This window comes from Gigantopelta aegis, chromosome 12, assembly GCF_016097555.1.
Source record: "Gigantopelta aegis isolate Gae_Host chromosome 12, Gae_host_genome, whole genome shotgun sequence".
Taxonomy (NCBI): domain Eukaryota; kingdom Metazoa; phylum Mollusca; class Gastropoda; order Neomphalida; family Peltospiridae; genus Gigantopelta; species Gigantopelta aegis.
Genome location: NC_054710.1, coordinates 46,717,387 through 46,789,475, shown reverse-complemented (window position 1 = coordinate 46,789,475; position 72,089 = coordinate 46,717,387). Strand labels below are relative to the sequence as shown.

General features: G+C 38.4%; 5 protein-coding genes and 1 long non-coding RNA gene across 7 annotated transcripts in view; 5 read left to right on the top strand and 1 right to left on the bottom strand.

Annotated features, from left to right (window-relative positions):
• LOC121386934 (intraflagellar transport protein 46 homolog) overlaps nt 1-8,627 on the top strand; it is a 25,381-nt gene extending 16,754 nt beyond the window's left edge. For both annotated transcript variants that reach the window (XM_041517986.1, XM_041517985.1), the window contains 6 exons: nt 82-216; nt 893-1,005; nt 3,892-3,958; nt 5,342-5,402; nt 6,080-6,180; nt 7,953-8,627. In XM_041517986.1, the coding sequence (XP_041373920.1) occupies nt 82-216; nt 893-1,005; nt 3,892-3,958; nt 5,342-5,402; nt 6,080-6,180; nt 7,953-8,042 (567 nt within the window). In that variant the 3' untranslated portion in view covers nt 8,043-8,627. The remainder of the gene's footprint in view (nt 1-81; nt 217-892; nt 1,006-3,891; nt 3,959-5,341; nt 5,403-6,079; nt 6,181-7,952) is intronic.
• A 7,769-nt stretch (nt 8,628-16,396) lies between these two features.
• LOC121386407 (ubiquitin-fold modifier-conjugating enzyme 1) lies at nt 16,397-21,121 on the top strand. Its single transcript, XM_041517294.1, has 5 exons — nt 16,397-16,653; nt 17,130-17,261; nt 18,438-18,514; nt 19,421-19,511; nt 20,774-21,121. The coding sequence occupies exons 1-5, from the start codon at nt 16,459-16,461 to the stop codon at nt 20,864-20,866; spliced, it is 588 nt and encodes a 195-aa protein (XP_041373228.1). The 5' UTR covers nt 16,397-16,458; the 3' UTR covers nt 20,867-21,121.
• Nucleotides 21,122-40,144: 19,023 nt separating this feature from the next.
• Nucleotides 40,145-48,526, top strand: LOC121386788. Its single transcript, XM_041517806.1, has 2 exons — nt 40,145-40,468; nt 42,108-48,526. The coding sequence occupies exon 2, from the start codon at nt 42,986-42,988 to the stop codon at nt 46,226-46,228; it is 3,243 nt and encodes a 1,080-aa protein (XP_041373740.1). The 5' UTR covers nt 40,145-40,468; nt 42,108-42,985; the 3' UTR covers nt 46,229-48,526.
• Nucleotides 48,527-56,395: 7,869 nt separating this feature from the next.
• Nucleotides 56,396-60,184, top strand: LOC121386108. Its single transcript, XM_041516905.1, has 4 exons — nt 56,396-56,627; nt 56,827-57,215; nt 57,406-57,762; nt 60,173-60,184. The coding sequence occupies exons 1-4, from the start codon at nt 56,396-56,398 to the stop codon at nt 60,182-60,184; spliced, it is 990 nt and encodes a 329-aa protein (XP_041372839.1).
• A 5,587-nt stretch (nt 60,185-65,771) lies between these two features.
• Nucleotides 65,772-66,638, bottom strand: LOC121386689. The gene is made up of 2 exons (XR_005959686.1): nt 66,538-66,638; nt 65,772-65,919 (listed from the first exon to the last, which is right to left on the bottom strand). It is a non-coding gene; the product is annotated as an uncharacterized LOC121386689 (long non-coding RNA).
• LOC121386688 (2',3'-cyclic-nucleotide 3'-phosphodiesterase-like) lies at nt 65,786-70,971 on the top strand. The gene is made up of 3 exons (XM_041517681.1): nt 65,786-66,275; nt 67,750-68,428; nt 69,769-70,971. Exons 1-3 carry the CDS (start codon nt 66,141-66,143, stop codon nt 70,602-70,604), a joined length of 1,650 nt encoding a protein of 549 aa, XP_041373615.1. The 5' UTR covers nt 65,786-66,140; the 3' UTR covers nt 70,605-70,971.
• Nucleotides 70,972-72,089: the final 1,118 nt, after the last annotated feature.

Here is a 72,089-nt window from a genome sequence, read left to right as displayed (position 1 = left end):
CTACGACACCACTGAGACCGGTCGGCCCCAAACTACAGCTCAACTGCTTTAATTGTGTTGAATTTCTGACCATGATTTCAGATTTCCCGTCCAGATCAGAAACACGACACGCTCGGTTTGACTGTGTTGGACGAACCGTGTGCGAAACAGTCCGATCCAACAGTGCTCGACCTGCAGCTGAGAGCCATCTCCAAGCAAACCACTGCTAAACAACTGGTAAATATTGTGTACATTGAAAATACTTTAATTGTGTATATAGGCAGTACCATGCTCATTCTGTAAGAGTTTATTATTACAACAGTGCTCAACCTACAGCTGAGAACGATATCAAAACAAACCACTGCTAAACAACTGGTAAATATTGTATACATACACACTAAATATTGTATACATACACACTTAATATTGTATACATAGATAATAAATATTGTATACATAGATAATGAATATTGTATGCATAGACAATAAATATTGTATACATATACTAAATGTGTATACATAGACACTAAATATGTATGCATAGACAATAAATATTGTATAGATAGACAAAAATTGTATGCATAGACAGTAAATACTGTATGCATAGACAGTAAATATTGTATGCATAGACAATAAATATGTAGACATAGACAATACTGTAATTGTCTTGTCAGTGTCACTGCAAGACAGGTATATATTTTATACTGATGTAGACAATATTATACTCGTTCTGGAAGAGCCACCACTAACCAACTGGTAAATATTGTACACATAGACATTACTATATTGATTCTTTAGAAGGGTTCTGTCAATCAGAAACATTTTTCACTGGCAGTAAACTCGGGACGGTCTCTTTAAAAAATCAAACAATTGGAAGTTTTCCAATAATTTGTTTTTATTTTCTTGTCAACAGGTTGTGAAGAGTCTTGAGAATGCAGAGAAAAATCCGAAACACGTGGATAACTGGATTGAAAGTATCCGTGAATTACACCGGTCAAAGCCTCCACCCAATGTCCACTACTCCAAGTAAGTGTTGTTGGTGGGGAGGGGGCAAGTGGATCTCTGGATTGAAAGTATCCGTGAATTACACCAGTCAAAACCTCCGCCCAATGTCCACTACTCCAAGTAAGTGGTGTTGTTGGGGGGGGGGGGGGGGGGGGGGTCTGGACATCCCGTGGTACGCATTAGCTTGATGCGTGATCGATCCAGGATTGATCCCTATCAGTGAACTTATTTGGTGTTTCAGTCAGTGCTAAAAATTGGGGTAACAAAGACCAAGGTATGTTCTATCTGTGAGATGGTAGATATAAAAGATCCCTTTTTGCTAATTGAAAAGAGTAGCCTATGGAGTGGAAGCAATAGGTTTGCTGTATCATATATGTGGTTAAGCAAATGTAGTTTCTTTCAACCACGACTGGTATATCAAAGGCCATGGTATGTACTACCCTGTCTGTGGGATGGTGCATATAAAAGATCCCTTGCTGCTAATCGAAAAGAGTAGCCCATGAAGTGGCGACAGCGGGTTTCCTCTCTCAATATATGTGTGGTCCTTAACCATATGTCTCACACCATATAACCGTAAATAAAATTTACGTCGTTAAATAAAACATTTCTTTCTTTCTTTTTTTCTTTCAAATGTCTTGTGTTATGGGCAACATTTTCAGAAGCATTCAAACCATATTCTAGGGAGAGCGGGTTATTGCCATTGTACCCTTTCAATAATGATAAAAATATTCAACTCAAAATCAATTTGCCGAAATTTATGTAGCCTGTTTTTCTTAAACGCAGGTGTTTAAGCACAGTAAATGTATGTAGTTACACGCGTGTAAGTCAGGTGTTTAAGCACAGTACATGTATGTAGTTACACGCGTGTTAGTCAGGTGTTTAAGCACAGTACATGTATGTAGTTACACGCGTGTAAGTCGGGTGTTTAAGCACAGTAAATGTATGTAGTTACACGCGTGTAAGTCGGGTGTTTTAGCACAGTAAATGTATGTAGTTACGCGCGTGTAAGTCGGGTGTTCAAGCACAGTAAATGTGTGTAGTTACACGCGTGTAAGTCAGGTGTTCAAGCACAGTAAATGTGTGTAGTTACACGCATGTAAGTCGGGTGTTCAAGCACAGTAAATGTATGCAGTTACACGTGTGTAAGTCGGGTGTTCAAGCACAGTAAATGTATGCAGTTACACGCGTGTAAGACAGGTGTTCAAGCACAGTAAATGTATGTAGTTACACGCGTGTAAGACAGGTGTTCAAGCACAGTAAATGTATGTAGTTACACGCGTGTAAGTCGGGTGTTCAAGCACAGTAAATGTATGTAGTTACACGCGTGTAAGTCGGGTGTTCAAGGACAGTAAATGTATGTAGTTACACGCGTGTAAGTCAGGTGTTCAAGGACAGTAAATGTATGTAGTTACACGCGTGTAAGTCAGGTGTTCAAGGACAGTAAATGTATGTAGTTACACGCGTGTAAGTCAGGTGTTCAAGGACAGTAAATGTATGTAGTTACACGCGTGTAAGTCAGGTGTTCAAGGACAGTAAATGTATGTAGTTACACGCGTGTAAGTCAGGTGTTCAAGGACAGTAAATGTATGTAGTTACACGCGTGTAAGTCAGGTGTTCAAGGACAGTAAATGTATGTAGTTACACGCGTGTAAGTCAGGTGTTCAAGGACAGTAAATGTATGTAGTTACACGCGTGTAAGTCAGGTGTTCAAGGACAGTAAATGTATGTAGTTACACGCGTGTAAGTCAGGTGTTCAAGGACAGTAAATGTATGTAGTTACACGCGTGTAAGTCAGGTGTTCAAGGACAGTAAATGTATGTAGTTACACGCGTGTAAGTCAGGTGTTCAAGGACAGTAAATGTATGTAGTTACACGCGTGTAAGTCAGGTGTTCAAGGACAGTAAATGTATGTAGTTACACGCGTGTAAGTCAGGTGTTCAAGGACAGTAAATGTATGTAGTTACACGCGTGTAAGTCAGGTGTTCAAGGACAGTAAATGTATGTAGTTACACGCGTGTAAGTCAGGTGTTTAAGCACAGTAAATGTATGTAGTTACACGCGTGTAAGTCAGGTGTTTAAGCACAGTAAATGTATGTAGTTACACGCGTGTAAGACAGGTGTTCAAGCACAGTAAATGTATGTAGTTACACGCGTGTAAGACAGGTGTTTAAGCACAGTAAATGTATGCAGTTACACGCGTGTAAGACAGGTGTTTAAGCACAGTAAATGTATGCAGTTACACGTGTGTAAGTCAGGTGTTTAAGCACAGTAAATGTATGCAGTTACATGCGTGTAAGACAGGTGTTTAAGGACAGTAAATGTATGTAGTTACACGCATGTAAGTCTAAAACGGGCTTCGTAAAGTTGGCCCAGTATGTTTTATGTACACTTTCAGCAGGGGCGGAGAGGGTATTTAAAAAAGATACAATTTGTATACTTTTAAAAATGTAGTTGATTTTCTCCAAGACTGTAGGGGTGGGACATAGCCCAGTGGTAAAGTGCTTGCTTTATGCACAGTCGGTTTAGGATCGATCCCCATCTGTGGCCCCATTGGGTTATTTCTTGTTCCAGCCAGTGCTCCACAACTGGTGTAACAAAGGCCGTGGTATGTACTATGCTGTCTGTTGGATAGTGCACAAAAAGAACCCTTGCTGCTAATCAAAAAGAGTAGTCCATGAAGTGGTGACAGCAGGTTTCCTCTCTCTATATTTGTGTGGTCCTTAACCATATGTCTGATGCCATATAACCGTAAATAAAATGTGTTGAGTGCGTCGTTAAATAAAACATTTCCTTTTTCCTTCTCCAAGACTGTATGTGTCAAATATTTAACATCCTGTTACCTATGATTAATAAACCAATGTGCTCTAGTGGTGTCATTAAACAAAACAAAACCTTTTTTTATTTCAGAAATATGCCGGATATTGATACTCTCATGCAAGAATGGCCACCAGAATTTGAAGAGCTCCTCAAAGAGGTGAGAAAATTTCACTGGGAGGTTTACTGATGTTTACTGATGTTTACTGATGTTTACTGATGTTTACTGATGTTTACTGATGTTTACTGATGTTTACTGGGACTTTAAGCATTAGTGCAGCTGTGTCATTGGAAACGTAGAAAAAGAAACACTTTATTAATCCAAAACAATTAGCTGGCCATACTAGTCATTACTATGACATTAATATATATAAACATAAGCAGGGTACAATATTTCAAAATCTTAGGTAACCGGAAGTCGGTTCACGTGAGTTTTACTTAGGTAACCGGAAGTCGGTTCACGTGAGTTTTACTTAGGTAACCGGAAGTCGGTTCACGTGAGTTTTACTTAGGTAACCGGAAGTCGGTTCACGTGAGTTTTACTTAGGTAACCGGAAGTCGGTTCACGTGAGTTTTACTTAGGTGAATATAGTTCTCATAACCGATGAGTTAGGCCTACCAATCCTAAAACACTTGAACTACAGTTCTGTGCTACATTGGTGGTTCAAATGTATTTAAAACTGATTTTCTCTTTTATTACTGATACATGGTACTTTTAATTTTAGAATGTAATTGTTCCCCACATATCTGATTGGCAGTTCTCATGATTCAGAGTTGGGTAACCGACAGGCGAACAGACCAATGGTTCTCATGAAATATTGTGCCCTGCATAAGAATTGTTTGTCATTTCTTGCAAATGTATCAGTGTATAATGATTACAAATAGTATAAAATCGCAGTTTAGCGTAGTGATTTCATAGTAAATTTGCAACTGTCATATATCGATAAATTCACAAAAATGGCAAACAATTCTTATAATTACAAACAAAACAACTTATTTTGTTAAAATATACATAAATCACTTTCCATGGCCTGTTTGACTTAATTTTCTGAGGTTTATCGAAGGATAACATTGAGCTTTTTAGTGAAGTCATCTAATTAAATTGTAATGAAGTCATCTAATGAAATTGTAGTGACGTCATCTAATCGAATTGTAGTGACGTCATCGAATTGTAGTGACGTCATCTAATCAAGTTGTAGTGAAGTCATCTAATCAAGTTGTAGTGAAGTCATCTAATCAAGTTGTAGTGACGTCAACTAATCAAATTGTAATCAAATTGTAGTGACGTCATCTAATTAAATTGTAGTGACGTCATTTGATCGAATTGTAGTGACATCATTTGATCGAACTTTGTAATTATACATCAGGGGTGGGAATTCTCAGATCAGCTGTTTTCCTCTCATGGAACATTGCGTTTCCTCGCATTTTTATCGTCCTTTCCTCCAAAATGTGTCAGATGGCACAGATTTTAACCTAGGATTTCAAGAATAAATAATTAATTAATGCAGTATCATGTCTAATTCCTTGATATTTGTTTTCGCAGGTCGGGTTACCCACAGCAGAACTCGACTGTGATTTGGGACAGTACGTGGAGATAATCGCTTGTAAGTTGTGTAAAATTTGCCTTTTTCTGTTTATACATAACCCAACCTCTATCTCTACCTTACAGACTTGTTAAAATAAGCCAGCTACTGATGAACAGAGGATGGATTATTTCATTTAATAAGAAGGGTGACAAATATTTTGTTTGAATGAGCTTGATGCATGAAGTGATTTTAGTTTTGTCCAATTTTCATCATGAAATTGGTTTAAATATTTACCAAAAGTCCATATATTTTTATTATACCTAATATTCACTCGGTCCCAGGTGGTGTGCTCACCTGAAATGCTTTGGTCATATACCAACATGTCATGTTACATATGTCACTAATGGCCTTAAAGACACTACTGAATGCTCTATTAAAAGTTAGGTGTGGTTTAAACTTTGACCTGGGGCAGGATTTAGCTCAGTCGGTAGAGCGCTCGCCTGAGGTGTCTACGTCATAGGATCGAACCACTTCAGTGGACCCATTCTTTGATTCTGCTTTTTCAAGTCCCAACCATTTCCCCACGACTGGTGTTACAAAGGCTGTGGTATGTGATGTCCTGTTTGTGGAAAAGTGCACATGAAACATCAAATGTTTGACATCCAATAGCCACTGATTAGTGATGTTGTTAAATGAAACAAACTTTTAACTTTGTGGTAGACTGCTACTTTTTATTTTTTTATTTTTTTCTGCAGCTATGCTCGACATCCCGATCTACAAGGACACTAAGCACCATGAGAAGATCCAGGCACTTCACGTTCTCTTCACCCTCTACTCAGAGTTCAAAAACTCTCAGGTCAGTTGCGTTCTCTTCACCCTCTACTCCGCATTCAAAAACTCTCAGGTCAGTCACATTCCCTTCACCCTCTACTCAGAGTTCAAACACTCTCAGGTCAGTCACATTCCCTTCACCCTCTGCTCCGAGTTCAAAAACTCTCACGTCAGTCGCGTTCTCTTCACCCTCTACTCCGAGTTCAAAAACTCTCAGGTTAGTCGCAAACTCAAAACAGACTGAGTCTTAGGATTAGATGTTGTTTGCCATACGACTCTGGGGTTAGTCTCATGCACTGGGGACAAAATTGGAAATAAAAATATCAAAATTGTAGGTAACTGGAAGTCTGTTCTAATAGTTTTTACCCAGGTTACGGATTGTTCGGTTAACATGATTAATTTCTATGGCCAAATCAATTACATGTATCTGAAAATGGAATTGAAATTTGCAGCTTTTAATTTCAGAAGGTGTAATAGTTTGCCATATACCCGATTGGCACCTTGAGTAAATTTAAAGTTGTATAATTCACCTGTGAATAGAATGACCGTTTTTAGTGAAATAGTGTTTCATGCATGCAGGTATTCAAAACAGTGGGTCAGTGGGTTTTAAAAATATTCAGTTATGATATATTTTATTAAAAAGCATTCATTGTGAAAAGAAGAGTTAATGTTAACTTAGCAGTCATGTCACACCTTCGTTTAATTGATCCTTGAACACATTCTTGCACTCAGATACAAAGTCAAAGATGATAATGTATGTATAGTAGTGTTTGAATTTGAAAATGGATTTCAGTTGCATAAATTAGTGGTTCCACCATTTTATTTGGGTGCAACAGATTTTGTTTATCTTTTATCATTTGGGTGCAACAGATTTTGTTTATCTTTTATCATTTGGGTGCAACAGATTTTGTTTATCTTTTATCATTTGGGTGCAACAGATTTTGTTTATTTTTGACATTTCCTCCTGGGCCCTGTTCCACAAAATGTGATAAATACCTACTATTGTGAGTTTAATGTTCCCTGTGATAAATTGTCCATTTGGTTTGAAATGACAATGAAAATTTGCAATAGCAGGGCTTCTAGATTATGGAAGCCCCACTCCCGTGGCTTGTGATATTCAGTGTTGGGCTAGTAAATAACTACTATTGTCATGCCCGACGGCTAGTGAAAAAAAAAGTTGTCAAATGCTGCAGTTAAGTCTATTTTGTAATTATGAATATCCTGACTGCACCCCAACCTACAATGTTAGTGTTTTAAGCTCTTATCTCCCTCTTTAGGTGACATCTGATTATTACTATTATTTAGTCAAACTGTATTAACTTAAAGTAAAGTAGGGCTAGTGAATTTTTAATCGTGGCTAGTAAATTTTCAAAATCACTGATCCCATGGCTAGTGGATTAAAAAAATTCTAGAAGCCGTGAATAGATCACTATCATAGATGCTAGTTGAGTGAACTGTAGCTACAATAATTGTGTTGGCCCCAGGCTCTGTATTGATAAACGTACTGGAGTCAAAGTATGATACTTACATACATACTTGTATGTTGATAAATAATGTACATTGATTTAGTATGTTTATGAATACAGAGCCAGGACTCTTTTTATCTTACACTTTCGATACACATATGTTAATGATTTTGCCATCTTTTTATCTGGATTAATTGAATTTTAAAAAAAAGATAAAAAAAAGTTACTGTTTATAGATTTATTGCAAATGCAGACTATTTTTATATGTATGACTCCTATGAGAAATTATGTGTTTTTCAAAATTAAAAATAAAGTGCATTTGTTTTTGTAGCATTTCCGTACTCTTGCACAAGAAAACCGACTGGACAACAACATGAAGAATGAGAATTCAGCTGACACAGATGAGAGACTAGTTCTTTAGAAAGTCTTATAACAGTTTGGTGGTTCAATACTCCTAACAGACTGAGTGAAGAATGAGAAATCAGCAGACACTTCTGGTGGCTTATGATGAGAGACTAGTTCTTTAGAAAGTCTTATCCAAGTTTGGTGGTTCAAATCTCTTAACGACTGTGATAATAAACTAATTTATTTTGACAGACAATACAGTGACATGTGCATTGACGATCATTCATTTAGAAATATGTTTTCACATATTATTTTGTTTTATTTTCTCATTTTAGATTTAAAGGTGTTTTTTTTTTTTATATGGGATCAATGGAATTCCACTTTAGTGTTGAAGGGTATAAAAGCAGGACTAGCGCTACAACTTGCAGTGTTTGATCAATGGAATTCCACTTTAGTGTTGAAGGGTATAAAAGCAGGACTAGCGCTGCAACTTGCAGTGTTTGATCAATGGAATTCCACTTTAGTGTTGAAGGGTATAAAAGCAGGACTAGCGCTGCAACTTGCAGTGTTCGATCAATGGAATTCCACTTTAGTGTTGAAGGGTATAAAAGCAGGACTAGCGCTGCAACTTGCAGTGTTCGATCAATGGAATTCCACTTTAGTGTTGAAGTATAAAAGCAGGACTAGCGCTGCAACTTGCAGTGTTCGATCAATGGAATTCCACTTTAGTGTTGAAAAAGCAACTTGCAGTGTTTGATCAATGGAATTCCACTTTAGTGTTGAAGGGTATACTAGCGCTGCAACTTGCAGTGTTTGATTAGTGTTGAAGGGTATAAAAGCAGGAATAGCGCTGCAACTTGCAGTGTTTATGGAATTTTAAAAGCAGGACTAGCGCTGCAACTTGCAGTGTTTGATCAATGGAATTCCACCAGGACTAGCGCTGCAACTTGAGTGTTCGATCAATGGAATTCCACTTTATGTTGAAGGGTATAAAAGCAGGACTAGCGCTGCAACTTGCAGTGTTTGATCAATGGAATTCCACTTTAGTGTTGAAGGGTATAAAAGCAGGACTAGCGCTGCAACTTGTAGTGTTTGATCAATGGAATTCCACTTTAGTGTTGAAGGGTATAAAAGCAGGACTGCTGCAACTTGCAGTGTTTGACAATTCCACTTTAGAAGTTGAGCAGGACTAGCGCTGCAACTTGCAGTGTTTGATCAGCTGACAGTGTTTGATCAATGGAATTCCACTTTAGTGTTGAAGGGTATAAAAGCAGGACTAGAGACTAGAATTCCACTTTAGTGTTTTAGAAAGTTTATGCAACTTGCAGATCAAGAATTCCACTTTAGTGTTGAAGGGTTAAAAGCAGGACTAGCGCTGCAACTTGCAGTGTTCGATCAATGGAATTCCACTTTAGTGTTGAAGGGTATAAAAGCAGGACTAGCGCTGCAACTTGCAGTGTTTGATCAATGGAATTCCACTTTAGTGTTGAAGGGTATAAAAGCAGGACTAGCGCTGCAACTTGCAGTGTTTGATCAATGGAATTCCACTTTAGTGTTGAAGGGTATAAAAGCAGGACTAGCGCTGCACTTGCAGTGTTTGATCAATGGAAGAGCAGGACTAGCGCTGCAACTTCAGTGTTTGATCAATGGAATTCCACTTTATGAAGGGTATAAAAGCAGGACTAGCGCTGCAACAGTGTTTGATCAATGGAATTCCACTTTAGTTTGAAGGGTATAAAAAGGAATAGCAACTTGCAGTGTTTGATCAATATTCCACTTTAGTGTTGAAGGGTATAAAAGCAGGACTTCAACTTGCAGTGTTTGATCAATGGAATTCCACTTTAGTGTTGAAGGGTATAAAAGCAGGACTAGCGTTGCAACTTGCAGTGTTCGATCAATGGAATTCCACTTTAGTGTTGAAGGGTATAAAAGCAGGACTAGCGCTGCAACTTGCAGTGTTCGATCAATGGAATTCCACTTTAGTGTTGAAGGGTATAAAAGCAGGACTAGCGCTGCAACTTGCAGTGTTCGATCATATAAAAGCAGGACTGTTTCAATGGAATTCCACTTTAGTGTTGAAGGGTCATAAAAGCAGGACTAGCGCTGCAACTTGCAGACAAATGTTTTCGCTAGCCCTTACAAGGCTTTGGCTAGGGCCCTATGTATTATAGTTACGGTTGATAATTTCCACTATGCTTTGGCTAGGGATGTATTATAGTAATACGGTTGATAATTTCCACTAGCCCTCACAGAAGCTTTGGCTAGGGCCCTATGTATTATAGTAATACGGTTGATAATTTCCACTAGCCCTCACAGAAGCTTTGGCTAGGGCCCTATGTATTATAGTAATACGGTTGATAATTTCTACTATCCCTCACAGAAGCTTTGGCTAGGGCCCTATGTATTATAGTAATGATAATTTCCACTAGCCCTCACAGAAGCTTTGGCTAGGGCCCTATGTATTATTAATACGGTTGATAATTTCACTAGCCCCTACAGAAGCTTTGGCTACTTTAGTATGTGATTATAGTATATACGGTTGATAATTTCTACTAGCCCCTACAGAACTAGTAATACGGTTGATAATTTCTACTAGCCCCTACAGAAGCTTTGGCTAGGGCCCTATGTATTATAGTAATACGGTTGATAATTTCTACTAGCCCCTACAGAAGCTTTGGCTAGGGCCCTATGTATTATAGTAATACGGTTGATAATTTCTACTAGCCCCTACAGAAGCTTTGGCTAGGGCCCTATGTATTATAGTAATACGGTTGATAATTTCTACTAGCCCTCACAGAAGGGCCCTATGTATTATAGGCTAGATAATTTCCACTAGCCCTCACAGAGGCTTTGGCTAGGGCCCTATGTATTATAGTAATACGGTTGATAATTTCCACTAGCCCTCACAGAAGCTTTGGCTAGGGCCCTATGTATTATAGTAATACGGTTGATAATTTCCACTAGCCCTCACAGAGGCTTTGGCTAGGGCCCTTTGTAATACGGTTGATAATTTCCACTAGCCCTCACAGAAGCTTTGGCTAGGGCCCTATGTATTATAGTAATACGGTTGATAATTTCCACTAGCCCTCACAGAAGCTTTGGCTAGGGCCCTATGTATTATAGTAATACGGCTTTTGATAATTTCTACTAGCCCTCACAGAAGCTTTGGCTAGGGCCCTATGTATTATAGTAATACGGTTGATAATTTCTACTAGCCCTCACAGAAGCTTTGGCTAGGGCCCTATGTATTATAGTAATACGGTTGATAATTTCCACTAGCCCTCACAGAAGCTTTGGCTAGGGCCCTATGTATTATAGTAATACGGTTGATAATTTCCACTAGCCCTCACAGAAGCTTTGGCTAGGGCCGTATGTATTATAGTAATACGGTTGATAATTTCCACTAGCCCTCACAGAAGCTTTGGCTAGGGCCGTATGTATTATAGTAATACGGTTGATAATTTCCACTAGCCCTCACAGAAGCACTGACTTCTGCCGTATGTATTATAGTAATACGGTTGATAATTTCTACTAGCCCTCACAGAAGCTTTGGCTAGGGCCCTATGTATTATAGTAATACGGTTGATAATTTCTACTAGCCCTCACAGAAGCTTTGGCTAGGGCCCTATGTATTATAGTAATACGGTTGATAATTTCCACTAGCCCTCACAGAAGCTTTGGCTAGGGCCCTATGTATTATAGTAATACGGTTGATAATTTCCACTAGCCCTCACAGAAGCTTTGGCTAGGGCCCTATGTATTATAGTAATACGGTTGATAATTTCCACTAGCCCTCACAGAAGCTTTGGCTAGGGCCCTATGTATTATAGTAATACGGTTGATAATTTCCACTAGCCCTCACAGAAGCTTTGGCTAGGGCCCTATGTATTATAGTAATACGGTTGATAATTTCCACTAGCCCTCACAGAAGCTTTGGCTAGGGCCCTATGTATTATAGTAATACGGTTGATAATTTCCACTAGCCCTCACAGAAGCTTTGGCTAGGGCCCTATGTATTATAGTAATACGGTTGATAATTTCCACTAGCCCTCACAGAAGCTTTGGCTAGGGCCCTATGTATTATAGTAATACGGTTGATAATTTCCACTAGCCCTCACAGAAGCTTTGGCTAGGGCCCTATGTATTATAGTAATACGGTTGATAATTTCCACTAGCCCTCACAGAAGCTTTGGCTAGGGCCCTATGTATTATAGTAATACGGTTGATAATTTCCACTAGCCCTCACAGAAGCTTTGGCTAGGGCCCTATGTATTATAGTAATACGGTTGATAATTTCCACTAGCCCTCACAGAAGCTTTGGCTAGGGCCCTATGTATTATAGTAATACGGTTGATAATTTCCACTAGCCCTCACAGAAGCTTTGGCTAGGGCCCTATGTATTATAGTAATACGGTTGATAATTTCCACTGGCCCCTACAGAAGCTTTGGCTAGGGCCCTATGTATTATAGTAATACGGTTGATAATTTCTACTAGCCCTCACAGAAGCTTTGGCTAGGGCCCTATGTATTATAGTAATACGGTTGATAATTTCTACTAGCCCTCACAGAAGCTTTGGCTAGGGCCCTATGTATTATAGTAATACGGTTGATAATTTCTACTGGCCCAGAACAAAAATTCAATACCTGGGACCAAGGGCCAGTGGATTTATTTAACCCTGCCACTTGCCAAATTTACTGATTGCGAATATTAAAAACATTTTGTCTTCTTTTCGTTCGCTTGTTGACTACACGTCGAGGCCAGCAGTGACTATGAATGATACTGTTCTCTGTAGATCACTTCTTCTGCCATACAGCTTCTTCTGGAGAGTTGTTGTCCAGGTAGTCTTCCTGAACTGCTTTAGGTTCATGCTGGGAAGGACTTCCAGTAGCTGAGGATGGGCCCCCTCACGGTAAGGAACCCGGCTCTGCACCTGCCTAGTGAGTCATCACAGGGCGAGCACCGATCATGTCATTATTGTCCAGAAATGTAGTCATAATAGCTGTTGATGCATGGTATTGTGGTCTATTAGAGTGTGCCGTGCGGCCCAATACCTCTGAATTCAGCACTAAAACATTTGGTGAATTTCATTTTAATTTGGAAGAAGATTTTTTATGTAACGATTCATTTTTATGGAAAACAACTGGGTTTCTGCAGTTGTAGCGAAATTTCCTGCTCGCCCAGATCTAGCCCTGAAAAGTCGTATAACAATACAGATTTGTCAATGATGCAATTGTTCTACAGTTGCACATAGGATACAATTGATGTCTCATGTATTAACAGGTGCAGATCTGGGGTGGATGGTGCTGGAGTTCACACCCTCATTCAAATTTGAAGTTGTATTTTTATGTGCAGTTTATGAAACAATTGGTCAAGATGTAAATACACAATTATTACCCATATGGTTAAAAACATCTTGGTACATATCAAAGTGATATGTCCCGCTAGAACACCCAAGTGGGACGTATCGCTTCGACCTCACATGATGACGTCATCGATTGGCACAGAAATGTCAACCAAGAGAGTTGAGTGATATAAAATAACATCAATCATGGGTAATAAATAGAATATTAAACTCACTACCATTTCATCTCATGTTTAAACATGATACGAAACGAAAGCTTGTTTAATATCCTATTATTCCTACACATTTAGTGAAGAATTTTGTCACCTTCACAGGTAATACTAGTACACATGTATATGAAATTATATTTTTTCAAATGTTTTATCAGACTAAATTTTTATTTTCTATTCTTTTGTTAATCTGTCTCTAAGAGTTGAAGGTTAGTTTTGTAGACTGTCTATGTTAACAAAATAATTAGCAAATTGGTTAAACACTTTTTAATGCAGATTAAAATGTTTATTTCAAGTCCAACATTTATTCAGTTCCATAATTTTGGGAAGTAATTAATATTGATCATTGCTCATAGACAGTATTTAAATACTATAACTTCTGTGACCTTTTTGACCAAAAATAAATGAAGCATAAATATCTACCAAAATCTTTTTGTTTTGTTTTTAATTGTCTTTAATGTTCATATAATTTATACTGTAGTTAAATAAAATTTTATTTGGAGATGTTGTCTAAAACAATAGCCTCACCCACCTTTCTCTCCCCACCCCATGTTATTAATTCTGGAAAGTCTGACAATAACAATTTTTTTTACAAGCTACTGAAAATTGCATGCAGGGTTGTTTCCAATGGCCCCATCCCATCCATTTGAAGTACCCTTTGTAATGACTCTTTTTTTCATCATCCACAATATACAACATTAAATGTCCTGAAAATTCTCCTCTGAGAATCTTTATTTCAAAATGTTCTAGGAAGCATGGCCCCACCTCGAGATACATCTTGCTTCCTTTGGGAGCTTTGTTTGTTTGCCATCGACAAACTTGAATTGCCCTTTTTAGAATTTTTTTACCCTCTCCCCCACCCTTACAAAATCCTGGTTTTGCTCTAGCATTTTTCACACACATTTCATTTTGCATTTAAATTTATTGTGGTTGCAACAGGTTTTCTAAAAACGTTTTGTATAACCCATAAATGTATTGCACATATTTTACATTTTCGAGGGCTTTGCATACATGGATCTTTTTTCCACAGACAGAAAATACATACCTGGAATTTAGGGAACTCACCACTATTAGTTTTACCTAGCCAATCATTCAAACATTAGCCAAAGTAGTAAATAAACTGGGAATACAGTGTATAACTTTGTACCATACAGAATAACCCCTTTGATGTTGCCACCTGGAGCTGTATATAGTGCCACTTTATTTCAAGAGGTCCAAAGAAAGAAGTAACACTCGTTAAACTCTGGTATACTGGGAACACACTGTATCATGTGACATCCAGTTAAGATATGTATGCAAGGCAGGGGTTTGGGTTTGAACCTCCACACACTGCACCAACATTTTCTTTTTTAATGAATTGTCCAAGGGAGAATGATGCGATCCCTCCATACATTTTCACTCATCAGTCTAGAGCACATTGATTTATTAATCATCTGCTATTGGATGTTTAACATTTGGTAATTTTGACATAATCTTGGAAAGGAAACCTGCTACATTTTTCCATTAGTAGCAAGGGATTTTTTATATGCATCATTCCATAGACAAGATAGCACAAACCACAACCTTTGATATGCCAGTCGTGGTGCCCAATGTAGCCACCAACAGGGATTGATCCCAGACCGACTGTGCATCAAATGAGCACTTTACCACTGGGCTATGTCCTGCCCCAACAATTATTTATGCTATATGTTTCTATATAGAATTAGTAGCAAAAGCACTTTTATTAATATCAATAGGTACATGGATTTTTTTAAGGCACCTTTGTCTGCCTGGATGCAACATACGCTGAAAAGGACAACCCTTGTCCAGTACTTTCTTCCTGGCTGGAGTACACCCATTTTACACAGAAAGTCCTAAATTTGCATGGGTCGGAATTACAACAAAAATGTCTTGAATGTCAAGCTACATATGTCTGCAAACTACATCTTCAATCGAAAGTTGCCAATTCAAATCTGTCTGCCATCAAATAATCATAGTCAAACAGCAGACTACTTGCGCAGATACTAATATATTTCCAGATGGAAAGATAATTGTGATCTGTGGCTACCTTCGAGTTAAAAAACAAGAGTACTGGTGAGAGACATGATATGTCCATCAGGAGTTTGATGGAAAACCATATCTATATTAATGAATATGTTACGGGTATGATTCAAGATTTTTGCAATGGGATGGATGAACAATTTGTTTTGGACCAACCACCATCCCAAGTTGTTCCTACATGTGGTTTGATGGTCCTGTATGCAAGATATTGTCCGGACAAGGATTTACTGTTACGTGCAGTAGACCGTGAAACGTAGGTCACAGTGACCTAGTAATAAATGCTACACACCATCATCCCAAGTTGTTCCTGCATGTGAGGTTTGAGGGATCTGTATGCAGGATATGGTCCCGACAAGGATTTACAGTTATGTGCAGTAGACCGTGAAACGTAGGTCACAGTGACCTAGTAATAAACGCGACACACCACCATCCCAAGTTGTTCCTGCATGTGAGGTTTGAGGGTCCTGTATGCAGGATATGGTCCCGACAAGGATTTACTGTTACGTGCAGTAGACCGTGAAACGTAGGTCACAGTGACCTAGTAATAAATGCTACACACCACCATCCCAAGTTGTTCCTGCATGTGAGGTTTGAGGGTCATGTATGCATCTGTATGCAGGATATGGTCCCGACAAGGATTTACTGTTATGTGCAGTAGACCGTGAAACGTAGGTCACAGTGACCTAGTAATAGACGCGATACACCACAATCCCAAGTTGTTCCTGCATGTGAGGTTTGAGGGTCCTGTATGTAGGACATGGTGGGGTCAAGACAAAGTTAACAGACTGACGTACGGAAGGACGGGCGGACAGCGCCATACCCTAATACGACCCATCATAGATGGGCGTATAAGTGCTCAGACACATTGACGTAACCCCACATGTGGCGTGCGCAATTTTTTTCATTTTACGTAAGGGACATCACTCTAAATTACTGCTGTTTATTTGCAAACATGGTCGACGAAGCCACTAAGAAATCTTTAGCTCAAATCCCTCTGTTGAAGACCAAAGCTGGTCCCAGGGATGGTGAAGAGTGGATTCAGAGGTTGAAAGAAGAGTATCAATCTTTGATAAAGGTTTCTGTGTGATTTATTGCAATCTTCAGAACTGAATTAACGTTTTGGGTTGATCGGTTTAACTTTTTTAATGGAAGCATATGGCATGATATGGATGCGCGGCGATTACTCGTGCCCGGTGTATCGGCACTTGCGGTGATTCGGCGCACTCTGTATTACGTTCATGGAGTTGTGTTGTCAGTTTGTTTTTCATTGTTAATACGAAGGTCACGGTGGAAATCAAGTATAAACATTAATATTGTTACGGGTACAATTAAACAGTATTGGAATTATAAAATATATCACAACTTCAATTTTTATATATTGTCAACATCCCTAACTGTATTATGCTTCCAACTCCGTTTAGTTTGTTTTCTCGTGCACTGCAAATTGTTTTTGGTATGGCGCCATACCCAAATAATATTTATTGGAGATGGCATTTTACCCGTTTTACCCTCTGGCAGAAACAGTGATTGTATTATTGTTTATTTTGACAGTATGTACAGAACAACAAGGAAGCCGACAATGACTGGTTTCGTCTCGAGTCCAACAAGGAAGGGACGCGGTGGTTCGGAAAGTGTTGGTACATCCACGAACTCCTTAAATACGAGTTTGAACTCGAGTTTGATGTAAGTTCTTTGTTGCTTGTTATTGGGGATTTTTCCAGAATGGATACAAATTATTACCCTCAAGCAGGACCTCTAGATTAGGGTAGCCTCACTCCCATGGCTAGTGATATTCAGTGTTGGGCTAGTAAATAACTACTGTAACTAGCTAGTGGCAAAAAAAAGTTGTCAAATACTTCAAGTTATGTTTATTTTATAGTGTTCGGATATATCAGCAGTTAGTGAGATAAGAGTACAGTGTGGTACACGTGTACAGGTTACTACAAAATATGAACCTAGTAACAGGTTTATGTTTAGTTTATCCAGTCAAATATTTAGTATATATCAAGCTGTATGGCAGAAGCATAACAGTGGGATAGACTGGGTTTTTAGCTACGTGAGTTTGATTACGCACCTCAATGCTTGTCATTTAAGTTGAAGTTTGTTTTGTTTAACGACACCACTAGAGCACATTGATTTATTAATCATCAGATATTGGATATCAAACATTTGGTGATTTGAAATTTAGTCTTAGAGAGGAAAATCTCTACATTTTTCCAATACTAGCAAGGGATCTTTTATATGCACCATCCCACAGACAGGATAGTACATACCATGACCTTTGAAATACCAGTCATGGTGCACAGGCTAGAACAAGAAATAGTCCAATGGGTCCACCAATGGAGATCGATCCCAGACCATCCGTGTATCGGGTGGGCACTTTACCGCTGAGCTTGTCAATAACACCAATTAGAGGCTGAGATCTAAGTCACTAGGTAGAGCTCTCGACTGAGGTGCTTGGATCTTAGAATCGAGCTCCCTCGATGGACCAACTTCCCATCCTAATCAGTGCCCCAGAACTGGTGTAAGACCATTGGTATGTGCTGTCCTGTTTATGGGAAAGTCCTTATAAAGATCCCTAGTAATGAAAAAATGCAGCAGGTTTCCTCAGATACTATATGATGTTAGAATTATCAAATGTTTGACATCCAGTAACCAGTGATTAATAAACCAATGTGCTCTAGTGGTATCGTTAATCAAAACAAACACCAATTATTTTGAGAAATGATTTTCTCTCCTCAACATTTTGTTTGAGTAGTGCATGTTTGCATAGCCTTGTATCATTCACTCTGTGTATCTGTCTATATATATATATATATATATATATATATATATATGTGTGTGTGTTTATTTTTTCAGATTCCTGTCACGTACCCGACAACAGCTCCAGAGTTAGCGTTACCAGAGTTAGACGGAAAAACGGCCAAGATGTACAGGTTCGTTTGTAAACCAGGCGACCCCTGGCTGTACAAGTTTTAAAAATCAATATACAGTTGTAAAAAGTTAAATAGTAGTAACTGTTCTGTTGTTGAACAGCCATAACTTGTTTTATTATATACATACTGATGGAAAGAAATAGCATGCGAGTAGTAACATCAAATGTTGACTGCAACCAAAATCCTTGTCCACAAGTATCAGGAAATTAACTGTGTTACTGGATGTCGACCCCACAGTACTAACATGCAGTGCCATAATACATCCATGTATTTTATACACACATTATTACTCCAGTAGTGAATTACATTTGGTCTCGGATACCATGCGTTCCCTTATTTCTTTCCATCAGTGTATATACTCTAATAAGAATTTACAATTGCCAAAATTGTTAGGTATATTAGCTGTGGGGAATGGTTATATGATAATAGTGAATTAATTAGACAAACATTACAACAGGTAGTTCAGTATTACAGTAGGTTTTATGACCACCAAAGATCTTGAAGGATGATTAGGGTCAGAAGTGAAAGTTGATGGGGGTTTTTATCAGTAAATCGCAAAGTCAAACAATAAAAATGAGTAAAAACAAAACAATAACAACTGTATGATCAACAGAATGAAAAAGATTGACAGAAATAATGTTCTACGGTGATTAATGGAACTTCCTGGAAATTGTCAAAATCAAGAATGACACCCCAAGCACGTTTACGGGGCAACTGCGTGATGCACGTGCAAACTATGGAATGTGTTTCGGTGTGTTGATAAACAGAACTGAACATTCTTTACTAGGATGTCTGTGGTCAAAATGTATGTTCGGTCTAATAGTTGATATTAACATTAATATTTCAGCTTCCCCTACTGTTTTTTTAAGATTATATATATATTTGTATATATTTTTATCTTTTCAGAGGTGGAAAAATTTGTTTGACTGATCACTTTAAGCCACTGTGGGCTCGCAATGTCCCCAAGTTTGGAATTGCTCATGCGATGTCACTAGGGGTAAGACACTTTATATATTGCCTTTTCTGTTATTGATGGGTCTAGACATAGCCAAGTGGTGAAGGGCTCACTTGATGTGCAGTCATCCTAGGATCGATCCCATGCAGTGGGACGATTGGCCTATTTTTCATTCCAGCCAGTGCACAACAACAGGTATATCAAAGGCCATGGTATGTGCTTTCCTGGCTGTGGGAAAGTGCATAAAAAAGATCCCTTGCTGCTAATGGAAAAATGTAGCGGGTTTCCTCTCTGAGACTATATGTCAAAATTACCAAATGTTTGACATTTAATAGCCGATTATTAATAAATCGAATGTGCTCTAGTGGTGTTGTTAAACAAAACAAACTTTCTCTATGTTACTGATACAAGAAATATGTAGATCGTTAGTGGAGCACTCGCCTGTCAGTGTTTCTGCCAGAAAGAGGTTTTTGAATATGGTTCTATAGAATTGAATGCAACCACTGTCAACAGGAGGTATGGGGGGTCTTCCCAGAAAAAAAATTGGTCTACGTTTAGGATTAGGGTTAAGAAAATCATACAGTAATGATAAGAGTAATTAATTTTGTCAAAAGATTAACTTTAAAAAAAAAATTGGGTATGGCGCCATACCCATTTTATCCTCGGGCAGAAACCCTGCAGGCTGAGGTGCTGTAAGTCACAGGATCAGTTGTCCTTTGTGGAGTTCTTATCCCTGTCCCAACCAATGCCCTATGACAGGTACATCAAAGGCTGTATGTACTGTCCTGCCTATGGGAAGGTGCATATAAAAGATCTCTTACTGTTTCATTGGCCTGTATGACAGTATTGAATTTGCCTTCTTTCTTTGTTAATAACCCAGGATATTATGTTAGGTATCAAATAGCTGTACTTTAACAATGTGTTGCTGCGTCATTAAACAAATATTCCTTTCATTTTGTGGTTCGTTAAAGATGCAGACTTCAGTTTTACACATGTTAAAAAAAGTAAGACAACTGCAGTGTTTTTAAGTTAACTTGCATGTTACTGTACGTTTCTATTAAATTATAGGTGTTGGCAGATTTGGTGTGTTTCTAGTCGTCATGGTGTTTGTAGTAGCAGGCCTTTGGATTTCACGGTAACGATCGTTTCCGGTACCGTGTCAGTAAAATCATGGAACCGAATTTTCGCTTCCCATGATTATTATATCGAGTACAACTATTCAACGAAAATAATATATATATATTAGCTCTCTGCTTTAAGTTACACATTTACCATTAACGTTGGTCATCTTTGTTTTGTTACAGCTTGGACCGTGGCTTGCTGTGGAGATACCCGACTTGATACATAAAGGCGCAATAACACATAAAGACGATTCCAATGCTGCAAAGAACCAATGACGAAGGCTTCTCTAGTCTGTTAAGTTATTGAAGGCTGGTATAATGATAGTGTCGAGGTGAAGTAATGACGTGTTTACAAACGTGCAATACGCCAACATGTTGGGGTTTTAACAGTGTCAATACACACTAAAGTTCAGGTATCATCAATCAAGAACGGTTGTCCAGGTTGTTGGGAGGTTACCGCATGATAATGGAATAAAACAAACAGTACTTTGTTATTAGCAAAATGTGTTTAAATAAAAACAACAACTCAAACACTTTAATCAGTTGTGTTTTATTGAAACGTGATAAATAGACAACAGTTGATCAAATTAAGACAGTGATAACATTGATATGATCATATGGATTCAGGCCTCTAAAATTAAGGAAATAATAGTTTTGTTCATGCATTGTTTATGAAAGTCTTAGTTTTACGTAGCCCATTGTTTATGGTGCGTATTAAACTGAGGTGATTTAGATGTACATGGTAGTGACAGGTGAAAAAAAAAAAAAAAATGGGTTACCTTAATTATTTTTGTGTCACCCACAAATTGTTTATGAATTCTTAAAGGCCTACGAATAGATAACAGAGTATTTGTGTATCTATGAAGGGTTTTAATAATAAAAATGATAGGAACTATAAACATGTTTATGTCTAATAGAGCCTTCTTAATGACTAAAAATACCTGTTCATTACATTGTCTTTTTCAGAATATCAATGTTTGTGGTCATCCAAATTTGTAGTAGCCCAAATTGGATTATAACCGACAATAATTTTGTACATATATACCCTCCCCATATTTTAGAGCTTTTAGAAAGATTGGGATGGACATAAATACAGCAAACAAACACCAATTTTGTAAACAAGAAAATCTATTTATTCATTAAACAGGCTCTAATTCTTGTAAATATCTTGACAATGGCACCAAACTGAGGATGGTCTCTTTAAGTAATTAAATGTAATATATGTAATTAACAAATTTCTAAACGCTTTTGAAAAGTGTATTATTACAAAACAATGTATTATTATAATTTAATGGTTCACATTTTACAATCAGGGCTAGCTTTGGGTGAGCAAAACATTTCACCAAATTGTCTATTAAACTTCAAAAATGGCAGAAATTGAGTTATTTTCTAAAAATGTCAATTATTAAATGAAATTATTGCGCCAAATTAAAATAAAATTTGCCAACTGGTTTTGAAAATTCGCAATTGGTGAATTTGGCGAGTACCAGGGCTAGGCCTGACAATGTGTAATACATTTCAAAAGACACTTAGTGTCTAAGGCTTGAGTAATGATCTATATATTGTTTATATTTATTGTTATTTAAATTGAAATGTACCGTAGATATTACTTGTTTTTGACTGGTCTGAATCATGCATAATTAGATCTGTATCCCAGTTGATTGGTCAATGTTAAGACTAGAGATCTAAAAGTACTGGATTTAATTTTTAATTTTTTTTAATTTTTAAAATATGGTTTTAGTGTTACCAAAAACTGTTTCAGTCATGGTACTTTGGTGAAAACAATGTTAAATAACCCCATACCAGTCACTGTGTATAATATATGAAGTTAAAATAACATAGGTATTTGATACCAATATGTAAAAATAAGTGCCATGACTTTTAATGATTTCTGCAGCAAGGATATTGCATGTTTTTATCAAACACAGGCATCATTCACAATACCAGGAGGTTACCACAGGTCAAGAAAGTCAAACTACTTCATTGTCCACAATGTCCACAATTGTTTTAGAACTAAAACACCTGAAGTTTGATCAATTGTGTGCTGTTCAAATAATGTAAAATACTCAAGTACAATATAATTAAATTTCCGTTACATTCAGTACAACATAACGCCATCCCATTGGTCCAGACATAGCAATACGTAAAAATTATGTCGTCATTTTATATGGGCAAGTTGTTATTATTCATGGACTAAAAGTAATTGAAAATAAAGTATGAAATTTTAGTGTTATTATTAGCAAGTATGATTCAAATTTAAGTATAAGTATTGACTGTTATTTCTTTCACGTTCATCTCGGTATAAAAAAATTAAAAAAATCATCCGCAAACTTATGTGAGAACGGCTTCGCCAATTCACACAGGGCTTCTAGATTATGGTAGCCCCACTCCTGTGGCTAGTGATATTAAATTTTGGGCTAGTAAATAACTACTATTACCATGCCAGATGGCTAGTGAAAAAAAGTTGTCAAATACTGCATTTAAGTCTTATTTTGTAAATGTGAATATCCTGTCCCCACTCCTATAATCTTAATGTTTTAAAATATCTCCCTCTTTTAGGTGACATATCTGATTATTACTATTAGTAAAATTGTATTGACTTTAAAGTAGGGCTAGTGAATTTTTAATAGTGGCTAGTAAAAAAATTAATTACTGATCCCATGGCTAGTGGATTTTATACAAATTCTAGAAGCCCTGTTTTGCGGATAATTTTTTGTTTATTCCTACCCCGATGAACATAAAAGAAATAACAGACAATCCTTAAGTGAATATTGATATGATTGAATAACAAAGTATCAGTGTGTTTGTGAAGGAATCCAATGCTAATATAACTACCCCTGAATGGCTAATGCTGATTAGTGCTGTACTGGTATTGTGTAATAAAATATTACTAATGAAATAATTTATTAAAACAGAACCAAATCCTATATTTAATTATAAAACCGGTGTTGTAATCGCACGATAATGAAGGTCAATATTGCATATTTCAATAATTAAAATGGCTTAAGTTTGTGGAACTATTTTCGTTAAGTGTCATGTTGAAAAATGTTGTCAAAACTTTCCTTCATTCGACAACAAAAGCAGTAAATGTTGCTGCCAATAGACTTATAAATGATGTAAGCCGATTATCGGAGCTGGGGATCGCCATGTGGCCACAGATGAGTTATTTATGCTGTGTTTTCCTGTAGTGTTAGTGCTTTTCATCTTTTATCGGTCTTGTAGTCGATGTTCGTGAGGGTTTCATTTCAACTCGAGGTGAACTAAAGTCCAAACCAAAATGTTAACAAGTACGATAAATATCGACTTCGCTGAGATCGCATAGGGCAAAAAGCATGTAATTTATGTCGGCTGCCATTTTGACTTTTTATGGAATATTCTCCAAGAGGGGTAAAAGGATATGGCTTAATCTAGCAATGTCATAACATGTTTGACCCATATAACCGAAAGTAAAATGTGTTGAGTGCGTCGTTAAATAAAACATTTCTTTCTTTCTTTTGATACAAAATGTATGGCATGTTTGGCATCACACAACAGTTGAAGAGCAGGTTGAAAGCTGTTGTTCACACTCATTGAGCTGGTGTGTGTGAACAACAACTTCAATGTGCTGTCCATGGCTGACACTTATTAATATTTATCTTGGCACTTGTCTTTTTATCTAGGGGTGAGACGTAGCCCAGTGGTAAAGCGCTCGCTTGATGCGCGGTCAGTTTGGGATTGATCCCCGTCGGTAGGCCCATTGGGCTATTTCTCGCTCCAGCCAGTGCACCACGACTGGTTCATCAAATGCCGTGGTATGTGTTATCCTGTCTGTGGGATGGTGCATATAAAAGATCCCTTGCTGTTAATCGAAAAGAGTAGCCGATGAAGTGGCGACAACAGATTTCCTCTCTTAATATCTGTGTGGTCCTTAACCATATGTCCGACGCCATATAACCGTAAATAAAATGTGAGTGCGTCGTTAAATAAAACATTTCCTTCCTATATTAATTTGCTGGACTAGTATTTCTGTCAATGAACTGAAGTCCAATAGAAACATATTAATTTGCTGGACTAGTATTTCTGTCAATGAACTGAAGTCCAATAGAAACATATTAATTTGCCGGACTAGTATTTCTGTCAATGAACTGAAGTCTAATAGAAACATAAGTCAGGTCTCTGTTTGGGGATTTACTGTTTGTTTCATAACATTTTTATTGTTGAGTGCGTCGTTAAATAAAACATCTCCTTCCTTGATACAAAATGCATGACATGTTTGGCATCACACAGCAGTTGAAGAGCACATTGTAGTTGTTGTTCACATTTGTTGGGCTGGTGTGTGTGAACAACAACTTCAATGTGCGGTCCATGCTCGACACTTATTAATATTTATCTTGGCACTTGTCTTTCTATCTGTGCATCACGTCATTCCATCTGTCCAGCTGATGACACTATCTGACCACTTGTCTCGACTGCCAGGAAGTCTGGCTGGAGGACAAAACACACACACACACACACACACACACTCTCTCTCTCTCTCTCTCTCTCTCTCTCTCTCTCTCTCTCTCTCTCTCTCTCTCTCTCTCTCTCTCTCTCTCTCTCTCTTCCTCTTGGCATACTGGGTTGACTTCTTGAACTTGGTCCAGGTGCCATATTTTTGAAGTTATTTTAGAACTACAAAATCATAGAACCATCGTAGACTGTGGTGTCACTGCAGCACATGCCATGGTGACATCATAACTTAAGATGATTTTACGATTCGTAGGGCTAATATAGCTTCAAAAATATGTGTCCAGTTTGTGACAGACTACAGGGTACAGATGTTACATTGCTGGTCGGAAGTGAATGACCAGTAAGTGCAACATAGCAAATGCATGTCGAGATGCAGCCTTCCACACACACCACTAACCTAGTAGAGCTAGACGAAGCTGTGTGTACGACATCCTAAACCCAACAAACCATATCCCATAATATTGTATAAGGTAACACAGAATAAAAAGTTAAAAACGTAAATTTATATCAATTGGAGAAAAACAACATGATGTCTGTGATGGAGGACTGCAGAATTGAAGACGAGGCTGACGTTATTTGTTCTGGCAAGGGGAGACAATTCTGTAGTGGAGGTTATGACTCGGGTTGTGTAGGATATTGGTTGTGCTAGCACTAGGTAACTATAACTAACAATTAAAATTAGAAACAAATTTACCTTCCACAAGTTAATTTTCTTGTGATTCCAAAATTTGTCACTTGGTTTTATTGACTCTTTCTCTCTTTTTTTTTTTTTTTTTTTTTTTTTTTTTTTAAATCACAAATATCGAAAACTTGTTGGATACAGTGTTACAAATAGGCCCTATATGAGACCAAGTGTTACCAGTTTGAATATGGTGAATGCAAAAGCTCTTGAAAACTAATTTTACAGTTAAAAGTTCTTTAAAAAAAAGCTTGAATTTTGCCTTCTAAATTGTGTATGAACCTTGGGTGAGCACTCTACCATTGAGCTACATCCTGTGACACGGTTTCAATAGTCTATCTGGGTCCATATTTTTGAAGCTATTTTACCGCTGCTAAATCGTACAATCATTCTAAGCTATGACATCACTATGGTGTGTACTGTAGTGACGTCATAGCCTACAATGGTTTTACAGTTTCGTAGCGCTAAGATAGATATGAAATTCCATAGCCAGGGCCCATATTTTCGAAGCTATTGTATCCTACAAAATCGTAAAATCATTGTAAGCTATGACATCATTATGGCATGTGCTGTAGTGACGTCACAACCTACGATGGTTTTACGATTTCTTAGTGCTAAGATAGCTTCGAAAATCCATAGCCAGGGCCACGTTCCATGAAGCGATCTTAGCACTAAGATCACCTTAGTGCATACGGTAACTATGGACTTAGATCTTAGGGCTAAGATAACCCAGGACTTCAGAGATTTATCTCTCAGATTTTGTTGGATCTGCTGGCATTAAATAAGCCTAGTGCCTGGTAACGCATGTACTGGTTGCCATAAAGTGAGCTAGGTAATGCATAGGTCGTGACACATTTATAAAGTTTATAATTCTCGTTAAAATCCTTCACAAACACATTCACAAATTGTTATTCATTCATATGACACACAACCGTTCATAACTTATTTTGTGTCTGATGTCACCTCATTCTTTAATCTTATAAAGCTAATAACTTTTTTTATTCATTCACATTAATGTTCTCATTGTACTAATACTTGTGTGAGTAATTTATATTTAAACAGCATACAATTGATCAAAATTTAGGTAGCGGTGGTTTTGCTGAAAACTGATGTGCTTCAGTGGTGTCGTTAAACAAAAGAAAAAGAAGACAACCACTAGGCTAGTGATTTTCAAAGTTATCTTAGCACTATAATATCGTTAAACAAAAGAAAAACAAAACAACCACTAGGCTAGTGATTTTCAAAGTTATCTTAGCACTATAATATCATTAAACAAAAGAAAAACAAAACAACCACTAGGCTAGTGATTTTCAAAGTTATCTTAGCACTATAATATCGTTAAACAAAAGAAAAACAAAACAACCACTAGGCTAGTGATTTTCAAAGTTATCTTAGCACTATAATATCGTTAAACAAAAGAAAAACAAAACAACCACTAGGCTAGTGATTTTCAAAGTTATCTTAGCACTATAATATCATTAAACAAAAGAAAAACAACACAACCACTAGGCTAGTGATTTTCAAAGTTATCTTAGCACTATAATATCGTTAAACAAAAGAAAAACAAGACAACCACTAGGCTAGTGATTTTCAAAGTTATCTTAGCACTATAATATCGTTAAACAAAAGAAAAACAAGACAACCACTAGGCTAGTGATTTTCAAAGTTATCTTAGCACTATAATATCGTTAAACAAAAGAAAAAGAAGACAACCACTAGGCTAGTGATTTTCAAAGTTATCTTAGCACTATAATATCGTTAAACAAAAGAAAAACAAAACAACCACTAGGCTAGTGATTTTCAAAGTTATCTTAGCACTATAATATCGTTAAACAAAAGAAAAAGAAGACAACCACTAGGCTAGTGATTTTCAAAGTTATCTTAGCACTATAATATCGTTAAACAAAAGAAAAACAAAACAACCACTAGGCTAGTGATTTTCAAAGTTATCTTAGCACTATAATATCGTTAAACAAAAGAAAAACAAAACAACCACTAGGCTAGTGATTTTCAAAGTTATCTTAGCACTATAATATCGTTAAACAAAAGAAAAACAAAACAACCACTAGGCTAGTGATTTTCAAAGTTATCTTAGCACTATAATATCGTAAAACAAAAGAAAAACAAAACAACCACTAGGCTAGTGATTTTCAAAGTTATCTTAGCACTATAATATCGTAAAACAAAAGAAAAACAAAACAACCACTAGGCTAGTGATTTTCAAAGTTATCTTAGCACTATAATATCGTTAAACAAAAGAAAAACAAAACAACCACTAGGCTAGTGATTTTCAAAGTTATCTTAGCACTATAATATCGTTAAACAAAAGAAAAACAAAACAACCACTAGGCTAGTGATTTTCAAAGTTATCTTAGCACTATAATATCGTTAAACAAAAGAAAAACAAAACAACCACTAGGCTAGTGATTTTCAAAGTTATCTTAGCACTATAATATCGTTAAACTGTTGTAGGCTATGGTATGGACGTCATATCTGTGATAGCCTAGAAACTCTGGGCACTGATAACCTGCACAGTAATTGCCAACTGATGCCTTGTCTGGTCAATTCTTATAAAACTGTTGTAGGCTATGGTATGGACGTCATATCTGTGATAGCCTAGAAACTCTGGGCACAGATAACCTGCACAGTAATTGCCAACTGATGCCTTGTCTGGTCAATTCTTATAAAACTGTTGTAGGCTATGGTATGGACGTCATATCTGTGATAGCCTAGAAACTCTGGGCACTGATAACCTGCACAGTAATTGCCAACTGATGCCTTGTCTGGTCAATTCTTATAAAACTGTTGTAGGCTATGGTATGGACGTCATATCTGTGATAGCCTAGAAACTCTGGGCACAGATAACCTGCACAGTAATTGCCAACTGATGCCTTGTCTGGTCAATTCTTATAAAACTGTTGTAGGCTATGGTATGGACGTCATATCTGTGATAGCCTAGAAACTCTGGGCACTGATAACCTGCACAGTAATTGCCAACTGATGCCTTGTCTGGTCAATTCTTATAAAACTGTTGTAGGCTATGGTATGGACGTCATATCTGTGATAGCCTAGAAACTCTGGGCACTGATAACCTGCACAGTAATTGCCAACTGATGCCTTGTCTGGTCAATTCTTATAAAACTGTTGTAGGCTATGGTATGGACGTCATATCTGTGATAGCCTAGAAACTCTGGGCACTGATAACCTGCACAGTAATTGCCAACTGATGCCTTGTCTGGTCAATTCTTATAAAACTGTTGTAGGCTATGGTATGGACGTCATATCTGTGATAGCCTAGAAACTCTGGGCACTGATAACCTGCACAGTAATTGCCAACTGATGCCTTGTCTGGTCAATTCTTATAAAACTGTTGTAGGCTATGGTATGGACGTCATATCTGTGATAGCCTAGAAACTCTGGGCACAGATAACCTGCACAGTAATTGCCAACTGATGCCTTGTCTGGTCAATTCTTATAAAACTGTTGTAGGCTATGGTATGGACGTCATATCTGTGATAGCCTAGAAACTCTGGGCACAGATAACCTGCACAGTAATTGCCAACTGATGCCTTGTCTGGTCAATTCTTATAAAACTGTTGTAGGCTATGGTATGGACGTCATATCTGTGATAGCCTAGAAACTCTGGGCACAGATAACCTGCACAGTAATTGCCAACTGATGCCTTGTCTGGTCAATTCTTATAAAACTGTTGTAGGCTATGGTATGGACGTCATATCTGTGATAGCCTAGAAACTCTGGGCACAGATAACCTGCACAGTAATTGCCAACTGATGCCTTGTCTGGTCAATTCTTATAAAACTGTTGTAGGCTATGGTATGGACGTCATATCTGTGATAGCCTAGAAACTCTGGGCACAGATAACCTGCACAGTAATTGCCAACTGATGCCTTGTCTGGTCAATTCTTATAAAACTGTTGTAGGCTATGGTATGGACGTCATATCTGTGATAGCCTAGAAACTCTGGGCACAGATAACCTGCACAGTAATTGCCAACTGATGCCTTGTCTGGTCAATTCTTATAAAACTGTTGTAGGCTATGGTATGGACGTCATATCTGTGATAGCCTAGAAACTCTGGGCACAGATAACCTGCACAGTAATTGCCAACTGATGCCTTGTCTGGTCAATTCTTATAAAACTGTTGTAGGCTATGGTATGGACGTCATATCTGTGATAGCCTAGAAACTCTGGGCACAGATAACCTGCACAGTAATTGCCAACTGATGCCTTGTCTGGTCAATTCTTATAAAACTGTTGTAGGCTATGGTATGGACGTCATATCTGTGATAGCCTAGAAACTCTGGGCACAGATAACCTGCACAGTAATTGCCAACTGATGCCTTGTCTGGTCAATTCTTATAAAACTGTTGTAGGCTATGGTATGGACGTCATATCTGTGATAGCCTAGAAACTCTGGGCACAGATAACCTGCACAGTAATTGCCAACTGATGCCTTGTCTGGTCAATTCTTATAAAACTGTTGTAGGCTATGGTATGGACGTCATATCTGTGATAGCCTAGAAACTCTGGGCACAGATAACCTGCACAGTAATTGCCAACTGATGCCTTGTCTGGTCAATTCTTATAAAACTGTTGTAGGCTATGGTATGGACGTCATATCTGTGATAGCCTAGAAACTCTGGGCACAGATAACCTGCACAGTAATTGCCAACTGATGCCTTGTCTGGTCAATTCTTATAAAACTGTTGTAGGCTATGGTATGGACGTCATATCTGTGATAGCCTAGAAACTCTGGGCACAGATAACCTGCACAGTAATTGCCAACTGATGCCTTGTCTGGTCAATTCTTATAAAACTGTTGTAGGCTATGGTATGGACGTCATATCTGTGATAGCCTAGAAACTCTGGGCACAGATAACCTGCACAGTAATTGCCAACTGATGCCTTGTCTGGTCAATTCTTATAAAACTGTTGTAGGCTATGGTATGGACGTCATATCTGTGATAGCCTAGAAACTCTGGGCACAGATAACCTGCACAGTAATTGCCAACTGATGCCTTGTCTGGTCAATTCTTATAAAACTGTTGTAGGCTATGGTATGGACGTCATATCTGTGATAGCCTAGAAACTCTGGGCACAGATAACCTGCACAGTAATTGCCAACTGATGCCTTGTCTGGTCAATTCTTATAAAACTGTTGTAGGCTATGGTATGGACGTCATATCTGTGATAGCCTAGAAACTCTGGGCACAGATAACCTGCACAGTAATTGCCAACTGATGCCTTGTCTGGTCAATTCTTATAAAACTGTTGTAGGCTATGGTATGGACGTCATATCTGTGATAGCCTAGAAACTCTGGGCACAGATAACCTGCACAGTAATTGCCAACTGATGCCTTGTCTGGTCAATTCTTATAAAACTGTTGTAGGCTATGGTATGGACGTCATATCTGTGATAGCCTAGAAACTCTGGGCACAGATAACCTGCACAGTAATTGCCAACTGATGCCTTGTCTGGTCAATTCTTATAAAACTGTTGTAGGCTATGGTATGGACGTCATATCTGTGATAGCCTAGAAACTCTGGGCACAGATAACCTGCACAGTAATTGCCAACTGATGCCTTGTCTGGTCAATTCTTATAAAACTGTTGTAGGCTATGGTATGGACGTCATATCTGTGATAGCCTAGAAACTCTGGGCACAGATAACCTGCACAGTAATTGCCAACTGATGCCTTGTCTGGTCAATTCTTATAAAACTGTTGTAGGCTATGGTATGGACGTCATATCTGTGATAGCCTAGAAACTCTGGGCACAGATAACCTGCACAGTAATTGCCAACTGATGCCTTGTCTGGTCAATTCTTATAAAACTGTTGTAGGCTATGGTATGGACGTCATATCTGTGATAGCCTAGAAACTCTGGGCACAGATAACCTGCACAGTAATTGCCAACTGATGCCTTGTCTGGTCAATTCTTATAAAACTGTTGTAGGCTATGGTATGGACGTCATATCTGTGATAGCCTAGAAACTCTGGGCACAGATAACCTGCACAGTAATTGCCAACTGATGCCTTGTCTGGTCAATTCTTATAAAACTGTTGTAGGCTATGGTATGGACGTCATATCTGTGATAGCCTAGAAACTCTGGGCACAGATAACCTGCACAGTAATTGCCAACTGATGCCTTGTCTGGTCAATTCTTATAAAACTGTTGTAGGCTATGGTATGGACGTCATATCTGTGATAGCCTAGAAACTCTGGGCACAGATAACCTGCACAGTAATTGCCAACTGATGCCTTGTCTGGTCAATTCTTATAAAACTGTTGTAGGCTATGGTATGGACGTCATATCTGTGATAGCCTAGAAACTCTGGGCACAGATAACCTGCACAGTAATTGCCAACTGATGCCTTGTCTGGTCAATTCTTATAAAACTGTTGTAGGCTATGGTATGGACGTCATATCTGTGATAGCCTAGAAACTCTGGGCACAGATAACCTGCACAGTAATTGCCAACTGATGCCTTGTCTGGTCAATTCTTATAAAACTGTTGTAGGCTATGGTATGGACGTCATATCTGTGATAGCCTAGAAACTCTGGGCACAGATAACCTGCACAGTAATTGCCAACTGATGCCTTGTCTGGTCAATTCTTATAAAACTGTTGTAGGCTATGGTATGGACGTCATATCTGTGATAGCCTAGAAACTCTGGGCACAGATAACCTGCACAGTAATTGCCAACTGATGCCTTGTCTGGTCAATTCTTATAAAACTGTTGTAGGCTATGGTATGGACGTCATATCTGTGATAGCCTAGAAACTCTGGGCACAGATAACCTGCACAGTAATTGCCAACTGATGCCTTGTCTGGTCAATTCTTATAAAACTGTTGTAGGCTATGGTATGGACGTCATATCTGTGATAGCCTAGAAACTCTGGGCACAGATAACCTGCACAGTAATTGCCAACTGATGCCTTGTCTGGTCAATTCTTATAAAACTGTTGTAGGCTATGGTATGGACGTCATATCTGTGATAGCCTAGAAACTCTGGGCACAGATAACCTGCACAGTAATTGCCAACTGATGCCTTGTCTGGTCAATTCTTATAAAACTGTTGTAGGCTATGGTATGGACGTCATATCTGTGATAGCCTAGAAACTCTGGGCACAGATAACCTGCACAGTAATTGCCAACTGATGCCTTGTCTGGTCAATTCTTATAAAACTGTTGTAGGCTATGGTATGGACGTCATATCTGTGATAGCCTAGAAACTCTGGGCACAGATAACCTGCACAGTAATTGCCAACTGATGCCTTGTCTGGTCAATTCTTATAAAACTGTTGTAGGCTATGGTATGGACGTCATATCTGTGATAGCCTAGAAACTCTGGGCACAGATAACCTGCACAGTAATTGCCAACTGATGCCTTGTCTGGTCAATTCTTATAAAACTGTTGTAGGCTATGGTATGGACGTCATATCTGTGATAGCCTAGAAACTCTGGGCACAGATAACCTGCACAGTAATTGCCAACTGATGCCTTGTCTGGTCAATTCTTATAAAACTGTTGTAGGCTATGGTATGGACGTCATATCTGTGATAGCCTAGAAACTCTGGGCACAGATAACCTGCACAGTAATTGCCAACTGATGCCTTGTCTGGTCAATTCTTATAAAACTGTTGTAGGCTATGGTATGGACGTCATATCTGTGATAGCCTAGAAACTCTGGGCACAGATAACCTGCACAGTAATTGCCAACTGATGCCTTGTCTGGTCAATTCTTATAAAACTGTTGTAGGCTATGGTATGGACGTCATATCTGTGATAGCCTAGAAACTCTGGGCACAGATAACCTGCACAGTAATTGCCAACTGATGCCTTGTCTGGTCAATTCTTATAAAACTGTTGTAGGCTATGGTATGGACGTCATATCTGTGATAGCCTAGAAACTCTGGGCACAGATAACCTGCACAGTAATTGCCAACTGATGCCTTGTCTGGTCAATTCTTATAAAACTGTTGTAGGCTATGGTATGGACGTCATATCTGTGATAGCCTAGAAACTCTGGGCACAGATAACCTGCACAGTAATTGCCAACTGATGCCTTGTCTGGTCAATTCTTATAAAACTGTTGTAGGCTATGGTATGGACGTCATATCTGTGATAGCCTAGAAACTCTGGGCACAGATAACCTGCACAGTAATTGCCAACTGATGCCTTGTCTGGTCAATTCTTATAAAACTGTTGTAGGCTATGGTATGGACGTCATATCTGTGATAGCCTAGAAACTCTGGGCACAGATAACCTGCACAGTAATTGCCAACTGATGCCTTGTCTGGTCAATTCTTATAAAACTGTTGTAGGCTATGGTATGGACGTCATATCTGTGATAGCCTAGAAACTCTGGGCACAGATAACCTGCACAGTAATTGCCAACTGATGCCTTGTCTGGTCAATTCTTATAAAACTGTTGTAGGCTATGGTATGGACGTCATATCTGTGATAGCCTAGAAACTCTGGGCACAGATAACCTGCACAGTAATTGCCAACTGATGCCTTGTCTGGTCAATTCTTATAAAACTGTTGTAGGCTATGGTATGGACGTCATATCTGTGATAGCCTAGAAACTCTGGGCACAGATAACCTGCACAGTAATTGCCAACTGATGCCTTGTCTGGTCAATTCTTATAAAACTGTTGTAGGCTATGGTATGGACGTCATATCTGTGATAGCCTAGAAACTCTGGGCACAGATAACCTGCACAGTAATTGCCAACTGATGCCTTGTCTGGTCAATTCTTATAAAACTGTTGTAGGCTATGGTATGGACGTCATATCTGTGATAGCCTAGAAACTCTGGGCACAGATAACCTGCACAGTAATTGCCAACTGATGCCTTGTCTGGTCAATTCTTATAAAACTGTTGTAGGCTATGGTATGGACGTCATATCTGTGATAGCCTAGAAACTCTGGGCACAGATAACCTGCACAGTAATTGCCAACTGATGCCTTGTCTGGTCAATTCTTATAAAACTGTTGTAGGCTATGGTATGGACGTCATATCTGTGATAGCCTAGAAACTCTGGGCACAGATAACCTGCACAGTAATTGCCAACTGATGCCTTGTCTGGTCAATTCTTATAAAACTGTTGTAGGCTATGGTATGGACGTCATATCTGTGATAGCCTAGAAACTCTGGGCACAGATAACCTGCACAGTAATTGCCAACTGATGCCTTGTCTGGTCAATTCTTATAAAACTGTTGTAGGCTATGGTATGGACGTCATATCTGTGATAGCCTAGAAACTCTGGGCACAGATAACCTGCACAGTAATTGCCAACTGATGCCTTGTCTGGTCAATTCTTATAAAACTGTTGTAGGCTATGGTATGGACGTCATATCTGTGATAGCCTAGAAACTCTGGGCACAGATAACCTGCACAGTAATTGCCAACTGATGCCTTGTCTGGTCAATTCTTATAAAACTGTTGTAGGCTATGGTATGGACGTCATATCTGTGATAGCCTAGAAACTCTGGGCACAGATAACCTGCACAGTAATTGCCAACTGATGCCTTGTCTGGTCAATTCTTATAAAACTGTTGTAGGCTATGGTATGGACGTCATATCTGTGATAGCCTAGAAACTCTGGGCACAGATAACCTGCACAGTAATTGCCAACTGATGCCTTGTCTGGTCAATTCTTATAAAACTGTTGTAGGCTATGGTATGGACGTCATATCTGTGATAGCCTAGAAACTCTGGGCACAGATAACCTGCACAGTAATTGCCAACTGATGCCTTGTCTGGTCAATTCTTATAAAACTGTTGTAGGCTATGGTATGGACGTCATATCTGTGATAGCCTAGAAACTCTGGGCACAGATAACCTGCACAGTAATTGCCAACTGATGCCTTGTCTGGTCAATTCTTATAAAACTGTTGTAGGCTATGGTATGGACGTCATATCTGTGATAGCCTAGAAACTCTGGGCACAGATAACCTGCACAGTAATTGCCAACTGATGCCTTGTCTGGTCAATTCTTATAAAACTGTTGTAGGCTATGGTATGGACGTCATATCTGTGATAGCCTAGAAACTCTGGGCACAGATAACCTGCACAGTAATTGCCAACATGATGCCTTGTCTGGTCAATTCTTATAAAAGAATCAGAAATATTATTATGTATATTAATTATTACTGGTCACGGTCTATGTATATCTTTTTTATGGTAAAATTATAACTGTCAAATGCTTTGTTAAATAAATTATAATTTTTTTAAATGTCGAAGTTTTGTTTTTTGTTTAACTCGTATATCATTTCACAAAAAAGGAATGTGTACCAACACTTCTGCACATTGTTTAACCCATTCCAGCCAGTGGATACGTTTGGACAGGATGACCTTTAATAACAAAATGTATAATATACAATGAAGAATCCTAGGCTGGAAAGGGTAAATCATTGTTGTGCTGCCTCAGTCTTTGGATTGTGTAGAATCCTAGGCTGGAAAGGGTTAATCGGTGTTGTGCTGCCTCAGTCTTTGGATTGTGTAGAATCCTATGCTGGAAAGGGTTAATCTTTGTTGTGCTGCCTTACAGTCTTTGGATTGTGAAGAATCCTATGCTGGAAAGGGTTAATCAGTGTTGTGCTGCCTTACAGTCTTTAGATTGTGAAGAATCCTATGCTGAAAAGGGTTAATCAGTGTTGTGCTGCCTTACAGTCTTTGGATTGTGAAGAATCCTAGGCTGGAAAGGGTTAATCATTGTTGTGCTGCCTTACAGTCTTTGGATTGTGTAGAATCCTATGCTGGAAAGGGTTAATCAGTGTTGTGCTGCCTTACAGTCTTTAGATTGTGAAGAATCCTATGCTGAAAAGGGTTAATCAGTGTTGTGCTGCCTTACAGTCTTTGGATTGTGAAGAATCCTAGGCTGGAAAGGGTAAATCATTGTTGTGCTGCCTTACAGTCTTTGGATTGTGAAGAATCCTAGGCTGGAAAGGGTAAATCATTGTTGTGCTGCCTTACAGTCTTTGGATCGTGTAGAATCCTAGGCTAGAAAGGGTTAATCAGTGTTGTGCTGCCTCAGTCTTTGGATCGTGTAGAATCCTAGGCTAGAAAGGGTTAATCATTGTTGTGCTGCCTTACAGTCTTTGGATTGTGTAGAATCCTATGCTGGAAGGGTAATCATTGTTGTGCTGCCTCAGTCTTTGGATTGTGAAGAATCCTATGCTGGAAAGGGTTAATCAGTGTTGTGCTGCCTTACAGTCTTTGGATTGTGTAGAATCCTATGCTGGAAAGGGTTAATCAGTGTTGTGCTGCCTCAGTCTTTGGATTGTGTAGAATCCTATGCTGGAAAGGGTAATCATTGTTGTGCTGCCTTACAGTCTTTGGATTGTGTAGAATCCTATGCTGGAAAGGGTTAATCATTGTTGTGCTGCCTCAGTCTTTGGATTGTGTAGAATCCTATGCGGGAAAGGGTAAATCAGTGTTGTGCTGCCTTACAGTCTTTGGATTGTGTAGAATCCTATGCTGGAAAGGGTTAATCATTGTTGTGCTGCCTTACAATCTTTGGATTGGATAGGAGATAGGAGAATGCATCAAGGGGCAGAGGTGGGTTTTTCTAGGGGGTGATGCATGCTGCAACTTCAATGCATGTTTTATGACACTAGCGTGAGATGAGAATACTCACCATCAGTGTGCATGCAGGCCTGTAGGAAGGATATCTCAAGTTGGGGGTGGTCACAGTCTAGTGGAGACACAAGTCCGATTTCGTACCTTATTTATATAGATATAGAGTAGAACACACACACACACACACACACACACACACCAAAAATACATAAACCACGTACATTTTCATCTTCACACACACACACACACACACACACACACACACATACACACAGCTTACGGGCATGGTATAGTTGTCGCATTAACTTACGGTAATTGGACACTCGATCGTTGAGTCAATAGTGCAATTCAGGCCCGTGGGAACATATCTGGAGGAGGTACAATATCTAGTGGGGGCACATTTCCCAGTGTGTGTGTGCAGTATCGGATCCAGGTGGGGCAGGGGTCCGGACCCCGCCCCCACCCCGACCCCGTTTTGAAAACCGACCATAACCTTTAACGGAAAACGTGATTATATTAACTGTACTAAATGCTTAAACAATACAAATATCACATTTGGACCCTCGCTTCAGAAATACTGTATCCGCGCCTGGGGTGGGGTGGGGGACCAAAGTATAGAGTGCAATATTTAACCATGCATACTATAGCCTGCACGAGTCCAAAATATGGGACTCGAGTACTCTGGATTCAAACTCAACCCGGACCCGAGTACCCGACACCTACGCTAGATGATAATGAGACCAAGGAATAAAGTAAAATAGCATTATGCATCTTAATTCCAGCGCTGAACATGGATGCTAGATTACGCCATTGTATTGCATTCCACACATTCGACTTTGGTTTTCTTCCATGTCTTATAGCCATATAATGTAACCGACGGCAGGCATATGGCAAAATGCAGAGCCGGTTTACGGATTCGCGGGGCCTGTAGCACAAATAACAGCGGGACCCCTTAGGGGAGATGGGAAAATAAATGTACACATCACCGCGGGGCCCCCTAAAGCGTAGGGCCCGTAGCACGTGCTACATGTGCTACTAGGATAAACCGGCTCGGGAAAAATGACGGGAAAAATACAGATTTATTGCATACTTGCTAGTTCTATCAATTGTAAAATATCCAATGATACAAAACCTGACCGTACAATACCGTTATAAATGTTGGGTCAAAACCATATATCTGCACAGTGCAGTCATGAATGGACATTTGGCACAATAGTGATTTTGTGAATCTTTCTTGTGCCTCATATATAGGAAATAGGCCTAAGATAAACATGTGGCTTGTGCCCCTCCCCATCTAGAGACTGCCTTTCCCACAATAGATTTTGCCCCCTCCAGAAGAGATTCTGCCCCCTCCAGATATCGTTCCTGCCCCCTCCAGATATCGTTCCAGTGGGCCTGCAAAAGGTGTTGAAGATTATATTGTCCCCTAGATAAGACATTAGAGACAATACATGTTCGTATAGGAATGAAAATAGGCTTAATATTGCTAGGTTCAAACTGTCAACTATTACGACGAAGTTGGCCAACTCGACGGTTGCGTTGTAATTTCTCCAAGTCCCAACTTACGCCCGGTGCGCTCAGATTAACAACAAATTTTTAAAAGTACTTTTTTCTTCGAAATACTACTTTTTATCCTTTTAAAATATTTTTTCTCACATGAAAAAAATGTTGACCATCGTAAGATTTGTGCTTTGCTAGTCTTTTTTCAGGAGTGGTTTGTTCTTTGTTGAGTTGAGTGTTTGTAGAGCTCTCTGGTCCTGCTGCTCTCAGGAAGGAAGAAATGTTTTATTTAACGACGCACTCAATACATTTTATTTACGGTGATATATGGCGTCGGACATATGGTTAAGTACCACACACGGATATTGAGAGAGGAAACTCGCTGTCGCAACTTCATGGGCTACCCTTTTCGATTAGTAGCAAGAGATATTTTATATGCACCATCCCACAGACAGGAAAGTACATACCACGGCCTTTGTTACACCAGTTGTACTAAGTTCAAGTTGTAGAGCACTGGTAGGAACGAGAAATAACCCAATAGGCCCACCGACGGGATTCGATCCTAGATCGATCGCAAATCAGGCGAGCGCTGTACCAATGAGCTACGTCACGCCCCTGCTGCTCTCAGTGACCAAGTGACGGGGTGCTAAAATATGCAGAACAGTGTTCAACAATCACAAATCCTCACAACATGGTAGACCTACACACCATAACTAGTAGCAACTGGACAGTCTTAAAAGTAACAGCAGAACGTTGGCCAACTTTCAACTAGCAATTGGTAGTCTTAGTTTAGCATTACTGATGCATAAACATCAGCTATATATATTCTATGATTTGGACTAAGCAGAGCTGCCGATGGTCAAAACACGACCACGAAGAGCGAAACATTCCAAGTGGGTTTCGGATTCAACATTCGATCCTCGACAATGACCAAATTGTTACTTTTTCGTCATAACCATGGGGACGGGTAGTATAAATAATAAACAGGGTTTTCTGAACGCTGTCGAAATACCTTTTTGAATTGCCCAGGCATGACAGCACAACCCACACCCTTTGATATGCCATGCAGTCACAGGGGCGATACAGGAAATATGGGGGGGGGGGGGGGAGCGCACATTAACCAAAGTGTGAAAAGGGTAAATTAATGCATTAAAAAAAAATAATTATAATAATAATAATAACCCAGAAAAAAGAGACACCTGGATATATTTAAGGGGGGCGGGATACAGTGGTACAAACACCCCCAGTGAATTTTTTTTGTTCGTTTTCCTTCAAACTTCAATCCCATTGAGTGCCTCAGTTTTGTCACGGAACAACACTGAGTCACGTGATTAATGAAAAACGTTTTCATTGTTTGACACTGTCGACTTGTTTCGAAGAAATTGTAACTTTTTATACGGTGTATTATATGGTGCATTTATTAATGTTGACCTTGTTATGTTAGTGAATGTAAAGATATATGTAGATATATAAGGCCGTTTGAGATTGTAACAAATAATTACATGCTAACGATTTCAGTGAGTGAAAAGTTTGTGGAAAGACATTGGTTTGGAGTTACTTCCCTTGAGCAGGAGTACTACATATTTGAGGCCCACCAAGGGTGAGTTTTTGTTACTTTTAAATAATTCAAGTGGCAAGGGGGTGGGACGTAGTTCAGTGGTATAGTGGTCGTTTGATGCGCGATCGATCTAGGATCGATTCCCATCGGTGGGCCCATTGGGCTATTTCTCGTTCCAGCCAGTGCACCACAACTGGTGTAACAAAGGCCGTGGTATGTACTATTCTGTCTGTGGGATGGTGCATATAAAAGATCCCATACTGCTAATCGAAAAGAGTAGCCCATGAAGTGGCGATAGCAGGTTTTCTCTCTCAATATGTGTGGTCCTTAACTATATGTCTGACGTTATATAACCGTAAATAAAAATGTGTTGAGTGTGTCGTTAAATAAAACATTTCCTTTCCATTTAAGTGGCAATCTCATAGTTTTATTATGACTAAAAAAATATTTATAAATTTTTCTTGTGAAATGTAAAGAGTATACCTTGAATTACTTATTTTAATTTACTGCTTATCTTTGAAAAATTAATTTTACCGGTATATTAATGGAGACTGTGGAGGAAGACATTTGATGCTAGTTCAGGCACATGTACAGGATGTGTGTGTGGGCGCGGGGGGGGGGGGGGGGGGGGGGGGGGGGGGGGGGTGTTTAAGGGTCATTGACAACTACTGATATATGAAAGGCTGTGGTATGATCTCTTTTGTTTGGAATGTTTTATATAAAATACCCTTGCTGTTAACAGAATAATGTAGAAGACTACTAGTTTGCAGCCGTTCACATATTATGTCACTCTATTTTTGTTAAAATTAGACACCCTTCTCCCCCTGAATGCTCTGTAATGCTAGACCATATACCCCCCCCCCCCCCCCCCCCCCCCAAATATTACATAACGCTTCACAACTCCCCTTCCATTGACAAACAAGTTATGCAATGGGAGTAATATCATTTATCATACTGTTTTTCAGTTTCGGAAAGCGCAGATATGCATTTCAGCTCTATTTATAGTCCTGATTGTGTGTGAATATGTCTAGCTATATGGGGTGGCATGTAGACCAGTGGTAAAGTGCTCGCTTGGTGAGCAGTCGTTCTGAGATCCATCCATCTGTCGGTGGGCCCATTGGGCTATTTCTCACTCCAGCCAGTGTGCCATGATTGGTATGTCAAAGGCTGTGGTTTGGTACATATAAAAGATCTCTTGCTAATAATGGAAAAAAGTAGCAGGTTTCCTCTCTTAGACTATATGTCAAAATTACCAAATGTTTCACATCCAATAGCCGATGATTAATAAATCAATGTGCTCTAGTGGTATTATTAAACAAAACACATTTTTAATGTCTAGCTATAACTACTTGTGTTAAAGATTGTCGCCGTGACAGAGCATTTATGGGGGGGGGGGGGGGGGGGGGGATTAATAATAAAAATAATAACACTGTTAAATACACCCACCCACCACCTGTAATGCCACATATTGTTTGGACCTACACCCTCCCACCCTCTCGAGCATTACGTAATATTTGAATGGCCCCTTTGTCAGAATTACCAAATGGTTGACATCCAGTAGCCGATGATTATTAAATTAATGTTCTTAGTGGAGTTAATAAACAAAACCAGATTTTAACTGTTTATTGAATTTGTTTTTTCAAATTTATTAACTGTTTCTTGTTTGTCTGTTTTTTTGCAGCTGCCAGTTCCACCTAATACTGATGGATGTCACAGTGGTTCAAAAATATTTGCTGTCAGAAACGGTGCATTGACTGAATATCCAAATACATGTAGTCCATCACCCTTTCAAACAAAAATCAAAACAACTTTAAAACTGTATTTTAAGTAAAGACAAAGATTTCCAGATAGTCCATCACTCTGTCAGTAGCTAGCAGATACATACAAGACTTGAGTTTACAGATATACTATAACATTCAGTTACTAGTGACATAACCTGACAAACTGTTGGTTATGCCTGTATCTTCAAGTAATAACAATTATAACTGCAGCATTAGATGGACCTAAGAACCATGTTTAGGAATTTGATCACAGAATAAGGTTCTTTAATTCAGATTTATACTATAACATGGGGACGTTTGTAGTCTGTAAACTGACAGCATGGAGTTGGTGATACCTGTATCCTTAAGCCATAATCACTGCAGCATTTGACACAAGAATTAACTTTATAATAAACTGTGCTAATGCACCTAGTCATATTGCTGGACACATTATTTATAGACATACATGATGTGTCGCATAAGAATTATGTCTACAGGTAATACTATAAGGAGGTTACATTTCTAGTGAATTAACTAAACAACAAGCTGTTGGTTTTGCCTGTTTCTTGGAGGGTTTTGCAGCAACCATCTCACCTGATGGAAGAGATAAGTGCTTCAAAATGATTTGCTGACAAAAACTACTGCATTGATTCAGCATCCAAACCATCACCTAGTCTGGCAGAAACCAAAGGAACTATGCCAGTATTTAATAAACACACATAAGAATTGAGTTTATATACTATAAAATATAAACAGGACAGCAAGGAGTTGGTTATATGTTTATCCTTGAGCAATAACAATGACTGCAGCTGCTGTCTGCAATACAATTGAAAGCAAAGAAGCACTACAGCAAGAGTTGAGAACAAGAGGACTGTTGGGTGTTCCTGGTACTGCCTTGGTCACATCGCCTACTTTGTCAGACAATAGCCAAACAAATTCATTATCTTCTCCAGCTACAAGTGATGGCCAAACACACACTCTTTTGGGTTTTAACCAAAAACGTGTTCCAAATTGTGTTTCAGCATCAGTTTTGCTAGGTGTTAGCCAAGAACATGCCACAAATAATGCCCTTTCTTCAAGTTGTAGTTCCAGTACCTCATCTCTACTAATGAATGGAGAAAACCAACAAAATGCTCCATGTACTCAAATGACGTCATATTCGATAAGTATTCCCAAGCATCAACATAAAATAGAAAATGCATCGGCATCAACCCAGTTTGCTGGGTTAATGTTCAACCCAGCATTTACTCCCAATTGCACCTCATCATCACACACCATTTCTGACCTCAGCCATGCTTCTCTTCCTACCAGTAGAATGTCAAACCGCAAGGCTGGATTCCACCGTCCAGTTACACAGATTAACACATCTGTTATACAACCTGTGCGTGCTTTCAACCCAGTATCTACTTCCAAGTTGTATCTACTACCTGTATCAGCATCTAATACTTTACCTGCATCATCTGCACATGTTATACTTGTACCTGCATTTACTTCCAATTGTGTACCCGCATCTTCTTGCAATTTCCAATCTCCACCACAGTCTGTGGAAGCATTCCGTCCTATGCAATTACCAGTTTCTGTGGTCCAGCCAGATGTAAACACTGATCAAGCCATTCGACACAGATTCCCTGTGCTGTTGCATAGGATTTCAAATAACTTTCCAAACACGACATTTACAAACCCAAACAGCATAGGACAAGGTGTTCCACTTCGTACTTACCTTCCTAATGGCGAGGTTCCAGCTAGTTCATTTAATGTCAGTCAGGATGTAATGATGAAAAACATAATAAATACCGACATAAACAAATCAAATGATGCATCGCATGCTGTACTGCATCAGGTGAATGGTGTCAATCGGTTCAAGCCACACTCAAGTGAGTTGAAGCACCATGCGGATATTCAAAACCCATGCACCTTAATTCCTGTGACATCCAATTCCCAGATGCAACATGCTTCACCATCTTTTAGCATTCCATGTATAAAGTATACCGACTTTGGATCACGAAGTTGTCTTTCTCGTGAAACTGTTACAATGGCTACTAATAAAGCACAGAGTTCTGTTGGTGGATATGGTCAGATGTCCGTATCAAATGCAGGAATTACTGGTGTTAGAAATAAGAAATCAACTTATCTGTTCGTGGCAGGTGATCAACATGTAGTGAAGGCAACCACTGTGGTTTCCATGGATCTGAATGATGTCGTCGCATCACAAACTGACAAAACGTCATGTTGTGATGTAACAGGAGATGCACCATCTCTTGTTATCACTAATGTGGTTGGTGGAAATGAAGCAAAGAAAATGGTGGAGATAAGTAAATTTGAAATCTGTGTAGATTCGTCAAATGGTGAGATGGAAGAGGCTGAGGAATTCTGTATTGCTGGAGGTTCTATTCAAAATGTTTTGGTTCAAGGTGATCAGGTGTCCTTGACAACTCAGGCTGTGCAGCTGGAGGTTCATATAGAAGGAGACGTGTATAAAGGGAAATTACCCGGGAGTTCCAAGGGCAGAAACTCCATCACAACGTCCGAAAGTCCCAAAGGCAGTAACTCCGTCACAAAGTGCAAAGCATCCAGTCCTTGTTCTTTGGAAAATGTAAACAAAAATCAGAGATGTTCATTGTCAGATTCTTCCTCTGGGTCTCATGTATCTTACTTAAGTGGTTCCAATTCTACAAACACGGATACCATTTCAGCTAACGTATGTTCCTCGAATGGAATAACAATAAAGAAAGAACAAATATGGTGTTCTTCCAGTATTGAAAATTTACCTGATGTCCATTGTCCAGTACTTCCCAGTTTTCCAAATTCTACTAAACGTGACACTAATATTCGAGAACAAGGAACTGAAACTGAGAGAAGAGTTGTGGTACATGGTATTACCTGTGATGGAATACCATCCATACAAACCAGCCTAGTAAACCGTGTTTCCGGTGATAGGCCATCATCCACAGGTGCTGCTGTAGCTAGCGTTGCCAGAGACAGGATACATAGACAAATTCGTTCAAAAAGCAGCAACAACAAATACAATTACAAACATTATCCAGACAGTACTGTGAGTGTCGACACAAACGGTAAGGATGAACCCTCTGGAATCGTTCATATGATAGCTTCTGGTGTGGATGGAAGGAAATCGCCCATCGATCCGTTAACGTGCTGTGTGTGTGATGTATCATTGTCCACACACCAGCGACTCAAAAGGCACCTACGTTCGCATTACGGTTACGACCCGTTCAAGTGTTTGGAGTGTTACAAGGTTTTCTGCAACATGAGAGAGCTGGACAAGCATATTCCCCAACACGAAGGTGTCAATCCGTTTGTATGTATTCACTGTGGACAATGCTTTATTCTGAAACGGAACCATGACGTACACCTGCAGCTACACATTGAGAATAGTCTGAAAGATGGTTCATGTTGTGTTTGTGACGAAATGTTTGAATCATACGGACCTCTAGTGGATCACCTCAAAACGCACTCTGATGCTCAAAGTCTGTCGTGCAAGCACTGTGGGAAACGACTACCCACTGGCATTGATCTGTTAATCCACACTCGATCTCACAACCATTTACAAATAAACAAAGACGTCAGCTTCAGCCGTAAAATTAGCACTAAGAGTAAGAGATTTTCAGCTAAAAGTGACCTCAACGGTCATTTCAGCTCGCACCGTGCAGACGATAAAAATGACGTCACAATTGATGTCACCAATTCAAGACAAGGGATTCCTAAAAAGACTGACAGTCGTGATTCTAGAACCATGCGCACCAAACGGAAATCGCTGACGTGCAATATCTGTGGCAAGACGTTTGAGAAAGCGACAGACATTGTAGCTCATCGTTTCCAGCACGTGGGTGAACGGGATGCAGACAGGAAGTACGAGTGTGAGGAGTGTGGAAGCAGGTTCAAAAGAAGCTGGCACCTGAAGGAACACCAACGTCGTCACACCGGGGTCAAGTACTATGGATGCAGCGTGTGTGGGGAGAAGTTCAAACGATCCAACCAGATGACCAAACACAAAAAAGGACATTTCACTGCCAGTAATAGATGAACATTTACCTGCTTAGAGACGGAACTTTTAACTAGCGCCATCTAAAAAAAAGTAACAAAATAATAGTATAATATAGCCTATCTACATTAACAAAACATATGAAAATGAAAGAGCATTTCACTGTCAGTAAATGCAGTAATAGATGAATTTTTACCTTAGAAAAGGAATTTTCTCTTAGATCATCTAAAATAAAATAAAACCCCAAATTGATACGATATAGCCTATCTACATTGTACCATTGTCAAAACAGAAGAACATTTCTCTGTCAGTAATGGATGAACTGTTACTTGATCAGAGGGAATTTTCTCTTGGGTCATCTAAAAAGAATTGGTACGATATAAGCCTAACTATATTGTACCATTGTCAAAACGGAAGAGTATTTCTCTGCTTAGAGATGGGACTTTGACTTAAATAATAGTACGATATAGCATATCTACGTTAACAAAACATAAGAAAGAACATTTCATTGCCAGTAATAGATAAACTGTTACTTGCTTAGAGACGGAATTTTCTCTTGGGTTATCTAAAAAAAAGAAAGAAGGTACGATATAGTCTATCTACATTGTACCATTGTCAAAACATTTCTCTTCCAGTAATAGATGAACTGTTACTTGCTCAGAGGTTTATTTTAAAAAAAACCCCACCCACACAAAGCAAACAAAAAAGAACAATCAGTACAATATTGATTATCTACCATTTTAGTAGTGGATCATTGGTGGTTTTTAAAGCATGAATATTCGAAGGAGAACGAGAATACATTATAGCTGAACATAAATATGACTTGGAGCGAATTTTAAAGTTATTTTTACACATTTAAGACGGGTTTTTTTAATTGTATTATAATTTTATTTATGTTATTTTATTATTTATTTATTTATTTATTTATCAATTATTATTATTATTATTATTTTAGTCGTTCTACATTCCAGTATGATTTAAAACTGCACTAGCTTTTCGTGATCGAAAAATAAGAATTTTACACGTCATGGACAGACGACAATCTTTGTTTGATTACTTTTGTTTCGGGTATAAATATTTTTATTATGGGTAATTTTGAAAGAATTTTACGTAATTATACCAATTTAGGCCTCAGTTCCACTGAGCAAAAATATACAAGTGTGTAGTTGACAGAGTGCATCCTCACACAAAAACTACACAAAGTTGTTCCATGTCATATTGTTTAGTCCATTCCACGATTATGATGATTTACATATAATTAGCTAAAGTGTCGTCTGATCGTGGTCTACTTACACCGCATAAATAGACCACGGCTAGACGGACGACACTCGAGCTAACATTTAATATATATGACACAACCACGCACGTCTTTTACTTTTGCCAGATTCTTTCTCTCTCTCTAAATCTCCACCTTTCACTCTCTTTGCCTGTCCGTCCCTCTCTCTCTCTCCCTCTCTCTCTCTCCCTCCCTCTCTCTCTCTCTCTCTCTCTCTGTGTGTGTGTGTGTGTGTGTGTGTGTGTGTGTGTGTCTTGTCTGGGGGTTTTAGCATTCCAGATCAAATCTAGTCTACTATACACACACAAAAAAAAGTTGAAATCTGATAATAATTTTTTTTTAAATCTGGAAAGTCACTTTCCTGCATTTGACTTTCCTATAGTAATCACACAACTAACCGGGACATTCAACACGGATGTAAGGATACACTGCAACAGTTTGGTGTTAAAATCTATAACTTGTTCTCATTTAAGCTTCACGCTGCAAGATTTGGTGTTAAAATCTATGACTTGTTCTCATTTAAGCTCCACGCTGCAAGATTTGGTGTTAAAATCTATAACTTGTTCTCATTTAAGCTTCACGCTGCAAGACTTGGTGTTAAAATCTATAACTTGTTCTCATTTAAGCTTCACACAGCAAGATTTGGTGTTAAAATCTATAACGTGTTCTCATTTAAGCTTCATGCTGTACAAGCCGTTGTAGTTAACAGAAAATCAGGATACACAGGTAACTTAGTGTCCCGTGCAATACGGTGATGTATTGCATTTCTACATGTCGTACACTATATAGCTAATTTATAATGTCTGAATTTAGAACACATAGTTTATATTCATCATATGATCAATGTGAAATATAATATAGATGCCGGGTACCTCACAGTGTCCCGTGCAATACAGTGACGTACTGCATATTTACCAAAGTAATTCGTTTATTTTATATGACGTGATAAATGTTTTATTGTTTCCAAACAGTATGTTCACCATGTATATTCATGTACCTGTAATGGTATACCCAACATTGCTGTTTTCGCATTATTCTTTTTTATATTAAACATTTGATGAAAAGCACAATGTGTTTGTTGTATGTAAATTATTATTATTAAATAGCCCATCACTAGGGGTGATCTTGACTAACGGGGACACGGTGTTAAGTAGGAATAGGGGTAACTTCGGACTTTGGTAACTTCGGACCCGAGTAACCCCGTCGGCTTAGTTAACAGGAATTCCGATGACATTTTTCTACTGGTCTCGACGGCGCAGTGCCTAAGCAAACGTGTGTCTTAAAAGGATGACAGGTAAGGGTTCGCATCCCGGTACCGGCTCCAGCCCAGAGTGAGTTCTTAAGGGCACAACGGGTAGATGTAAGGCCACTACACCCTCCTTTTTTTCTCATTAACACTCTCAATAACATATATATATCTACTAACAATTAACCACTGAGGTGTGTGCCATAACAAGTGTGCTTGAACCGTAATTGAATATAAGCACGAACATAGTTGAAATGAAATACGTGTTTTCATTTTATGGCATATGCAGTTCAAACGGTCATTTCAATACACATATTTCTCCAAAAGTATGTGACATATACCCAGCTGTACATATATACTGAGCGCAAGTAGAGACTTTACACTGCGTAAATTTGACCGTACAAATTAAATACAGGGTGCATGACTATAAAACTACTATGTAAGGATGTCGATATCATTTGAGAAGCAATACAGATTGACACAAGTCGATGTGGGGATCAATTTATTGCGTATTACCGCCTGATGTCATGTGACCCCCCAAAACGATTTTCACATGATGAGATCGTGGCACGTTCTGAAGTCAATAACGCGTGTGACCGCCTCGCGCAGCCACCACAGCCGCACAACGTCTTCTCATCGACCGAAGAACTCCTCTGAAAATCCGTACCGGAAGTCGTCGCCATTGGTTGATCAGTGCCTGCCCAAGAGCTTGAAGGTGGGTTGATCTTCTGACTCAGTCGTCTTCCCAATTCATCCCAAATGTGTTCGATGGGATTCAGGTCTGGTGAATGGGACGGCCAATCCATGACGTTGATACCGGCGTTTCGCAAGAAATTGCGCGTCAAGATAGCTTATGGGGTGTAGCGTTGAAATGTCAATCCTGGACCGTGTTGTTGCATGAACGGCAGCAGTTCCGGTGTCAACACTTGATCACGGTATTGTGCGGCAGTGAGGTTGCCCTGGACGACAATCAATCGGGAACGACCATGGGAACAAAATGAATCCCAAACCATTACGCTGTCGCCACCAAATCGGTCGACCTCCTGAACACAACACTGCGCATAGCGTTCTCGCGGTCTACGCCACACCCGACGACACGTTAGATGGAATCAGAGACGCTGGAATAACGTTGTCTTTAGTGACGAGTCACGTTTCACACTTAGGTTTGCTGATGGCAGGGTACGTGGTCCATTCCAGACGTTGACGACTGTGAAATGGCGTGAAAATGGGTCCTTTGTATGGTCTCCTAGCTCGCAGACCAGCAGTGCGCAGTCGATTCCTGATGGTGGATTGTGACACCCGACCCCTGAGCAATTGACCCCTCCGCATGACGAGTTAACCACGCCCCCCGTGACACGTGATGCAAGGTTAGACAAACATTCTGCCAATTCGCATAGGTCGATAGCAAAATCAACCGATCTGCCGATTACGTTTTTGCCTTAATTTATTTACAAATATCGTTGTTTAAATAAAAAGCCGACAAGAGGAGACATTCAAGTATTTCACTACACGGTACATTTACGATGACAACGTGATTTAAATCGACGAAACCATTTTTACTTCAGTAAATTTTATCGAAGCACAAGAACCCGGAGGTGAACGTCGAACCAAAAGAACATTTAAAACATCCTATGCTCGTTTTTCTTGTCAGAACTGATAAATTAAAATGTCTTGTTTGTTTCTTTTTTCTTCTTCTTTTTCATCTTAATTTTTGTTGTTGTTGTTGTTGTTGTTCGACTTTTATATTAATGGAATCCCGATATGCCGAGGAACAAGAGAATAGAATGCGCGGCGACGACCCAGCCTCGACCCGTTTAAAACCGTGGCGTCTTTATTTTTGGTTGGGTTGCGTTAAATGTTTTGTTTAAAAAAACAAAAGGGAGGGACGTGAGCAGTAACATTAAAATACAAGGCGTGTGGGAATGCTATCAGTGTACCAAAATTTTATGCACGAATGATTACAAAACTATAGCAGGATACAGTCGCCTGTGCCAAAATTATGCAGGCAGTGGTTTAGATTGTGGGATTGCGATATTTATGGGGGTGTATTCATAAAGTTTGTTTTATTTAACGACGCCACTAGAGCACATTGATTTTTTTATCTTATCATCGGCTATTGGACGTCAAACATATGGTCATTCTGACACTGTTTTTAGAGGAAACCCGCTGTCGCCACATAGGCTACTCTTTTTACGACAAGCAGCAAGGGATCTTTTATTTGCGCTTCCCACAGGCAGGATAGCACAAACCATGGCCTTTGTTGAACCAGTTATGGATCACTGGTCGGTGCAAGTGGTTTACACCTACCCACTGAGCCTTGCGGAGCACTCACTCAGGGTTTGGAGTCGGTATCTGGATTAAAAATCCCATGCCTCGACTGGGATTCGAACCCAGTACCTACCAGCCTGTAGACCGATGGCCTGCCACGACGCCACCGAGGCCGGTATTCTTACATAGCTGCACTGCTTGAATCAACCGATATACGGCACTTGCCCTATTTATGAAACCAAAGCCATACACGAAAAAAAAAAAAATAATAATAATAATAATAATAAATTCACAACTGGCGTAGCCAGAGGTTGGTGGGGACCACATCTTTGGCCCTCCAGTTATGTATACTGACATATTGGCCCGTCTCCGTTCTGACAAGATATATTAGGGTTGTTTACGTTTGGGTGCCCCATCCCCTCTTTATAAAATCAGACTGTCTAGCACACTCTTTTGAAAAAGTTGGACACAATTAGGAATGAAAATATAGAAAATGTAGGACAAAAGTAGGAAAACGTAGAACAAAAGTAGGACTGACACAGTATGTAGCGACATTATTCATGCTCGAAACACCTTTTTATGTGGTGCTTAGTTTGTACATGTATTTTGTGTTCTATAAAAAATAATGTGTATCTTATGTAACGGTCACGTTATAGTTATTTCAAATTACTGTACACTATATTAATCAATATACATATTTACATGCATAGGAATGCTGATGCACAGTAAAACAGAGTTAACATGATTAATTTAAGTTTTCCATAATGTATTATAGATTCTGAAGTCATACATACACATTGTACATTATAATCATATTAATCATTGGAAAATATGTTGGCTTTGAGGGTGTAATTTTAATATGTTGAGATTATATGGTGCCACAAATTGAGAGATGTATCTTGCTGCCAAGAACAATTAAAATAATTCCTGTAACTGATGACTTTTATAATATTACAAGGAATATGCACACTTTAACAGCAATTCGTGGCATTTTCAAACCAAAAAGTACGAAAAACTAAGTATTCTGAAGAAAAAGTAGGAAAAATAGGACAAAAAGTACGAAAAAGTAGCTGGACAGTCTGTAACATATTTGCCAATTAAGCCAGTACAACAGTGCTTAAATAAATTATAAACTCATGTGTTGTGGCAACAACTGTTGCGAATCAAACTTGAAGCTTCTGCTAAATGTAACCCATTTTATTTGTGGAGGAGACCCCCCCCCCCCCCCCCCCCCCCCCTCCATAGCCCCTGTTGACTGTGGTTGCATTCAATAACAGCGCCATACACAAAAAAACATTTCTGGCAGAAACACTGTATATATATATAACATAAAACTAAACCACAGATTGCAGTTCGCACAATTTGTTTAATATTTATTATGAGAATACTTCCTGACATTTTCTTTTTTCTCAAAGAGAGGGTCTTTACGTATTAATCCCCATGCAATCTGGTACAGGTAAATATATCTATTCAAAAATGTATATTTCTGTGGCATCCATCTCCAAATCATTATCCTCGAAATTGAGCAATTACGGATTACCATTTGATGGGTGGTGTCAAACTGAATCCCAAGTCTTGGAAGTCTGAATTACTCCTTAGCAGCAATATGTCAAACACCATTTTTTTTTTTTAAATGTTGTATTAAAAGAAATTGTTGAAAGTGTTTCATTTTCAGCAGCAATTTCACCCCCTGCCCCAGTTTTTCTTTCACATATCAGTTGAAACTGTTCTATTATTTCTATCATTCTGTTCTCAATATCAAGATGCAATGTAATTTGTTTAATAGTTTGTCTTCAGAATCTCATTTTCGACATCTAAGCAATGACTCCACATCCATTGGTCCAGTTGCTGAAATATATAAAAACAAACATGTTAAGTATTTCACATCCATTTGAAGAAGTACATTAGTCTGTAACTTAATTACATATCATTGTATTAATTTAAAGTTTAATTTAATTTTAGGAAAACATTTTTTTAACAGGAAACAAAATCAATGTGATTCAACAAAGTATAAAATTAAAAAGTATAGCAGTAAATTAAGAAAAGTAGTGAACAATGTATTTAACGTTGATGATGTTATTTGCACAAAGCTACATATAAGATGGCATGTGGAAGAAGGAAAATGCCTATGCTTTGCTAAAATTTTGGGTATAAAATAATGATGAAAAACAAAACTAGTCTCCAAAAGAAAATCATATTTAGGGTAGGTAATAAAAACAAAACAGATGTAAGTGCCTCATCTAGGTGGTTATGGGTTTGAAATGTTTTGAAATTAAGGTTAGGACATATTTCAAGCACATGACCATTTATAAACAGCAGTTCTTTTACTATCATTTATCTGAACATTAAAAAATATATCTATTAATTTCCAAGATTTTTTTTTTTTTTTTTTTTTTTTTTGGCTTCAAAACAGTTCAGGGTCCCTACATAAAATTTGCATAATTTATAACTTTCCAGACAATACTTCCTTATCCCCCTAAAGCTCACAACCATATAGGTTACTCCCTCACTCCCCCCTCCCCCCCCCCCCCCCCCACCCCACACACAAAAGCACATACACACACTCACGCCTACACACATGCAAACAAAAAGAAAAGGAAAAAAAGCTAAGACTTTCAAACGTTCCAGCATGCTTGCTAATACGAAGTATGGCGATCTCGCCCCGTGTCGATCTCGCCCTGGCGAAGTCGCCCCGGGCGAGTTCGCCAGGACTTATTTTCATCGTTAGGCGAAGTTATCATACATATTAGACTTGCTAGAAGACATATATTACAACATATATTATAGTATATATCTACTGTCATTATCAGCATGTTTTTGTGCCAAAACTACAGGGTTATACCACTTATACTACTAGTTTTGTATTGGGACACGCTGTGGCGAGATCGCCATATTTACTTCCGTGTTGCATGTCTGTTTGGCGAAGTCGCCAGTACATTATAACTCAACAATATTCAAGTTACAAGCTGTTATACGTTTACTTCATTAAGTAAAAACATGTGCAGTAGTCATGGTTTGATTTTCTTGTTGTAAAATGTAATACATTGGTAGTTTACATTTCTGACGATTTCACTTGCAAGCCGGGGCGAGATCGCCAGGATTTTTCTTGTTTACGTTTACAGTTTATTATAATAAATACACGTAAAGTACACATTTATGGTTTGTTTCATCATGTATTGTAAAAAAATTTAAGTTTACATTTCTTATTATTTCACTTTTTCAGGCTGTGGCGAGATCGCCAGGATTTTTTCAGTGTAGCATTTTTATGTCGGGTGAAGTTGTCACACGTTACTACGCAACTATTTGTCATAAGTGCACACTTTGATGTTCAATTTGGTATAATAAATATATGAACAAGACAACATTCATTTATTGTTTTGTTTTTATTGTGTAATGTGCAATGTTTTAATAATAAATACATAAACAGTACTTACTTGTTTGTTTTCTTGTATAATGTGATATATTCGTAATTATTAGTTCTGTCCATTCCACTTCAACAAGCTGTGCCAAATCACTATGATTTTATTGAGTGATGCATATTCGTTTATTTCATTACAGCAAATAAATAAATGTACCGTTCACAATTTACTGAATTAATGCCATAATTACTTGATTAATCTTGACTGACTGATTAACTGTTCACCATTATCCCCGATTACAGTGTGCACAGTATTCACTGTCATAACGGAACTCACAAAACATGCCACGTTGTTAACCTCTTAATCCATTAACTTTTATAAAAAGCTTCTCACAAATATGCACACATCATTCGCTTTCAAATACTGAGATAGAATTTACAAAATATGGCTGCTAACGGATGCCTTGTTTGCGATCATCCAGTTCGTCCACGTCAGGAGGGTTTGCTCTGTGACGGTTGCACCCTGTGGCAACACAGGACGTGCAACAGTGGCATGAGTCGAACTAGATATCGCCAGTTAGTAAATTCACAGGAGCCGTTTAACTGGACATGCGTTAGGTGTTCGGTCCAGGAGGACACCATCGGTGCCCCTGCGGCTGAGAGCACCCGAGAACTCGACTACTATGATGAACTCATGGAAGTCTCTAGAGATGACGTTGCCGAGGTTCAGGTAATTATAATTTCTTCTCTCAAATGTGTATATATCAATAATTAATTGATGCCGGACATACTATTTGCCTTATTATATATATAAGTTAATTTTTTAATTATGGCAACGCGCAATAAATCAAATACATTGGATTATATTGGTGTGACGCACTATTCATTCGTCCAAAAGACAAATCAAAAGTATAATATATTTTCAAGTAATAGTTTGTTTGGCAAATCAAAAGACAAATCAAAAGTATAATATATATTCAAGTAATAGTTTGTTTGGCCATTAAATATGTCAACAATATGTGGCAGAATTATTTTTTCACGTTTACTGTATTCAGTAATTGTCTCGTATAAATAGACCTACACACAAGGAAATATTAATTAACAAGTAATAAATTTTTTACAGGCTACTTACGTAGTTGAAAAATCAATTTCAACTGGAGGCAATACCACCCCGACCTTTTGACATCATAGAGGATTCCGTTGTCGAAGACCGACCACCACCAGCATGTGTTGCTATACAAACTGCAACCACTTTTGCAGTAGTTAAAGCAGCAACCATCAGAGATAAAAATGTTATTATTATCATTGTCATTATTAGTAACAATATTTGGGGAAACAACCTGCATAGCAAACATTTAAATGCTAACTAGTAATTTTAAAAAATAACAATCAGTCAGATGTTCTTTCTACCTTTCTTATTATGTACTTAAAGTAATACTGTTAATTTCGGATAATTTCAGATGGCACCGTTGTGTGGCGTTGTGCGACTAGAAACGCACAGGTCAAGCATTGTCGAGCATCGGTTAGACAGCAGGCTGACCTGTTTGTGGCTGGTGAGCACATGGCCTCAGATTACAGTTATCTTCCCATTTGGTTGTCCAAAATCCGGAAGTTTCACCGCGCAAGTAGTCTGCTGTTTGACTGTGATTATTTCATGGCAGACAGCTATGAAGTGGCAACTGTTTGACTGAAGTGACAGGGGATAGCATGTAGTTTGTAAACATGTGTAACTTGTTGACATTGAAGACTTGTTTGTGGTAATTCCGGCCCATGCAAAAGTAGTGCTTTTTGTGTAAAATGGGTGTACTCCGGCCTGGTTTAGAGGGTGTGTCTGTTTAAACCAATATGCTGGGAGAAAGAGCTGGACAACAGGGGTTGTCCTTTTCAGGGTATGTGTCCCCCATGCAGGCAAAGGTACATACAAAACATCACAGGCCTGCTGATATTAATAAAAATGTTATAGCCACTAAGGCTATATAGAAACATATAGCGAAATTAATTGTGGTCTGAGGCCACATGCACTGCCATGTACGGCAAATAGGAGGCGCAGTGGTTGCGAAAATGACTGTAGACATGAAGTTGGCAGCGAAGAGTGATCCCTTCAGATCAGCAGGGAGTATCGTTGATCAGCTAGTCCAGGAACATTTAGGTCCGGCTCCCTGCCCAGCGCTGCCAACGATCGATCGTCTAGTACACACAGCAAACTACTGTCGCCAGACCAGCCGGCCGAAGAATCCAACTGACTTGGAATTCGAGTTGAAAATGGATTTCATCCCAGACAACTTCTTAAAAGGTGACAAACAATTAAAACCTTGTTTGTACGTGAAGCTATAAGCCCTTAAAATATTTTTAAATTGCTATTTTTTAACTACTAAGTACTAAACCATTATAGACGGTTTATTCATGTTGATATAATTTTATTGATTTACTTGATTTATTTTTTGTTCATTGTTAATTTATTTATTTTAACTGTTATTAATTTACTTTTAAAGGAGATGTCACTACTGGAAGAAAACGGCATTTGATCTTTTCAACAGATCAACAGCTGCAGCTGTTATCTAGATCCAAGTGCTGGTACGCAGACGGTACCTTCAAGCTTGTGAAGGAACCGTTCACGCAGCTCTTTAGCGTACATTCTTTCATCAGGCGTGAAGACTGTGCAAAACAGATACCACTTGTTTTCTGCCTGATGTCTGGACGTCGCAAAAAGGACTACATGGCTGTTTTGGAGGCGATCATTGGGATGTTGCCCCAGGCACCGAGGGTACAACGTCTGGTGATTGACTTTGAATCAGCCTTGTGGAGAGCTGCTGCGTCCGTGATCCCAGACGTACAGATAAAGGGGTGTTCGTTTCACTGGACACAGGCTGTCTGGAGAAAGGTAAATATATCATCATTATTATTGTATATATATATATATATATGTGTGTGTGTGTGTGTGTGTGTGTGTGTGTGTGTGTGTGTGTGTGTGTGTGTGTAAATTGATGGTCAGATTGTTGAATTTAAAATTTGTTTAATTTTTGAAATAATCATTATGCTATCTCTAACCAAAGAACATTAATATTTTACAGATTCAAGACCTTGGTCTTCGTGAAGCCTACCGTAGTGACAACGACACTCACAGATATCTGAGGAAATTGATGTCATTGCCTTTTCTTCCACATCAACACATTCCAGCTGTGTTTGATGGGTTGAAGGCAGAAGCATCAACTGACCAGCTGACAACTTTAGTCGAATACCTGGAAGCGACCTGGATCCTGGATGCAACATGGACACCAGACAGCTGGAGCGTATACTTTCAGAGTATACGCACCAACAACGACGTTGAAGGATGGCATTTCAGACTTAACAATCGAGGTCGTCCCCAAGTCCAGCTCTACCTGCTTGTGTCCCTGCTGCACAAAGAAGCCACCCACATCAGCAACCAGGTTCGACTGGTGTCCCAACACAAAACTAGTAGTCCTGAAAATAAGTCCTGGCGAACTCACCCGGGGCGACTTCGCCAGGGCGAGATCGACACGGGGCGAGATCGCCAGGCTCCGTTAATACTATCACTAACCCTAAACCTAACTTACGCCTAAATTAACTGAATGCTGGAACGATCGGAAGTCTTGCCAAAACTTTTATTTTGGCCATTCGTCTGACTGTGTATTGTTTAACGACGGATTCTTAACAATATATACATCGAAGACTGATTAAATGAGTCAGTAAATTCCATTACATTGGAGGAAAAGTGATTCTTAAACTCTTACCTTCGTAGAATTTATATATCAGTTGAATTTTGATGGATTTCGGCAAAAATTCACTTCCAATACCATGTGACGGTTTCGCAGGAAAACACTGATTTTACGTCAATCGTAGGCTCCGCATAGTTGTCATCGCTATTAACACTTGTCAGCAGAAGTATATGTTTACTATGTTTATAATTCAGTTGGAAAAGACAATTATTTTAACTAATTTTAATGCTAACTATACAAAAACGTTACACATCGAAAAAAATTATGTTGTCTAACCTAATGGCGTCCAAGCAAATTTGGGCCCGCGGTTTTTGAACCGCGAAACATGATTGGTCCAGAGCGGTTGTCAATCACGCCGTACGGAGGGGTCTGCTTGTGGACGCGGCCGTCTCGAACCGATTACGGAGATGACGTAATCTGATTTGTCCATCCTCTCGGCGTGACGTCACACGCGAATGTCCTGGCCTCGGACGATCCGCCACTACACCTGTCTGTTGCACACAGGTTCTGAGATTATGAATTGTCTGTCGGCTGCATCCTAGTGTGCGAGCAACTGCCGCAACGGATTGTCCTGCGTGCAGCCTACCCACAGCACGCTCACGTTCTGCATTTGTGAGGCTTTGCATTCAGTCACCAGATGTGTTTTCCTGTTAAACAATACATGTGTGAATTGATTTGAAGGCATACCGTTCACTGTGTTGATCACGTGACCCTGTGCACGTGTTTGTCAGGTTTTGCACTTTAGACGTGCAGAAAGGCAATATGTGCGTTTTCACTCCGCCCCGTCCGTGCAGTATCATCGGGAAGACCTTTATCATCCATTATGTAACGCAAATTTCAACTGATTTCCTCCAAAATAATTTACGATAAAAAATATCATTGTAAAGTTTCTACTTGCGCTCAGTATATTTTATTTCTAGTAAATAAAACAAGAAGTTTCAATTTCATAATATCTTTATTTTCTAAACATTTTAAAATATTTTGTTAAGACAGTTTTTACCAGTTGTATTTAAAATTCAGTTTAATAGTACATACTCTAGATATATCTGAGGGACAATTATCATCATACTTTACGCGTCGTGAATACAAAATATATAATAACCAACTATATATATATATGTGTATATATGTATATATGTATATATATATATATATATATATATATATATATATTCCAAACGTAAAAGTAAAATCCTGAATAAATAAATGTTGCGTTTTTTAAAATTTATATGCTTACATCAATAAACTAAAACAATTTTTGTGATAACATCAAATATTATATAAACGATTAAGCACTATTTTTATTATTCAGTAATCTAGGCATACAGTTTCTAAATGTAAGGGGGGGGGGGGGGTTACTTTATAATCGTATGGTACAGAGAGAGCAGATTGACTACCTTCACCCTCAATTATGAATATAGTAAATATGTATTAATATAAATAAGAAAGACGAGGTTCAGGATCTGAAGGGCTTTAATAATAGGGTTAATTAATTATAAGTAAATTAGAACACTGGGGTTTCCATATAGGATAATTTATCCCCAGGATCTATAAATCAATATACAAGTAGTGTATACCCCACAGGTATAGCCCTAATATTTAACAAAATAGAAAACAGTTATATAAATACATGTTCAACAAAAGTGTAGGCTAATCAATTAAATAGCATTAGTAACCAAGCTTCATCTATCAAACCAAATACACATAATCATTAATATCGACACTCTTCCACAATATCATTAAACCATGGCTTCAAGAAGAAGTAACATGAATAAGACATTTGTAATCATCCTCAACCCATATAAATTTGGCCGGCACTAATGCAACAAGTTAACAATACAAAATAGATTATTTCTAAACACTTAATAAGAACTGTCACTCTATTATTAGAAATGCATTTTTACTTTAATATTATCCTGATAAACATGTTTTCCTATTCTAATTATGTAAAGTTGTATACGTTTCTTCTCTAGTGTACATGTATATCCTTCACATAAAAACAAAGTGAGAAAGCCATTCTCAAACAAATACAAACACATTACCAAAGGTTATTCAGCTTAAGTCAATTAATTTCAAGCTGAGACCAATGTTTATGTTGCAGCTGAGGATTTAATAGATATCGGTGTCAAACTGGTCGTCTGCTAAACGAATGACCCCAGGTCATTCTGACCATTTCCCAAAATTCCAAGTGCTTTGTTCTCTTAGAGTTAGAGCTGTTGGTGCTAATTAGGACACACACCATAATCCCCTACTGAGAGAGAGAGAGAGGCTAAATACCAACTGTTCCCTTGCAGTAATCGTTTACATGTGTGATCATTTGGTGATAAAATATATTTTGCTCAATAACTCAGCTCTTTCCTTTCAATACTAACAATGTCTTTAATATATTTTATCCCAGCATAAACATTTATAATAATCAAACCATTAACCTCGTTAATGAATACATATGTATGCAATATTCTAATATTAATTATTCAAATAAGTACAGAGATGAGCCTTTTACTAAAAAGGGCACCTCTATTTAAAAGCATACTAAATATGTGTCCACTAAATACAGGTTTTGTACTGTCTACTTGGACATTCGTTTATAAAAATGACTGATCACATATGTACCATTTAAGTACAAATTATGAAAATTATAATATACATATCTGTAAAAGTATAATATGAATGAACAAACTAATATGTAATGATGCCAGTATCACTTACCCCACACGACCAGAGTCCAAATCTGAACAAAAACAAGCAATTATCAGTCGCGTTTTACAGATAAATAAATGAAAGCAATAAGGCATTAATTGGATCTTTTTAAGATTCCCTCTCACCAAGAGTTAATATAAATTGCTAAAGCAGCGGTTTATCTCTTTTGAGCTAACATATTTAATAAAACGGCGCTAACATATTTAATGTCAAATAAAAGCTCCCAAACTATACAGTGCAAGAAAATGGCTAATAATTATGATACATCATGATATGGAACCTTATGACATCTTTGTTCTTTCTTTCTTAAGCATTATGGCAACAGTACTAACAGGAAATAAAATGATCACTTACTAATCGTTAATATACTTTCGGGAGAGAAACCAACTTTATAAAATACTATAACTATGCATTCAATCTTATAAAAATTATCAATAGCTTGATTCCTAAATAGCAAATATACTTCCTTGTAACTAAATGTAATACGATGCTTACCTTAAGATGGCTCGAGTAACTCGGTGTTGATTGCTCGGTGACCAGAGTGGAGTGCCTTGTGTGAGATCCACACCAAGAACAAGGAACTTTGGCCCTTTTCCACATATGGTCATGTCACATGACCACGAAAGCTGTCCCCTCTGGCACCAGCCTTCCAAACATAATAATGTAAGCCCTTAGAGAGTGGTTGGTTGTGTTCTTTTTATAGAAAGGGAGGAACTATACATGCAGTAAATGAAACAATGATAGTGCATTTCCACCACCATATGAAGCAGGCAAATCCCGACCTTCAAGATATAAGAAATAATACACCATATATATTTCACTATCCTACATAAAAGTAAACTGAAAGTTCACTGTTGTCAGAGAATTGTAGACCACATGTCTCATTCTACTGAACGGGTCCATTTAATTTGGAACATGAACGTAGAAGCTGCAGCGCACTACGTGAGTCTTCCACATATTCTCCCCAGTACTTAAAGATTTTTCTTTGAAGATCCCGGTATTTGTTTTCTTGGTGACGTTTCAGTTTTGACTCGCTCACCAATTGAACTTGCAAGGGTACCAAGCAGGGTAATCAGCATATAAAATGGCATATGTGGGCGACCACGTTTATTTAGTCTGTTGTGCCACCCTTCAACATTATTATTTGTACGGATACTGAGTCCGTAGACGCTCGTGATCCAGGTATTGCCGACATATTCAAACAGGGCTTTTAAATTACAGTTCACATACACTAGATGGCCTCTCAATGCATTTTCACCAATGGCTAAATTCGGATTGTTTGATAGGTATTAAAATGCTTATATGCCAAGGATTCAAACACTTTTAAATTACAGTTCACATACACTAAATGGCCTCTCAATGCATTTTCACCAATGGCTAAATTCGGATTGTTTGATAGGTATTAAAATGCTTATATGCCAAGGATTCAAACATGCTTAATGTGGGCATAACATCCGATTAAAATCAGGAACACCTACCAAATCAAACTGTAGTAAGAAGGGGACGGGGTATGAGCAGAATAAATGTTTAAAAGTTAATAAACAAAATATACACAACAAAATGTACAATGAATATATAATAATGTTTAATTAAATAAAAAAACTCATCTTGAAATAATAATATCAGGTTGTTTAACAACAAACGTTCGTTTGCGTATAACCCAGATATAAGTTGCTTTCATTAATACAGAGGCCGAGATTACCGGTTCGAAATTACCTGGGGCAGAGATTACTTGGGTCCGAAGTTACTAGGCCGAAGTTACCAAAGTCCGAAGTTACCACGTTCCTTAAGTAGGACATTGATCCGAAAGTTCGCAGAAGCCACACGTTCAGAATAGAAGGGGAAAATCCATTCGTTCATCAGATTTTACAAATGGCAGCATTCTTACAGAGCAGGTAAATATAAATGCATTACATGTTTCACCATTTAAAATAATTTTCTACCTCGCCACTGAGGAGCTCCTAAAACGTGAACAGTCATGACATGTTAATAAAGCAAATACCAGCATTAAAACAAATACAGATTACGTGTAAGCTAGGCAAATAAAACGAATCGTTCTCAAACGTAACAGTAATGAGATGTTCATACAATGATGGGGCTGTCCCACTTACCCCAGTCACATAATTAAAGTATTAATATAATTCTGTTAAATTATTGTTCTTTTTTTTTAAAGTTAAGTTTGTTTTGTTTAATGACACCACTAGAGCACATTGATTTATTAATCATCGGCTAAGCCTACTGGATGTCAAACATTTGGTAATTTTGACATATAGTCTTAGAGAGGAAACCCGCTGCAGGTAGGAGTTTTAGCCACATATGTTACTATTGTCGTCTATGGGATTTGATTTGTATACACCCTAGAGATTCACGGATAGCCCTAGCGCCTTGTATTTTTCTGGGGTGGGGAGTTGCCTATCTGAGAATCTCACTTTTTTTTAACTCCAGCAAATAGCATACACATCTCGGGGTTTAATTTGTAGTGTTTCATTTGTTTATAAAAAGTAGTCTCCCCCCCCCCCCCCCCCCCTTAGGATTTTGATCAGGGTACGGCCCTGCATGATTTTATGACTTCTCCCTAAACGAATTGTCCTCTAATACTTTTCACCAGTTAACAGCAAACCAGGATACACCGGTAACTTACAGTGTCCCGTGCAATACGGTGATGTATTGCATTTCTACATGTCGTACACTATATAGCTAATTTATAATGTCTGAATTTATAACACATAGTTTATATTCATCATATGATCAATGTGAAATATAATATAGATGCCGGGTACCTCACGGTGTCCCGTGCAATACAGTGACGTACTGCATATTTACCAAAGTAATTCGTTTATTTTATATGACGTGATAAATGTTTTATTGTTTCCAAACAGTATGTTTACCATGTATATTCATGTACCTGTAATGGTATACCCAACATTGCTGTTTTCGCATTATTCTTTTTTATATTAAACATTTGATGAAAAGCACAATGTGTTTGTTTTATGTAAATTATTATTATTAAATAGCCCATCACTAGGGGTGATCTTGACTAACAGGGACACGGTGTTAAGTCGGACATTGATCCGGTGGGGAATTCCCAAAAGTAAAGTTCGCTGAAGCCACACATTCAGAATAGAAGGGCAAAATCCATTCGTTATCAGATTTTACAAATGGCAGCATTCTTACAGAGCAGGTAAATATAAATGTTTCACCATTTAAAGTAATTTTCTACCTCGCCACTGAGGAGCTCCTAAAACGTGAACTGTCATGACATGTTAATAAAGCAAATACCAGCTTTAAAACAAATACAGATTACGTGTAAGCTAGGCAAATAAAACGAATCGTTCTCAAACGTAACAGTAATGAGATGTTCATACAATGATGGGGCTGTCCCACTTACCCCAGTCACATAATTAAAGTATTAATATAAATTATTGATCTTTTTTTTTAAATTTAAGTTTGTTTTGTTTAATGACACCACTAGAGCACATTGATTTATTAATCATCGGCTAAGCCTACTGGATGTCAAACATTTGGTAATTTTGACATATAGTCTTAGAGAGGAAACCCGCTGCAGGTAGGAGTTTTAGCCACATATGTTACTATTGTCGTCTATGGGATTTAATTTGTATACACCCTAGAGATTCACGGATAGCCCTAGCGCCTTGTATTTTTCTGGGGTGGGGAGTTGCCTATCTGAGAATCTCACTTTTTTTTTAACTCCAGCAAATAGCATACACATCTCGGGGTTTAATTTGTAGTGTTTCATTTGTTTATAAAAAGTAGTCTCTCCCCCCCCCCCCCTCCCCCCTTAGGATTTTGATCAGGGTACGGCCCTGCATGATTTTATCACTTCTCCCTAAACGAATTGTCCTCTAATACTTTTCACCCCCCCCCCCCCCCCAAACACACACCCGTTCACCCTCTAAATGAATTTAGTCAGGGGAGAAGGTGTTGAAATTTTGGGGGGCCTCTTGTGTTTCAGGACCCTTCCAAAAATGTCGTATTGAACAGGCATGTTTTCAGACCTGAACCGGCCTCAGTGGCGTCGTGGTAGGCCATCGGTCTACAGGCTGGTAGGTACTGGGTTCGGATCCCAGTTGAGGCATGGGATTTTTAATCCAGGTACCGACTCCAAACCCTGAGTGAGTGCTCCGCAAGGTTCAATGGGTAGGTGTAAACCACTTGCACCGACCAGTGATCCATAACTGGTTCAACAAAGGTCATGGTTTGTGCTGTTCTGCCTGTGGGAAGCGCAAATAAAAGATCCCTTGCTGCTAATCGGAAAGAGTAGCCCATGTAGTGGCGACAGCGGGTTTCCTCTCAAAATCTGTGTGGTCCTTAACCATATGTCTGACGCCATATAACCGTAAATAAAACATTTCTTTCTTTCTTTCTTTCAGACCTGAAATTCAAAGCGCGCCAACTGAGAGTGTCACTGTAACGAGGAGTTTTATGCTGCGTTCGGATGTGCCCGGAAACAGAAATTTCCGACTTGTCAAACCGTAATTGCCGAGACTAATAATTATACTGTTCACGTGTAATTAGTGACGTGAAATTCTTCGTTAACTGTGGTTTCGAATTTCACATTATAAATTAAAGGGACATTCCTGAGTTTGCTGCACTTTTTAAGATGTTATCGACTAACAGAGACTTTTTAACGATTGTAATTACATATCAAATATATTTTTATACATACAATATTAGTGGAGCCGCTGTATATTAAACGTGTTTCTGATCGTTCTAATATTTGTACTAGGTTAAATTTCATCTTATTTCCTAAAATATTGTTTTTTCGTACGTACGAAATTATTTGAAGACAAAATCCACTTTGGGCTTTTTACAAATATTAAGACGACCAGAAACACATTGAATATACAGACATTTATATTCTAAACAAGCAAATATATTTAATATGTAAGTTTAATCATAGAAATATTTTATTAGTCGGAAACATCTTACAATGCAGCAAACTCAGGAATGTCCCTTTAACAGATTAAAACAAAAACACGAACTTTTCGACACTTCTATGTTTTACGTCGAGTTAGATACACATAAGAAAATAAAAACGTTCTCCAAAAATCCGCATTTGTTTTTCAGCAACAAGTCCGGATTCATATTTGTGTTCGAATTCTACTTCTAAGAATTCTATCCAATGCACTAGAATTGTAATAAAACATCATAGTTAATAAACTAATATCATAATTAATAAATACTAGGCTGTAATAATAGTCAAATAATGAATAAAACATTTCTGTTAGATACTGAATCGAGGCAGCAGTTAATGACCTACAATAGTTTATAGACATAAGAATGTGGTGCATCGCGACATTTTTATCTGTTTACATTTGCTATGTGCAGAATTTAAATGTTATTTTCACATGGTGACACGTCACTATTTGAACAAAATTGATATAATGACATTAATGTCGTTTTACCTAACTTGTGTTCCTGACTGTACACTTATTGAAAGTAAACTACCAATATTTCCAGAGAAAAATGACATTAAAAGTTCGGTAAGCATTACATTTAAAGGTGCACGGTCGAGATTGGGGTGGGGATAAACTAAATAAAATAACAATATTGATTGTTGCAGTGTAATTTTGTTTAAAAGTTACATTATTTTGCTTATACTATAACGCTATATACATCCATTGTGCTTTTGATTTTCCAAAATAGTCCAGTTTTGATTTGAAAGTTCATCAATGTTTCAGGCTTGTGTGTAGGGCCTATTGTCCGAACCAAATTGTTAACAACTACAAAAAATTACTCTCCTACCTTTAATCGCCGTTAGATTTCCTCCAAAGTTTGACCAAACACAAACTGCAAAAGACCCACTACAAATATACAGATTCCACACATGAGACTGCAACGATGTCGCCGATATTGTCTTTGCTGAGATAAAAAATAATAATAAATAATATGACGTCATCACGTTTGCTTTTATATCATAATATGTTATGACATATTATTTATTATTATTTTTTATTATGATTAAAAAAATAATAATGATACCATTAAAAATCATTGATTTCATATTAATTGTGTCAGATACTTTGGAGGCTTTCACCCCTCTTGAAGAATATTCCATAAAAAGTCAAAATGGCAGCTGGCACAAAATTACATGCTTTTTGCCCTATGCGCTCTCAGCGAAGTCGATATAGGTGACATAGGTATCATCTGGTATGTGGAATCTGTGTCATTGTAATGGTTTTTTCAAGATTTCTGTCTGGACAAAATTTGGAGGAAATCTTAACGGCAATTAAAGGTAGGAGAGTAATTTTTCATAGTTGTTAACAATTTGGTTTGGACAATAGTTCATCAAAATAAACATCTCTGGCACGATATTTATTATTGTGATGTTTAATACTGTGCTGTATCGGAGGTCCAATAAATGTCAAAATGTTAAAAAACGGACCGTAGATGTTTCTTGGTGAACTAGCCTGTGTGCAGAAAATTATGCTGGAGGGTGGTGGTGGTGGGGGGTCTGTTTCCCCTCAGAAATATATTTTTAAAAATTAAAATTATCTTTTAACAGGTGTTTGACACACACACACACACCCACACACACACACACACACACACAGACACGTGTTATACACAGTTTTGATGTGAGTTTGGTGTGCACTACAAATTCATGGATACGGTATTTGTTATTAAGATCCAAAACACTCACATTTCCTTCCTTCATACAGCAAAATAATCTTTCCATCATGTTTATTTGCTGCAAAGTCACTTTTAAAAATATTTCCATAGGCAGGCTCAACATTGTTATCAGTGGACCATCTCACCCACAGCAATTCTTTTAAACATTGCTGACAGAAACAAATTCTTACGTTCGAACCCTGTTGTTACCCTATACATTCACTTGCTAAGGGGAGCTCAAGTTACTCGCCTTGAACTAGTTTCAGCGGAGTGATGCATTAAATGATGATGTTTGATGTACATGTATCATGGACTTGGTATAATATTTTTTGTTTCTAATTTCAGAATATATTCAGTCAAGCAGAGGAAGGAAAAATCATCTCAAATGATGACAAAAGCTTTAAACTGAATTTTCCATTTCTGCACGACCATGCTACTGTTAAATATCTCAAAGACTCAAAAGTTATGTTTATAATGAGAGGTCTGCCTGGTTCTGGAAAATCAACAATTGTCAGATCCATCCAGTCCACTTATCCCATAAGTGCCGTCTGCTCGGCAGACGATTACTTTTTAAAAGATGGAGTCTACAACTTTGATCCCAACAAACTTGGCCCTGCACATGAAACCTGCAGGTTACGGACAGAGCAGCACTGTCAGAGTGGATGCCCTGTTGTAGTCATCGACAACACCAATGTCAAGCGCTGGGAGATGAAAGAATATCTAGATCTGGCATTGAGGACTAACTATGTTGTTGTTCTGGTTGAGCCGCAGACTCCATGGAAATTTGATGCCAGAGAACTTGCAAGAAGAAATAAACATGGTCTAAGTGAAGAAATATTGCAGTACAAAGTGCGGCTGTTCCAGGATTTTATGCCAAGTTATTATGGCTGGTTTTTTAATGAAGCAGATTCAAGATATTTTCTCCGTATGGGCAGGAAGCTCGTTGAGGAATGTGTCGACAAGATACCAGAACTAAAACAGAGCCTGCTGGCACAGTTTAGACGCAGACAGGTTTATATTCCAGGTACATGCAAATAAGGATTTGTTTTCATTTGTATTTGGGTGGGACGTAGCCCAGTGGGAAAACGCTCGCTTGGTGCGCAGTCAGTCTAGGATCGATCCCCGTCAGTGGGCCTATTGGGCTATTTCTCACTCTAGCCAGTGCACCACGACTGGTATATCAAAGACCGTGGTATGTACTATCCTGTCTGTGGGATGGTGCATATAAAAGATCCCTTGCTACTAATGGAAAAACGTAGCCGGTTTCATCTCTATGACTATGTCAAAATAACCATATGTTTGACATCCAATAGCCGATGATTAATAAATCAATGTGCTCTAGTGTTGTTGTTAAACAAAACAAACTTTTTTGTTTGTTTGTATTTTATCATCATTATGTTAAAGGCTGCAGACTCAATTCCATGCAGATCAAATCTACTTCATATCTGCCAGTTGACATTTTTGTTTTGATATTTCACTATAGTAATAGTATTAGATGTACTGTTGGTAGAGCTGGGCGGTATTCAAATTTCAGGTTCGGAATCAGTATTTGTGGTGATTTACCTCGGTATCAGTACGGTATCTGGTATTGCTATATTGATAACCGATATCGAGCGGTATTTTCGGTATAGTACCATATACTCGGCTTTAAATGCATGCCCGAATTAAGTCTCACCTGCTAATTTCATCTAAATAAAATTAAATTCTAGGCACAAGGCCCTCATTTCTTTCTTCTTTGCAGCTAGTTTGCGTTTCAGATAGATTGTTAGTGCATTACTAAATGGCGGGAAAAACATTTTTAGTACCTTTGGGTATTTTGAGATTTGCTCAGTACAGTAAATCAGTACTGACAGGATACCGATACTGAATGGTATATACAGTATACCGCCCAGCTCTAACTGTTGGTGTTTATGTTAGTGAACTGTTCATTCTGAGTACACCTACAAGCCCTGTGCTTTAGATTAAACACGGTTCAGGAGTTTTATCAAATATTATGTTCCTTATTATGGAAATTGTAATGTTAATGTATAACAGGTTCAAGTTTCATTCAGGCTTATTCAGAGATATTGTAGTATCTTATTGTCACATTGTGATTTAAAATATACATAATACTAATAGCATATCATATGTACCCAGTGGCTTATCTACAGAAAGTAGCACCTATGGCAAGCACTGAAATTGCACGCCTGTCCAAACATCTGACACCCATCATTTAAATAACGTCCAAGTTTAATAGAAACTGCTCAGTGGTGACCCCTTAAAGTGGAGCCCAGGGCACGTGCCATACCTGCCATACCTGCCATACCCTAGGTATGCCACTGTAATGTACCCTAAACCTACATAGTTGTTTAAATTTGATTTCAGCTCACACTGATGCAAAAGCCATAGTGAACTATTTCCGACGACAAAACGGCAATACTCTTATACACTGCACATCGAAATTCCTCGCTCATGGCAGGGTCCCATGTGCCGTTGATTATCATCTGCGGGCGGACGTGCAAGGGAACTGTGGCAAGGCTTCATGTCTAACTGTCACCAGCATCATAATCACGGAAAGAACAGTGGGAGCCCGGGTCAGGCTGAGCAAACAACAGCTGCAGCTTTTTGACAAACCTGAAGAAAGAGAAAGAGATGAACTGATGGCGAAGGCAGAAGAGTCTCCATCACAAGAGTTTGCCAGCAGAGGTGGTGCTTCAGAGAATATGGAGGGAAAGCCTCTAAGAAAACAGTTTGCCGCATTAGAGTTATCTTCTGATGACAAATCTACAATGAAGATCAATCCATTTAAACTGAAAAATGGAAAGATTTCTAAAAACGGGTCTGCTGATGCCAAATCAATTAATGAGTCTGAATCAAATATGTATAAAATTGTACGTTCAAAACCATTCAATAACCATGCATCTCTCAAACCGCTGTGCAAGCGTAAAGAAGTGAAGGCACAGCCAAATCTTCATATGATGTCTGCATCCAGATTTGGTAGGAGTGCCCACATTACGCTGGCCACGGCAGAAGGAATAGAATCACGACAAACCACTTTTGATATTTTAGATATATGTGAGGTTGAAGCCGAGTGCCCATTTGAGGGCAGGGATTCTGTGCCAGTTCTTGGTGGTCGTGCAGTCTACTTGGGTGAAGGGATGTGCTGCATCTATCTGTACAAACCTTTGGTCTTTGGCAGTTTGTTTTCTGGGCACTACTGAATCTGACAGTCCAGGGTCCGTGCTTATAAAACGTTTAGAGTCCAGACTCACTCTAATGAGGTCACACGCATACAACTTGTATGGCGTTGTCATGACATTAGTATCTCAGACTCTATTGGAGTCTCGAGTCTAAACTCTAAAGGTTTTATAAGCACCAGGCCAGATAGTGTTTGCTGTTTGTATCGACGTTCCGTATTGAGAGTGTTCCTCAGAAGTACATTCTGAGAATAATATATTCAGTCATTGGAACCAATGAAGAAGAAGAAGGAAATATTGTATTTAACGACGCACTCAACACATTTTATTTATGGTTATACAGGTGCGGATGTTTAAAGGGACATTCCCGAGTTTGCTGCAATGTTTAAGATGTTACCGACTAACAGAGACTTTTTAATAACTGTAATTACATATCAAGTATATTTTTCTGCACATAAAATATTAGTGGCTGTATATTAAACGTGTTTCTGATCGTTCTAATAGTTGTACTAAGTTAAATTCCATTTTATTTCCTAAAATATCTTTTCGTACGTACGAAATTATTTGAGGACAATCCAGTTTGGGCTTCTTACAAATATTAAGGCGACTAGAAATACATTGAATATACAAACACTGATATCCTAAACAAGAAAATATATTTAATATGTAGGTCTAAGTTTAATGGTAGAAATATTTTATTAGTCAGAAACATCTAACAATGCAGGAAACTCAGGAATGTCCCTTTAAGGTTAATTGACCTAGCATTAGAGTTTTGGGGAATTAGACTTCTTTCACATTCCACTGCGCATGTGCCCGTTGCGGAGTTACTCGAGGATGCAAACCGCGAGATCTCGCCAAAATAGACCTATCTGCAAATTGGGGGGCAAAAGCAATGGGAGGCCACGACCATTGTTCAATTATTAACTGTTCCAACCGCATATGTCCGGGAAATTCGTTGTCCTTCCATCGATATCCAGCCAATGGATATCGGAAACGATTGTGGGTAATCGTTTCACGTAGAAAACGATTTTAATGTTACTCTAAGTACGAGGGTTTGTTCGGCACATTTTGTAGGAGGGATATATATATATATCAGTCAAACCTGTACTCAGCGGTCACCTGCCTTAAGCGGCCACTTTTTTCCTCCCAAACGATTTATAATGTAAATGCACCTGTAATAAGCGGTTACCTGTTAACGCGGCCAGCGGCAACCTAAATCGGATCCCAAATCGCTAAAATACCTGCATTAAGCGGCCACAGTAAAGTTTTACTCTTATATAAAAGGGATATTTTAACAACAGCGATAAGGTGCAGCAAATAACCGATCTTCACACCTTCAGGAATAATAGTACCCATTCAGTCCCGACATCTCCACTGTGTATCAATTAAGGAAGTATGAATCTGACATGCATCTAATTGCCTCTGGGCAGGCTACGCTTGACATTTGTAGATTCACTTACTATAACAATACATCGCATGAAGTCGGAATTAAATAATTAAATGGAAAAA

What these genes read in the sequence shown, in the direction of transcription:
- LOC121386407 (XM_041517294.1), top strand. Translation starts at nt 16,459, where the DNA reads ATGTGGCGTGCGCAATTTTTTTCATTTTACGTAAGGGACATCACTCTA. An exon ending in AAAACGGCCAAGATGTACAG is followed by an intron (nt 18,515 to 19,420) that starts GTTCGTTTGTAA and finishes TTATCTTTTCAG; the next exon opens with AGGTGGAAAAATTTGTTTGA. An exon ending in CTCATGCGATGTCACTAGGG is followed by an intron (nt 19,512 to 20,773) that starts GTAAGACACTTT and finishes GTTTTGTTACAG; the next exon opens with CTTGGACCGTGGCTTGCTGT.
- LOC121386108 (XM_041516905.1), top strand. Translation starts at nt 56,396, where the DNA reads ATGACTGTAGACATGAAGTTGGCAGCGAAGAGTGATCCCTTCAGATCA. An exon ending in CCCAGACAACTTCTTAAAAG is followed by an intron (nt 56,628 to 56,826) that starts GTGACAAACAAT and finishes TTACTTTTAAAG; the next exon opens with GAGATGTCACTACTGGAAGA. An exon ending in CACAGGCTGTCTGGAGAAAG is followed by an intron (nt 57,216 to 57,405) that starts GTAAATATATCA and finishes AATATTTTACAG; the next exon opens with ATTCAAGACCTTGGTCTTCG.
- LOC121386788 (XM_041517806.1), top strand. Translation starts at nt 42,986, where the DNA reads ATGACTGCAGCTGCTGTCTGCAATACAATTGAAAGCAAAGAAGCACTA.
- LOC121386688 (XM_041517681.1), top strand. Translation starts at nt 66,141, where the DNA reads ATGGTGACACGTCACTATTTGAACAAAATTGATATAATGACATTAATG. An exon ending in AAAATGACATTAAAAGTTCG is followed by an intron (nt 66,276 to 67,749) that starts GTAAGCATTACA and finishes TTCTAATTTCAG; the next exon opens with AATATATTCAGTCAAGCAGA. An exon ending in CAGACAGGTTTATATTCCAG is followed by an intron (nt 68,429 to 69,768) that starts GTACATGCAAAT and finishes ATTTGATTTCAG; the next exon opens with CTCACACTGATGCAAAAGCC.